Here is a 72089-nt window from a genome sequence, read left to right on the forward strand (position 1 = left end):
TACAGACAGGGTAAATCTGCAAGAATCTGAGGAAGAGAGCAGAGAGATAGAGACAGCAAGTCTCTAACGTTCACCATGCAGAACGTGCACATGAGCTCACACTTGGATTGAAGAGACCTAGGGCAGAATTTTCTGCCTACTGGGCCGGCAAGTCCAACCCAATCTCCGGCTGGTGGGGAGCTGATCCCCGCTGGAGAAGTGAGACCCGTCGCCATTTTATGTGGGTGGGCCAATTAAGGCCCGCCCAGCATGACGTCTGGCGGGAAGCACTATGCGCTCCCTGTGCGGGCGGGGGGAGTGATTCCCCAAATACGAGAGTGCGCTCTTTTGCACATGCACACGAAAGAGCGCACATCTCCCTGAGGCTAAGTGCTGCCTCAGGGAGATCGCTTACACTTTTAAAAAGATTAAAAATAGAAAAAAAAAATTCCCTAACATGTCCCCCTCATGTGACAATGTCACATGAGATGGGACATGTTCATAAATTACAGTAAAACTTTATTAAACTTTTTAGAACCCTACATGAAACCTCATCCCGCCGGTGGATGAGGTTTCATGCTTTTTCTATTGCCCGCCGGGGCTCCTGGCCAACCCGCCAACCTTCAGGTTGGACGGGCAGGTCCTTTAATTGTATAATGGATCCTGTCAATGGCCTCAATTGGCCATTGACAGGTCGGCGGGCCCGTAGCTGATTTTGCTGTGGGCCCACCTTCCTGAAAATTTTAATGGGCCGGGATGACATCGGGGGTTCCGCCTGATGTCATCCCGTGTCATTTTACACGTCGACGAATGGGCCCTGCCCCCTGCTTGCCAATGGCAAAATTCTGCCCCTAGCTTGTGAGGGTTTAAATGAGGCTGGAAGATTTGTCCTTCGTTAGCTAGGGAGGGGAATCTCTGGGGTAACCCTCATCATGAAGTTCAGGGATTAGGAGTGACCGGCTGGGAAAGGACAAAGTAAGACCTGAGGAGCTGAAAATAGCTTTGAGCTGGTACCTGGCAAATGAAGTCTCCATTTATGGGACAGAATAAAGTATAACTGTGTTGGGGAATTTTCTGTCACTTTAAAAACTAATGGGAAACTTTTCTGTAGTATAAAGTATAAGTGCCTATTGAAATAGTGTTTTGTCAATGCTGCTTTTAGTTTGTTTGTTATAGTAAAATTCTTAAAACTTGAAATCTTGTCATGTGACCCTTTCAGTCAGTCTCTGAAAGTTTGAATTATTTTTATAAAGTCAGCAGTCTCTAAGGGGGTTGTAACAATGCATTCAAGGCTAATTTGAGCACTGTATCATGGCACTGTATTCCACTTCAGGGAATGGAACAGTCCCACCTTAAGCTGTCGAAGTTATGTCAGCTATGGGCTATTACATGTGCTGGAGTCATCATGGAGAATCCTGGGATCCTGGGTCAACATCATTCTTCCATTCTAACCACAAGAAAATGCACAATTGATGGCAGATAGCTTAGTGAGAAAAACAGGAAGAATTGAGAATGCAATACTCCTCTACAGGAAGCACATTTCAGGTAAGAAATAGAGGAACTGAAAAAGGCCATTTGGCCCTTCAAGCTTGTTCTGCCCTTTGATTACATTATAGCTGCTCTATACTTCAACCCTCCCTTTTCACCTTTGCTCCACATTCCTAGATGCTCGCACCTAATACAAATTTAGTAATCTCAGCCTTCAAAATCTCAATTGACCCAACAGTCATAGCCTTTTAGGGGAACAAGTTCCAGATTTGCACTATCTTTTGTGCGAAATATTCCTTCTTATTTCATTCCTAAATGACCTGTATCAAATTTTAACATTATGCCCTTTTGATTTGGATTCCCCAGCAGAGGAAATAATTTCTCTGTATCTACCATAACAAATCTCATTATTATTAAAAGTTCATCAATTAGATCACATCTGAACCTTTTAAATTCAAGGGAATAATAGCCAAGTTTATGCAACCTTGTCCTCATAATTTAACCCTTTAAGCCCTTGTATCATTATGACTAATCTATGCTGCATCCATTCCAAAGTCAATATGTGTTTCCTGAGATGTGATGCACAAGTCAGAACACACTACTCCACTTGGGGCCAGACCAAGGATCTGTACATCAAAGTTATTTCCTTACTTTTGAATTGAAACCCCTTTGAGAAAAAAGCCAATATTTCACCTGATTTTTTATTTTTTTTGTCCCTGTGTATCAGCTTGTGGTGATTTCTGTCCATGTACACCTAAATCCTTTTACTGATCCACAGCTCCTAATCACCATCATAAAAATATTCCAATTTGTCTTTCTAAGATCCAATGTAGGTGTCCTCACACTTCTCAACATTAAACACTTTCTGCAATGGTTTTGTCCACTCACTTAGCTCAACTTCATTCCTGTGTCCTTACTTTGTAACTTACTGCTCCTATCCACACAACATACTGGATGCCTCTTAATTTAGTGCCACCTGAAAACTTGGATATACAGCTCTATTCCTTCATGCAAGTCATTGATATATATGGTATAAATCTGAGATGCCTGGAAAATGCTACTTATCAAATGCAGTCTGGAAGTCCAAAGATAGACAACATACATAGACACGTCCCCATCCACCATGCTAGTGACTCCTCAAGCCATCCTAGATTTATCAGACTCTATGTTTGATAATAAATTCCAGTTGCTTCATTGTAATTGATGATGAAGTGACCAGTCTCTAATTACATGGCGCCTCCCTCCCTTCTTAAATAGTGAAGTGATATTTACAATTTTCCACTCCTAATGCACAATTCCTGAATCTAGAGAGTTTCGGTAAATTATAATTAATGCACCTGCAATTTCCTCACCTATTTCCTTTAATACCATTGTGTGGAAACCATCAGATCCTGGAGATTTACCTAAGTCCTATTATTTTCTCCATTATTATACTTAACCTTCTGTTAAACACACTAAATTTCTCCCTTTGATTTGCTTAGGTTTTGCTGTACAATTCCTATTTTGTCATTTTCCTCTACTGTTAAATATGAGGTATTTATTTATCATTCATCTACCATTTCCCTATTATCCACTGCAACCATTTTTAATATGGCCGTATTCCAATCTATAGCTCTCTTTTCTTTTAATATATTTATAAAATCTTTTGCTCTTTGCCTTTATGAGGTCACAGATCTGACTGACACAGGCACCCCATCTCAAACTGCCCAGAATGCAGTCATGAGTTTAAATTCATCTGTTTAAAATATAAATGACTATTAAATTTTATTCTGGATGTTGAGAAAATGATTTATAATAAATGATTATCGGACAGAGAGCTATATATTTATCAACTATTCAAATCTGGAAATCATATCCATGGTTCATTTCATATGTTAGAAACATTAGAGTGAAAAGGATAATTCCCAAGGATCTAATTTCCTCAGCTAGGAAATTGATCAATGTGTTCACATAAGATTCTTCAATATATCATCTCCAGCAAGAGAGAACCTAACCACCTCCCCTTGACATTCAACAGCACTACCATTACTGAAACTCTGTCTATCAGCATTCCGAGATTCACCATTGACCAGAAATTTAACTCGATGATCCACATAGACAATGTGGCTGGGGGAGATGGTGGTGTAATGGTAACATGACTGAACCAGTAATAATGTTCCGGGGATGTGGGCTTGAATCCCACTATGGCATCTGGTAGAGTTTAAACTCAATTAGTAAAAATCTGCAATTGCAAAGCTAGACTTGGCAATGATGACTATGAAATGATCATTTTAAAAAAATAAACAATGTGGTTCTAGAGCAGGTTAGAGGCTGGGAATTCTGTGGCAAGTATCTCAACTCTTGATTCCCCAAAGCCTGTGCCTCATCTGCAAGGCAAATGTCAGGGGTGTGATGCAATAATACCCACTTTCTTGGATAAGTGCAGCTTAAACAACAACTCAAAAAGCTTTCCTCCATCCAGGACAAAATAACCCATTTGACTGGCATCCTATCCATCACCTTAAACATTCACTCCTTCCACCATCAGCACACAGTGGCAGCAGATACACTGTAGCAACTTGCCCATGCTGCTTCGACAGCAACTTCCAAACCCATGAGGTCTACCGGTCATGGGAACATCACCACCTGCAAGTTCCGCTCCAAGTCACACATCATCCTGATTTGGAACTACACTGCTGTGCCTTCACCGTTACTGGGTCAAAATCCTAGAACTCCCTACCTAACGGAGAGTCGCCTGTTGGACTTCAAGGTTGATGCGAGTTTGGGGGGGATGGGGGTGGGGAGGTGGGGGAAAGGACTGCCTTGCAGGTTCAAGCAACTTGGAGGGAGGGCAAGGCCTGCACTGCGGTTGATGGTGGCGCACAAGGGTGGGGGGGAGGGAAGCAGCCACATATCAGAGAAAGCTTGTATAAAGTGACCAATCCTCTGCAGCTGAGACAGTTCAGACGCAGCCACATTGACATGCTTGGAGTTGGGCCTCTAGCCTGCCTGCCCACTCAAGCAAGGCAGAGGCATGAAAGTGCCACCAAATGCTCCAGAACTTTTCACCCCTCAGGCACAGACTGCAAACTAATGAGCGTTTTAGTGGGCTGCAGAACAGTTGGACGACTGGGCACGTTGTACAACCTCCTTGCTAATGCTGGCTATGGAGCACTCACTGGTGGGGGCGCTCACAGTCCCTTGCAAAGCCAACTTTCCGGTTTGGACCAGTCTCCCCATGGTTCAAGCTAACAGTGCAGCCTTGCAGTGTGGGTTAGGAGAATACCTGTGCCTGAGCTGAGAGCACAGCATGCAGTCCAATGGACAAAGCTGCTGCCAATCGGTCAGGTGGAGTGGGGCAGAGAAGGATGGTGTTTAGGGCAGCCTTGCAGTGTACTAAACTCTGGCCATCCAACTGATGGTCAGCACTCTCTGGGATGCGATAAGGGGCCTTCAGACTTAACCAAGAGAGGTTCTTAGTGTACCCAAGCTAACCCACGCATCCCTTTCTTTCATCCTGCAGGAGCAGTATATCAGGATCATGGAGCCTGGTGAAGTACCTGTATATGTCGTGGCGTACAGAGAGTGAAGACGCCAGAGAAGAATGCAACAGAGCCGCCTGGCTGCACAGGGGGAGGAGCAGCACCCTCAGGAAGACAGGGCAGCTGAGGATCCTGCATACGCCACTGAAGAGCCACAGCGAGCTGTTGCTGGTCGGCGCCTAGCTGGACCCAGGGTCTATAGACGCTGCCTTTCATTCCTGCAGATGACTGAGCACCGAAGATGCTGAACACTTCTCACTGGGAACTGGTCAGTTACATCTGTCAGCTGCTGCAGGATTTGGCACCATGGGTACATGGAGGGCATCCACTGCCAGTGACCATGAAAGTGACTGGGGCACTCAATTTTTACGCCAGTGGCTCCTTTCAGGGCTCCACAGGTGACCCCTGTGAGTTATCACAAGCCTCCACCCAGAAATGTATCCATGAGGTCACAGGTGCCATCTTCGCGAGGGCACACAACTTTGTGCATTTCGCCCACAACCAGGAGAGCCAGGATGCAAAAGCGATTGGATTTTCCCAGATCTCAGGTTTCCCACAGATGCAGGGTGCCATCGACTGCACTCACATGGTGCTCAGATTTCCGTCGCAACAAGCAGTTGTTATGTTCCCAGCTGAGATTACCCCTGGGCAAGCCTGATCCCAGGGTGGAACCCAGCTTGATAGATCCTAACTTTTATTTGTTTGTTTGAATATGTGGAGAGGGGCTACTGAACAGAGTAACTGGAGTCAGCTAATGAACTTTTAACAAAAGAATGAAGCATTTATTAAACAAGAAAAGATTAACTATATTACATTACTCCTTCACCTATAACTATCCCTTTACAGATATATACAGATTTGTAAGGATAACACAAGTTACAAAAGCTATCTTATACTTTAATGTCTACAGTAAGTACACATTCCATTTAAACCTATAGCACCCTGTGGTCAGACACACCAAACTCTGAAACCAAGTGACAAATGCCACCTCAACCAGATGCTATGGATCTCTCCTCAACTCCCCCCAGACGCTTGTCACACCGTGAGCTAACCAGTCTCACTGAATTGATCTTTCATATGAAGATTTCCAATCGCTACTCTCGAAGAACTTGTTTTGGAATCTTCTCCCACACCGATGCTTTCTCTCAGACGCCTTCCGCAAGGAATCACCTCCAGGGTTTTGAACTCTCCTTCCGATGTTCCTCTCCCCTGCGCTACCACGTGCATTCAAGCTGTCTTCTATGCACTGTCTCTCACCAACTCAACCATCAACAGTGCGCATGTCCATAGCAAAGAGTTACAGAACTTCAGTTGTCTCTTTGGACCTTCTTGTCTCTTACAAGCTGTTTTCACTTTAAACCTGCTTTCTGCAGTTTTGCCTCTTTAAATCTGAAGCTTGGATCCTTTCTCTCTGCCTTTTACTCTTAGCTTCATTTAACAGGACCATTCCCAGGTTCATTCCTTCCTTTGACTGGTAGGTCTGCTTTGGACTTTCTCTTCTTCCGCTCTCCTGGACTTCTGGGTCTTTTTCTTAGCTTGGGACTGGCTATCTGCCCCTTCTAGGTGGTTTCTGTCTGGCAGCTGTCTTCCAAACCTGCTGAACTCCAACATCCTCCAAACAAGACTGCTGCTTTCTAACTTTTCTGTATGTATCTGTGGGAGGGACCTGCCTCTCTGGACCCCTGTTACTAGGCAACAGCCCAATTCTTCCACCCTTGTTTGTTTATTTTAGCTTACAGTCATAAAAACTCTCATTAAAAATGCAGGCACCTTTTTAAAGTGAAACTAAAACTCAATTTGACCTTTCTTAACACACAGGTACAGAGATACAAATCAGACTTAAACTTTAAAGCTAAAACTCATTCCTAACACCTACAAACACAAATCTAACTTACTTAAACTATCTTTTTCCTAACATTGTCAACTATGTCAACCGCAAGGGCTTCCATTCGCTGAATGTGCAGCTGGTGTGCGACCACCACAAATGCATCCTGAAGGCCTACGCTTAGTTTCCAGGGAGTGTCAACGACTCCTACATTCTCAGTCGGTTAAAGATCTCTGATGTCTTACAGGGTCCACAGAGGCTGCAGGAATGGCTTCTCGGGGACAAGGGCTACTTGCAGAGGACATAGCTGATGACACCCATGCAGTGGCATCAGGCTGCTGCAGAGCGAAGTTATAATGAGGCTCATGCTACAACTCGCACCTTGGTGGAGCAAACCATCGGGATGCTGAAGATGAGGTTCCAGTGCCTGGACCGGTCTGGTGGAGCCTGCAATACAGTCCACAGAGGGTGTCACACATTGTTGTTGCCTGCTGCTCCCTTTACAACCTGGCGCTGCAATGGGAAGAGGAGCTGATTGAGAGGAGCTGAAGGTCTCCTCCGATGAGGAGGACATGAACGAGGATGAGGGTGAGGAGGTCCTCAAAGGTGATGATACCGGCGATGAGGCCATCACACTGGCCAAATGAGGCAGGTGCACTCAGGAGGCCCTCATAGCTGCTAGGTTTGTGGAGGATGATGGCGACATGCAGTGAGGAGACCCCATAGATCCTCACATTGCATCTGTGAACGTTTGACTCCAGCCTGCCTGACAGCAGCGTCCATACTCTGTGAGAATGCTTCTGTCATGGAGACGGAGTGGAGGCCCTAATAGTTCCTCGATTCCAGGAGGATGATGACAACATGCAGTGGGAACACTCCATAGGTCTTCACATAGCCTCTGTAAATGTCTGACTCATGTCTGGCTGAGGGCAGCTCGCTTGTGCTCTGTGATCAGGGTCATATCATGGAGATGCAGCCATGAAACTTTAAATGCACCTGATCCTTTGCTGCGTTCAGCGCCTGAGCCCTTCAGGGGCACAGCGTCACTGGTCACAGATGCTGATGAGATGAGGGCCAGACCCTCCTTAAGGATGCTGAGAGGGCACAGGTGAAACAGGACACATCACTCACAGCATGGTTGTCTGATGACTGTTGCACTGCTAGATCCTCACTTGGCGGAGCACCAGTGACCTCACTGTCAGCACAGGAATGACCCAGATCCTTGCCGGCCAGCTGGATTATTCTATTTTCAAAGTCTATGAGGACCCTGATTTCAGGCATTCCACCACCAATCTTCGACCTCTTCCTCTTGTTGTGTGCCAGCATGTCCTGCTGAGATGGACAGAGTGTAAACAGGATGCCTGCCAGGTCAGATGATAAGTATGCCTGGCCTGTGTAGGTGATGAGTGGTCCCACGGACAGGACGAGGACAATGAAGGTCTGTGTGAGAGAGTGAATGGTGGAGTCCCTTGAACTGGCTGTGAGTGAGGGCCCTGTGGATGTATAATGTATTTTTGAGTGTGTGAGTTGAGAGTGATGAGGAAAGTGCCTTACTCCAACAGAACGGAGGAGATCATTCATCCTTTTGCAGCACTGGGTGGCTGTCCTCTTTTGCAGGGCATTGGCATTGACCACCACTGCCACCGCCTCCCATGCTGGATCAGTGATGTTGTTGCCCCTCCTGCAGCCAGAGCGGGAGTAGAGGACATCATGGCGAGCCTCCACTGCATCCAAAACTCGTTTGAGGGATGTGTCATTAAACCAGGGGGCTGCAGTCTTCTTGCCTTTCGGGCCCATATCTTCCGTGCAGCAGCCCTGGACTGGAAGCGCTGAGAGGAGTGCACAATGATGCACTTTAAATATGGCTTCCGGCATGAGGGTGTGGCGGGTGAATGAGAGCCCGTCCGTCCGTTCACAATATAAATTTGGACAAGGGAACCAAATGTAATATTTCCAAGTTTTCTGACGACACAAAACTTGGAGGGAATGTGAGTGGTGAGGAGGATGTTAAGAGGCTTCAAGGCGATTTAGACAAGTTGAGTGAGTGGGCAAATGCATGGCAGATGCAGTTTAATGTGGATAACTTTGAAGCTATCCACTTTGGTAGGAAAAACAGAATGAGAGGGGATCTCATTGAAACCTATAAAATTTTGACAGGGATGGACAGACTGGATGGAGGGATGATGTTTCTTCTGGCTGGGGGTTCTGGAACAAGGGGTCACAATCTCAGGATATGGGGTAGGCCATTTAGGACTGAGATGGGGAGAAATGTCATCACTCAGAGGGTGGTGAACCTGTGGAATTCTCCACCACAGAGGCCTGTGGAGGCCAAGGCACTCAATATATTTAAGATTTCTAGACTCTAAAGGCATCAAGGGGTATGGGGAGAGAGTGGGAGTATGGCATTGAGATAGAGGATCAGCCATGATCATATTGAATGGTGGAGCAGGCTCGAAGGGCTGAATGACCTCCTCCTGCATCTATTTTCTAACTTTCCATGTCATCGAAACAGCGCATTTCCTGGGAATGCATAATTAATACAGCGAGACTGGGACGTTACGGCGTGAAAAGTTACTATTGCAGCTGGCAGGTAAAACGTTGTTTTTCCCATCCACTACCGCACTTATTGCAAATCTGGGATGATTCCGCCCATTGTTCAGGAAGGAACTTCGCACACAGGATGAGCAGTGTGTGAACTTTCACTGGCAGAATTCATTGTGGCTGATTTATATTCATGCAAAATATTAAGATGCAGAAAAACATACGTTACTGTGGTAAACATGGCAGCCTGGCAAAATCATGAAGTAAAAGCAGAAATTCTGGAAATAGCAGATCAGACAGCATCTTGGATTGAATGTTTAAAGTTGTGGATGGGGTGCCTGATTGGTTAGCAGGCTGCTTTGTCCTGGATAGTGTTGAGCTTTTGTGTTGTTAGAACTGCACTCATCCAGGCAAGTAAACAGTATTCCATCAAATTCCTGATTTGTGCCCTATAGATGGTGGACAGGCTTTGAGGAGTCAGGAGGTGAGTTACTCACTGCAGAATTTCCAGCCTCTGACCAACTCCTGTAGCTACAGTATTTATATGGCTGGTCCGGTTCAGCTTCTGTTCAATTGTGGACCCCAGCTGATGATGGGGGTTCAGCGATGATAGCGCTATTGAATGTGAAGGGCGGGAGGAATGGTTACACACTCTCTTGTTGTAGGTGATCATGGCCTGGCACTTGTGTGGTGTGAATGTGACTTTTCACTTATCAGTCCAAGCCTGAACATTGTCCAGACCTTGCTGCGTGCAGACATGTTTCAATGTCTGAGCAGTTGTGAATGGTTTGGAATATTGTGCAATCACCAGCGAACATCTCCACTTCTGACCTTATGATGGAGGGAAGGTCATTGATGAAGAAGCTAAAGATAGTTGGACACTACCCTGAGGAACTCCTGCAGTGACTGGCCTCCAATAACCACAATCATCTGGCCTACTGCATTCGCTGCTCCCAATGTGATCTCCTCTACGTTGGTGAGACCAAACGCAGACTGGGTGACCGCTTTGCGGAACACCTTTAGTCTGTCTGCAAGCATGACCCAGACATTCCAGTCACTTGCCATTTCAACACTCTACCCTGCTCTCATACCCACATGTCCATCCTTGGCCTGCTGCAATGTTCCAGTAAAGCTCAACGCAAACTGGAGGAACAGCACCTCATCTTCCGATTAGGCACTTTACAGCCTACCAAACTTAACATTGAGTTCAAGAACTTCAGACCATTAGCTCTCTCCTCCATCCTCATCCTTTTTTATCCCCCTTTTCAATATTCATTTTTATTTTATTTTTATATTTTTTTATCCACTTATTTTTATTTTTATTTATTTTCATTTTTATTCATTTTTTAATCCCCACCTTTTATCCTATTTTCAATCTTTTTTCCCCACCACCGTCCCCTCCCCCCACCCCACCCCCATGAGGGCCAACTGTCACTTGTTCATGTTGTTCTTTTCAGAGTGCTTACCCTTATCCTGCTATTATCACGTTCTGCTTTCTTACCCTAATACCACTATCAGCACCTCCTTTCATCCTTACCACTACCGTTAACACCCACTTTGTCCTTTTGTCTATGACATCTTTGTCAATCTCTCCTTTGCCCCCATCTATCGCTGGCCTGCTTTCTAGCTTCACCTGCTCCTCCCCCCTGAACAGTATAAATTTCATCACATTTTTACTTCTTTTTAGCACTGAAGAAGGGTCATATGGACTCGAAACATTAACTCTGTTTTTCACTCCACAGATGCTGATGGTACTGCTGAGTTTTTCCAGCATTTTCTGTTTTTACCACAATCATCCTCCTTTGTGCTAGATTTGACTCCAATCGATGAAAAGTTTTCACCTTGATTCCCATTGACTTCAATTTTTCTAGGGCTACTTGAAGCCACGCTTGGTCAAATGTTCCCTTGATGTCAAGGGAAATCACTCTCACCTCATCTCTGGAATTCAATTCTTTTGCCCATGCTTCGGCCAAGACTGTAATAAGGTCTGTAGCTGAGTAGCATTATCGACAACATCTTCCAACACTTTGCTCATGATTGAGATTAGATTGATTGGGCTGTAATTGGGTTTGTCCTGCTTTTTGCAATTTTGCAATTTTACAATTTTGCAATTTTCCGCATTGCCAGGTTGATGCCAGTTTTGTAGCTCTACTGGAACAACTTGGCTAAGGGCACAGCTGGTTCTCTAGCACAAGTCTTCAGCCTTACAGCTGGCATGTTATTGAAGTCCAGAGCCTTTGCTGTGTCCAGTACACTTGACCATTTCTTTATATTACATGGAGTGAATCAGATTGACTGAAAGCTGGCATCTCTGATGCTGGGGACCTCAGGAGGAAGCCGAAATGGATCATCCACTCTGTGCCACTGGCTGAAGGTGGTTACAAATGTTTCAGCCTTGTCTTTTCCACTGATGAGCTGGGGCCCTCCATCATTGTGAATGGGAATGTTTGTGGAGTGTATTTCTGCCGTTCGTTGTTTAATTGTCAACTATCATTCATGACAAGATGTTGCAGGACTGCAGAGTTTTGATCTGATCTGCTGGTTGCGGGATTACTTAGTTCTGTCTATAGCATGCTGCTTCTGCTGTTTAACATGTTTGTAGTCCTGTGTTGTAGTTTCCCCAGGTTGGTACTCATTTTTAGGTGCTGTTTCTGGCATGCTCTCCTACATTCCTTATTGAACCAGGGTTCATCCCTTGGTTTGATGGCAATGGCAGAGTGAGAGATATGCCATGCAATGAGGTTATAGATTATGTTAGAATACAATTCCACTGCTGATAATGACCCACATTGCTTCATGGAGGCCTGGTGTTGACCTGCTAGATCTGATATGATTTAGCATGGTGGTAGCGTCACGTAGCATAATGGAGATATCCTCAATGTGAAGATGGAACATCATCTCCACAGTACTGGATTGATCATTTTTACCGATGCTGCCATGGATACTTGGGTCTGATTGAAAAATGTGATTAGGTGAGTATGACTCTGCCAGGCTGTTGCTTGACTAATCTGCGGGACAGTTCTCCAAATTTTGGCCCAGGTTCCTAGATGTAAGTGTTAAGTTAGTAGTGCTTGTTTTCTTTAATATTTTTATACATATAATAAAGTTTATTTTTGTTTAGAAACATGAAATCTTGTAGCATAGTTCTTTCAGTTAATTACTGGGTGTTTGGATTTCTCTTTAAATGCTAATAGCACCTACTGGGGTTGGAACAAGATTGGATTAGTTAAATTAAATGAATTTCCACTGTTGCCATGGTGGGATTTGAACACATACCACCAGCACATTAGCCCAGGCTTACTAATTCATAAACTTTACCACTACAGTACTATCCCCATTTGTGATCAGAGTGTTTGAAACACAGGAGGCAATAGCTATATAACCTTATTTTCCATACTGTCCTCTCAAATGTATTTAGATATTGTGCATTGTACCACCAGGTTGTAAAATCCTTGTAATTATTTTAAACAAAATTTCACTGACACCTGGAAGGCCAAAGGTGAAGCCTTGATGCTATTTTGTTCTTCCTTTTCTTCTGGCTCTGCAATTAGGGAGGAAATAGCTCTTTTAAACATCTTGAACCATGTGATATCACCTCCTTCCTACTATACAACATTACTATTGTCCAAATTTACTTTTTAGAAGTTTGGAGTATGAAACTGTGTACCACATTCCCAAATAGAATTTATTTTCAGTAGTGTTGCTGCAGAAAAGTATCCTTTACATTGCCATTGGCAGTGCTATAATTGGTGAAAATATCCCTGCACCTCTGCAATTTTGATATTTTATTCCTTGCTTGTAAAGCAAATGAAGTAGTTGTTACTGAAATCTTGACTCAGCCTCATGTGCTCAAAATCATTTGAAACTCCCATCTTTCATTCTTACCCAACAGCCTATTTCCTCATGGTATAAAATCTGCAGCAAACTATTACTATCTGCAAGCATTCTTGTAGTTTGGCAGTGATGAATTTATCGTTGCTGTTGTCTGTAATTTTCAGCATATCATACTTTCTTCACTTCCTCAATCATTTTTCAGTTGTGAATTTTATTTTTCTAGCCAAACAAAGAACTTCCTATTCAGATGGATTCCTCTCCTTCTGAACCAAGACAAGCTGCTTTCTCAACCAATTCACTTTTTTTCCCTTCTTAACTCCTTAGTGATATGCTCCTCAGTCACAACTCTGCCCAAATGACTGAATTTAGTGCAGCTGTTCATTACATGGATATGTCTAGACAGATTATCCCAGCATGTCTGAGATGTTGATGCTTGGTTCCTTGCTTATAAAGCCAATGAGCTATGAGAACCAGTGCCTCCTCCACATTTATTTCAAATAGATGGGTGTACACCTCCTTTCAGCTGACATAGAACAGCATTGTTGTGGCTGTGGGCTGCCATACCAGTCCATCAACACCCTCTTTCCCCTCTTACCCAACCAAAGGCTGAAGTTAGACAATCTAGACATAAGGAAATGGGGTAAGCAAACAGAAAAAGGAAAAATATAAACTAAATATCCAGACAATTATATTGCCTTCACTGTCATCCATTTTTCTGAGTATATTTAAATAATAATGAAGAAACACATGTACTCTATTGGGGAATACAGATACCTGCATAAACATTAGGGGATTGAAACTTAAATTGTATGTGCTAAAGCTTCCTGTTTATTGCTATGCTTTGCTAGCTGATCCTGAACTGAAATTGCCAAATTGAATGCATTTTTATAAATTCAAAATGCTAACACGGAGTCATCAAGGGCATCATAGAATATAATTTGACAGTTTAAATAAAATCAGGAAATCTGAATTACTATTGAACTTAAAATCCTTATACTCATCTCCAAATCCTGACAAAGCCTCCCCCCACCCTTTCTCTGCAATATCCTCCAGCCTCATACCCGCACCCCCCCACCCCAGCCCCCCCTCAACACCCTTTGGTTCTCTGACTGTGCCCTTCTAAGAATCCCACCCTCTTCTCAAACGTCTGTTGGTGCAAATCTAATAGCTGCCTCTGCCATTGTCTTTTGAACCCCTCCCGTAACCACTCTGACCCTTCATTTCTCCTTATGCTTCTAAAATCCACCTGAACAATACATTTTTCAGCTACTTCTCCATGGCTGAGCATCTGTTCTTTATTTATTTTTTGTCGCCTCCTCCGGACATTTAATATGTTGAATTCATTTTCTAAATGAAAATGTTTTTGCTGCTCATTTCTATTACATATTACAAAATCTTTGGGGATGAAAATATCAAAGTAACTTTAAAGTAAAATAGTAAAAGTAATTTCGAAGGTCATACAATATGTTTGAAAATACCACGATTAGTTTTTCTCCTCAGTGCAGCAGTTATTTTTGTTGACCATGCATGTGGACAATAGAAAAAATTTTAAACTTTTTCTTTTCTCAACAATTCTTGTCAGAATTTCCTTTTTCTTTTTCTATCTTGGCTTGTGCTTTTCTTTACTCCATTTTTTTGTTATAGGAACTCTTTTGTTGGTTTGCCCCACGTGAATATTTCTACAATGAAGAGAAGTAAATGCTACAAATAGGAACTAAAAAAATCCCATGCCCTCAGCAGCTGAACTGAGACACAATTCTGCCAGAGGGGTACAAGTTGGAGCAGAACTAGGATATGTTGGATTCCTGCCCCAGTGATAACAAGATGAAAAATTGTGCTCAAGGGAGCATGTTGCTTCTTAGACACCCCTCCATAATGTTATCCAGAATCTTTCCGGCGCATTTAGGACCTCCTGGGTTACCCCGGCAACCCTGCGCAGCTTACCCTTAAGAGGCCCAGCAGAACCTACCCCTGATGAACATTCCACAATGTGGACTTACTGGGAACTCTAAGATGATAAAAAAAAAACAAAATTAATTGAACCCAGAGGATTTGGTAATATTAGCAAAGTCGTTCTTCTGAGGGACATGTTAAAAATTTGTGGTCAAATTCAGGCAGATATCTGATTAAAGGGATTCAACCTTGGAATTGTGGGAAAAATAGGCATGAATTTTAAAGGTCACAAACATTCAAGGACTTTGGAGAGATAAAGGGAAATTGGAGATGGGGCTGTAGTTTGCAAGGACAGAGGGATCAAAGACAAGTATTTTGAGGAGGTGGGTGGCAGATTTAAAGGGAACGGTGCCTGAGAATTGGAACCCAGTTAACTATATCACAACCCTTATCAAAGTCACAAATGACATCCTTTATAACTCTGACTGTGGAAACTACCCCTTCTCATATTTCTCAATCTGTCTACAGCTTTTGAGATATTTGACCACATCATCCTCCTCCACGCTTCTCATCCATTGTCCTGCTATGTGGCACTGACCTTGGCTTGTTCTAATCTTATCTAACCACAGTTGAACCCAGACTATAATTTGCAATGGCTTCTCTTCCAGCACCCACACCATTACCTCTGGAGCTTCCTCATATTTTTCATCTGCATGCTGTCCCTTGGAAACATCATCTGAAAACACGTTACATTCCACACATTCGCTAATGATACCCAGTTCTACCTCACCAACACCTCTCTAGACCTCTCCACTGTCTCTGATTTGTCATATTGCTTGTTCGATATCCAGTTCTGATTGAGCAGAAATTTCTTCCAATTAAGTATTGGGAGAACCAAAACTATTATCTTTGTTCCCTAGCCACTGACTCCATCCCTCACCCTGGTCAGTGCCTGAGGCCAAATGAGGCCTTTTACAACTTTGTTATCATATTTGACCCTGAGATGAGCTTCCAACTCCATAGCCCCCACTCTAACATTAAGACCACCAACTTCCATCTCTGCCCCTGCCTCAGGTCATCTGCCGCTGAAACCCGATTCTAAAGCTGTCTTGACCAGTCTTCCATTGTGCACCCTCCTTAAACTGAAACACGTCCAAAACTCTGCTGCCCATATCCTAACTGACACCAAGGGCTCAAGATTTAGGTCCCACTGAGGTGTGTGTCTCTACACAAGTGGAGGGTGTGGGTAAATGCTGTGATGGGTCTTCCAGGCTGCTGATTTCCAGCTCGTCAGTGGATGAGGAGTCCCCTTGGTTAGAGGTGAGGATGTGGATGGAACTGAGGGACTGGCTGGCTGAAGGTGTTGTTCGCTTGGCAGAGCTCCCTGTGAGCCAAAGTAGAGATAATTAGTGCATGGCAGCAGAGTCAAAAGCAGGAGAGAGAGAACTCACAGTTGCATTGAGAGAGGGATGACATGCTGCAGGATCCTCACGAGCCACTGGCATGGCCCATGTCCTCACCAGTCAGTGCGATGGCACGCTCCTCAAAGTGAGTGAGGGGCCTAATGTGGGCCACTCCATCCCAGGTTGGGACCTCTCTCTGCTGATGTGAGCCAGCTTCTCCTGCATGAAAACAGATTTAGACAGTGTGAGCAGGACACATGGCACTGCATGGAATGTTTGTGTGGTGAGTGGAGCCATGGAGGATGTGAGCTTGGGAGGATATGAACTGAAGTAGATGTGAGGGTGTGTGTGAGAGTTAGTGGTGTTGTCCCTTGAGCTGTGAGATCCCCGTGGATGTGTGATGGGTTTGTGGGTGCGTGAGTTGAGAGCGATGAGGAGAGTGACTTACCCTGGTGGAAGGGATAAGACCATTCATCCTGTTGCAGCACTGGGTGGCTGTCCTCTTTTGTAGGGCATTGACACTGACCACCACTGTCACCGCCTCCCATTCTGGATTGGTGATGCTGCTGCCCCTCCTATGGTCAGAGTGCGGGTAGAGGACATCACAGCCGGCACCCACGGCGTCCAAAGGCACTCGAGGGGTGGGTCCCTAAACCAAGGTGGGGGGATGCAGTCTTTTTGCCTTTTGGGGCCAGACTGTCTTCTGTGCAGCAGTCCTGGGCTGGAAACACTGAGAGGTATGCGTGCAGCTGCACTTAAATGTGGCACCCGGCATGATGAAGTGGTGAGGTGACAGCGTGTTGGGCAAATGAGAGCCTGCCCGCCATCTAAACAGCGTGTTTCCCGGGAATGTATAATTAATGTGGGGGATTTGAGACAATATGGCGTGAGAAGCCATTGCGGCCAGTAGGTAAAACATTGTTTTTCCTGCCTGCTACCGCACTTAGTGCAAATCTGGGATGATTCCACCCCAAATCCCATTCACCCATCACCCTTGTGCTCACTGACTTACTCTGGCTCCCAGTCGAACAATGCTTCGATTTAAAAAATTTTATCTTTGTTTTCAAATCTCTCCATTGCCTGACACCCTCCCCATCTCTGTAATTTCCTCCAGCCCTACAATCCTTGAGATATCTGTACTCATCTAACTCTGGCCTCTTGCACATTGCCAATTTAAATCTCCCCGTGCCTTAGGCCACTTTGGTCCTCGGCTCTAGAATTCTCTTCCTAAACCTCCCAGCCACTCTACCTCTCCCTCCTCAAATAAAAGGCTCTTTAAAATCTTTGTCTTACACCAAGCTTTTGGTCATTCACTCTAATATCTTCCTATGTGGCTTGTGTAAATTTTACCTGATAATACTACTATGAAGTGCCTTGAGACTTTTTAACTAAATTAAAATTGCTACATAAATACAAGTTGTTGTTGTTTGGCTTGATTCAAACCTCAGGTGCCCTCTGAAAGTGGCAGGGTACAGCACTGGGTTCTGATTCCTCAGCAGGGTGTTAGTTACACCGCTACAGACACGAGCATCTGCCCTAAATATTCCAATGGCCCCCATCTCTGAGATTTAGAACGACATTGGTGACATATCAAAGCAGCAAATGCAGGTGCCTCTTCACTAGAAAGGTTTATGTGATTTTAAGGCTGAGATATTTTCCACGCGGCTCAAACCTGCAAAAAACTAGAGCTTCCTTTACCCAGTTTATACTGCCCTGGGAATCCTATTTGAAATTTGAGAGCCGCAGGCAAATTTCTAACCCAGAGGCAGACAGACCCTGGAGTGATAGGCGAGAATATAGATAAAAGTGGGAGCTGATTCCAACCTGGACTAAGGATGGATGGAGTCAGAAAAGTCGGAGTTAAGTTAAACTTGGGACTGAAATGGCTGCACAAAACAGTGCTACCTGTTACTGAACCAAATAAATAAAACAGAACCTGTGAGGAAGGTTGGATCCATGATTGTGTGATGTATTCTGAAACGATGCAACTGGTCCTGTGCAGAGAGAGATTGACCCATGCGTTATATTTAGATCTTTGTTCACTCTTCATAGAATAGTTAACATTGCAATCTTAAATTCTCCTTCCAGATTCCCTGAATTCAAGCTTTGTGACCTCGTTTCCCAACTGTAGTCTAATAGGCCTCAAGCTGAATCCTGGTTTCAAAGATAATTCATTTTTTGTGGCTTCTAAATGCACTGTATTTCAGAGTTGTCTATACCTCCCCCCACAAAATACATAAGTCTTTATGTTGTGAGCCACATGGCAGTGAGGCATTAACTTTCTTTCTGGATGACCCATTTAAAAAAGAAAAGTTAATATGGAATAGTAATGTGGCTTCAATTCTTCCTTTTGCAAATGAAAATGGAAAACAGATGTTTTTGATGAAAGTAAATAATTGATCTAGTAGATTGCAGCTGCAAAGTATATGCTATTAGTTAGTCAGTGGTTATCAATACTTCTGTCCATAATCCAGACCAAGCATTATGTCAGCACTGCTAAACAGACCAAAGATTCCAGCAACAGATGGTGGAGTGTTGGGGAAGGGGTAGGAAAATGGGACATTGGGAGCTGAAACCTGGTGGGGCAACAGAATATAAAAAATTGCTACTGTTCAAAAGAATGACAGCAGCACTTGAGGAAGCAGGCAACCTGGGTGAGAAGGATACACATCGAAGTGAAGAGCAGCAAACCTCAGGGGTCAGGACTAGCCTGCCTTTATAACACAGATTCAGAACAGTTGCAAAGGATTACTTGGGTCAGGGACCAAAGAATTGCCAAAAATGTAGCATGCCCTTTGTGGCGGGCAGTGGTTATAGCACTGAGTGCTAACTCAGAACCCCTTTGTAGTCCATGAAAATGTTTAATGACCTCAGTAGTTTGGCCAAGGTAAGCAACCTGCACCCCCAACCTTTCTCTGCATTCTCTTCATGTGTTGGGCATTCCTTCATTTATTGGGCGGAATCTTTCAGTCCCGCCAATAGCAGGAAGTTTGGTGGGTGGGGGAACTTAATTTGGCATGAGGCAAAAAATCAGTTTTCCGACAGCAGTATAAACTTTAGGAATTAAGTTCTTGAGACTTTAAAGGTGGGTCAAGTTTCCTGACGAACATTGTCTGGAAGACTTTTTTGCATGTATTAGCATGTCATGCATGCTCATTAAAAGGCCACTTGGCCAAGATTAAGTTCACCCTCCAAACTAAGTTCCCCACCAGTGATAATGTTCACATTCACAACTGCACATAAGTGGCATGTACTTGGCAAGGTAAACTTCTTCCTGATTAATGGTGAGTTACCCCTCCATTTTCCTATTTGGGTTGTGACTGTAAACGCCAGCCTATGTTTGAGACCAGGTGGTGCCAGTACATGTTGCATGGAAGATGACCAAGGAAGGGAGGTAGGGTAGCAGGGAAGAGTGGAGCAATGGCCGGGCAAAGATCAAAGGGATAATGCAGACTGTCCGGGTCCCTTTAAATATGACACCTGGACCTTCAACCCCATGCGGTAATGGCAGGGACAGAGACTCCCTGCTTGCCCCCGCCATGAGAATTGGTGAGCTCCTCACGAACGTAAATTTAATTAACTGAACAGCGCAAGATCGCATGTGGTCAGCCGTCCCATCATCCCCAGTGGAAATCACTCCCACTTTCACACCCGCCATCGAACTTAGACTCCAGAACGGAAGATTCTGGCCTTTACTTCAAAGTGCCGGAGGAGTAAGATGTGGAAGTCAGATCTCACACTTATTTTCCAAGGAGTATGTGGCCATATTCTTCATACTGGAATGATTACTTTGTACTTATTTACAGTAAAATCCCAATGAGTCAAATCCCAGGGGAACTGCCCACAAATTCGTGTTAAGCGGAGATTCATGATAGCTGAGGAGGCCCCATTCCCCATGAATGCGCCTCTATGTAACCTGAAAGGCCTATAAATGCTGTCTATGTCATAAATAACAGATTCAAATTCTAAATGAAAAGACAGTAAAGCAGTAAATGTGTGAAAAAGCCTTTACTCAATTTGTCCATACCACACAACGGTCTGATCTTGCAAAAGACCAGAGCTTTGCATTGAAAAATGTGAGGGGTTAGCTCTAGAAAAACTACATAATCTTTTCCTGCTTAGTGTGCTGTCTTCGGACATGCATGATACAGACTACCATGTCACCAATCTATTCAAACATGTTTTTGGTGTTTTCGTGCTGCAGTGCAAAATCCCGGGGCATCTCTACAACCTTAGTGACATTGACTAGGGAGATAGGAGAGCAAGTGGGTGGGCATTCAACAGGCTCTTCAGCCTCCTCAGGCTCCTCAGTTGAAGGACACACTGCAGCTACACTGGCATCACCTGTCAGTTCTGCCTTGCAGTGTACAGCATCATCCACCTACTCCTAAGTTTCCATGGTTGTTTCTGTTGGAATTTCAATGTCAGTCTCCCACAGGTGAGGGAAAAGTGCCTTGCAATGAGGTTAGATGCCCTCACCCTGCTCCTCCTCGTTCTCATGGTGAACAAATTTGATGATGGAATCTCCCACTCCTTCATGATGTCTATTTTCTGCTTCAATCCGCGGTTTGTCACTTGCTATATTAACTTTACTTTCTCTCCGATCAACAACGCTTTTAACTTTCTCACAGGCTTAGCCACACTCCTAGGCTTTGCACAACCTTTCACAGGGAGATCTCAATGTCAAATGATGGCATGCTCAATGCTCTATGATTTTGCGCTCTTGTGTGGTCTAACTCCACTCTGATTGGTCGACGTGGTCATATGACAAGCTTAGGCTAGTTTGGCTAATCCAGAGTTACCTGTGCAGAATATTGGTTTATTATGGACATCATTCTATGAGATTTGCTATTCTGTCTGCGGGTTGGTTGATGATTTTGGCAGGACCAGAATTTCGTGTCATCTGAGTTTGAATCATTGTGATTTCACTGCATATTGAAGTTCATTTGCAATTGCATGAATTTATATTGCAAGTTTCACAACTAGCATCCAAAAGTAACTCACAGTCAATGAAGTACTTTCGAAGTGTTGTAATGATAGGAAATGGAGCAGTCAAAATGTGTACAGCAAGGTCCCACAAATGGCAGTGAGATAATAATTGGCCAGGTAGTCTGTTTTACTGAAGTTGGTTGAGGGACAAAAATTGGACAGGGCACCTGCTCTTTTTTGAATTGTGCCATGGGATCTATTACATACACTTGAAGGAGCAAACAGGGTCTCGATCGAACATTTCATCTGAAAGATGGCACATCTGACAATGCAGCACTCACTCAGTACTGCCATAGTACACTGAGGTGTCAGCATAGATTACATTTTTTTTTGAAAAATATACTTTATTCATAAAATATCTGGAAGAACATTCCAAAACATTTCAAAATCACCATCACAAAAGTACAATCAGATTCAACCTTTACACATGGATCACAAGGTGCATGAATACAATCAATGAATATTACAATCATTTCAATATGGTCAATGCAGACAATCAGACAATGGTATTGGAGTTATCAATATACATCATGTTGCACTCTGAGGTGCTTCAATACAATTATAATACAATTAGTATTCACTGCATACATTCATTTTGAGCTGTACAGTCCTAGGGGCTCTAAACAGTTCCCCGCCCCTCGGTGCATTGTGACAGAAAGGTCTTAGACAGTGACCTTTCCCCATTGCGCCTTTGCGGCGGCTGCCCCAAGCTTTAGTGCGTCCCTCCGCACGTAGTCCTGGACTTTGGAATGTGCCAGTCTGCAACACTCGGTCGGAACAACTCTTTGCGCTGGAAGACCAACAAGTTTCGGGCAGACCAAAGAGTGTCTTTCACCGAGTTGATGATCCTCCAGCTGCAGTTGATGTTTGTCTCGGTGTGTGTCCCTGGGAACAGCCCGTAGGGCACAGAGTCCTGTGTCACAGAACTGCTCGGGATGAACCTCGACAGAAACCACTGCATCTCTCTCCAGACTTTCTTTGCAAAGGCACAATCCACAAGGAGGTGAACAACGGTCTCGTCCCCACCACAGCCACCTCAAGGGCAACGTGCGGAGGGGGTGAGACTCCTGGCGTGTAGGAAGGATCTGACGGGGAGGGCCTTTCTCACCACAGCCAGGCTACATCTTGGTGCTTGTTGGAAAGTTCTGGTGATGGGGCATTCTGCCAAATGACTTTGACTGTCTGCTCGGGGAACCATCGCACAGGATCCATCCTCTCCTTTTCCCGCAGGGCCTCTAAGACGTTACGTGCCGACCACTGCTTGATCAACTTGTGGTCAAAGGTGTTTCTCTGCATAAATTTTCCCACGAGGGACAGGTGGTATGGCACGGTCCAACTACTTGCAGTGTTCTGCGGCAGCGTGGCCAGACCCATCCTTCGCAACACCGGGGACAGGTAGAACCTCAGCACATAGTGACACTTGGTGTTTGTGTACCGAGGGTCTACGCACAGCTTGATGCAGCCGCACACAAAGGTGGCCATCAGTATGAGGGCGATGTCGGGCACGTTTTTTCCCCCTTTATCTAGAGGCTTGTACATCGCGTCCCTGTGGACGCGATCCATTTTCGACCTCCAGATAAAGCAAAAGATGGCTCGGGTGATCGCCACCACGCAGGAGTGTGGAATGGGCCAGACCTGCGCCACGTACAGCAACAGCGAGAGTGCCTCACACCTGATGACCAGGTTCTTACCCGCAATGGAGAGGGAGCATCGCTCCCACATGCCCAGTTTCCTTTGTACCATAGACACTCACTCCTTCCGGTTTCTAATGCATGCCCTGGTCCCTCCGAACCATATCCCCAGCACCTTCAGGCCGTCAGCCCTGACGGTGAAAGGGACAAAGGATCGGTCAGCCCAGTTCCCAAAGAACATGGCCTCGCTCTTCCCACGATTTACTTTGGCTCCCAAGGCCAGTTCGAAGTAGTCGCAGATGTGGATCAGTTTGCGCACCGGCAGCGGATCCGATCAGAAGACGGCGACATCATCCATGTACAGGGAAGCTTTGATCTGAGTGCCTCCACTGCCTGGGATTGTCACTCCTCTTATGCCCGGATCCTTCCTGATGGACTCAGCAAAGGGTTCTATGCAACACACAAACAGGACAGGGGAGAAAGGGCAGCCCTGCCTGACTCCAGAATTAATAGGAAAGCTATCTGATTCCCACCCATTGACTGAGAGTATGCTACTGATGTTAGTGTAGAGCAGTTGTATCCAATTGCGAATTCCCTCCCCAAACCCCATTTTGGAGAGCACATCCACCATGTAGGTGTGCGATATTCTGTCAAAGGCCTTCTCCTGATCCAGGCTGATGAGGCAGGTGTCCACACCCCTGTCCTGCACATAGGCGAGGCTGTCAGAGATCTTCCTGCCCGGCACAGCGCAGACCTGGTCAGGGTGGATCACCAATTCCAGAGCGGACTTGACCTGATTGGCGATGACCTTGGACAGAATCTTATAGTCCACATTCAAAAGTGAAATGGGTCGCCAATTTCTAATTTCCTCCCTTTCCCCCTTGTGCTTGTAGATGAGGGTGATGATGCCTTTCCTCATGGATTCTGACATACTACCGGCCAGGAGCATACTCTCGTACACTCCTAGTAGGTCTGGGCCGATCCAGTCCCACAGAGCCGAATAGAACTCTGCCGGCAAGCCATCGCTTCCGGGAGTTTTACTCTTCTCAAAGGATTCAAAGGCCTTAGTCAGTTCGTCAGGAGTTAGCAGTTTGTCCAGGTTCTCCCATGTACTGTTGTCTAAGACCTCCGTGATAGAGGACAGGAAGGACTGGGAGGCCGTGTTGTCTGTGGGCTTCACGTCATACCATCCAGCATTAAAGGATTTGCTGATCTTCAAAATGTCGGACTGCGATGACTTTACTGAGCCGTCTTCTTCCTTCAGGCTGCTGATCACAGAGCGCTCTCTGTGTACCTTTTGGAAGAAGAAACATGAGCACATCTCATCCTGCTCCACGGAGCGGACTCTGGAGCGGAAGATGATCTTGGAGGCCTCCGAGGCAAAGAGCGAGGCTTGCTGGCTCTTCACCTCTTGGAGTTCCTCCTTGACATCAACCCCCATCGACTGCAGCCAGAGCAGATTCTGCATATTTTTCTGGAGTCGGGACATTTCCCTCTGTTCCTTTCTAGCTTTCTGAGCGTCTTTGAGGATGAAAAACCTCTTGATGTTTCCCTTGATCGCTTCCCACCAGTGTGTCAGGGACTCAAAGAGGGGTTTCATGGTTCTCCAACCTTTGTAATCCCGCTTGAGCTCCTCAATGTTCTCTGGGGTCAGCAGTTGCTCGTTTAGCTTCCATGCCCCCCTGCCCACCCTCTGGTCTTCCTCTAAGTGACAGTCAGCCGGTAGGAGACAGTAGTCAGAGAAGAACACCGGCTTGACGTCGGTGGATCTCACTGCGAACGCACGGGACACAAACAGGAAGTCTATCCTGGAACGGATGGACCCGTCTGGCTGTGACCAGGTGTATCTACGCTGTGCTCCATCTGCAGGGTTGCTGAAGATGTCGTGCAGCTTGGCATCCTTGACTGTTTCCATCATGGATCTGGACATAGCGTCCAATCTGCTGTCGACCCTGCCGGATCGTCCAGCTGCATCGATGATACAGTTGAAGTCAATGCCCAGAATGACCAGCCTGGAGGTCACCAGCAGCAGTGGGAGCTGCTGAAAGACCGCCAGCTGCTCGCCCTTATGTGCCAGGGCGTACACGTTAATTAATCGGAGTGGACCATTCTTGTACATTACGTCTGCTACGAGGAGGCGCCCACCCACCACCTCCTTAGCTTCGGAGACGGTGAAGTTGCCACCCCGCAGCAGAATACCCAGGCCGGAGGAACGAGAGTCGTTTCCTCCCGACCAGATCAATGGCCCATGGGACCACCATCGTGACCATTGCCTGTAGGAGCTGAGGTGCAGTATCGCACACTCCTGCAGAAACAACAGGTCAGCTTTGACCTTGGCAAGGTAGTCCAAGGTCGCAACACATCGCGTAGTATATTCAATGCTACGCACATTTATGGATACAATCTTTACACCCATTTTAAAGCATTTAGTCTCTTACCAAATCTGTTGTCTTTGAGGGTTCCAGAACTTTGGTCTGCTCCTGCATACCCATAGTGTTCACAAATTGCCTCACTTTGGATGGGCTGAGGAAACTGTCCTGAACCATTCCATTGGAGATGTTCCGCTCAGGTGGCATCTGAGGGTTCGTGCAAGGAACGAGGTTTGAAATGTCCTCTGTTGGAGATGTCTCTCTGATCCTCTCCCCCTCTGGAGCGTTGCTGCTCCTGGCTTCCCGGAGCTGGGGTGTGCTGAGCGCTTCACTGCTCCCAGATTCCTGGGGCTGGGGTGCGCTGGCCTCTTCAGGTTGTGGGCAAAGTTGGGGTGCGCTGGTCTCCTCATTGTCTCCAATGTTCTGGAGCTCGGGTGTCTCGTCCTCCAACTTCCTAGAGCTTTGCCGCTTCTTCTGTAGGTGCCGCCTTTGCACTTCTTCGTCCGAACAGCAGCTGCCCTTGTCATCCGTGTCAGATGGGAGACGCCTCTTGCCACTTGTCTGGGAAGTAGCTTGGTCCCTTCTTAGCCCGTTCTTCCTTTTGGCTCTCTTCACCAGCTGCCACTCCCCCTGCCAATTTTCTGCTGCTTCCTCCTCCATTGATTCGCTCTCCTGAGGAGTGGGAGGTTCAGGGGGCAGTGCTGTTGATTGGCTGTCTGCTGCCTCATTCTTTTCCTCCACCTTGTCTCTCTCTGTGCCCTCCTTTGTCCGTTGTTCTCCCTGGGTGCTTTGGTGGTTGGAGTGTTGCAAGTGTCCTTGGAAGTAGTGACATGAAGCATTTCATCTGCTTCCCCCTCATTGGCTTTGGCTGCCTGTGCATAAGTGAGGCAGTGTTTGGGGCAGGTCCTGTAGAAGTGGCCTGCCTCGCTACACAGGCTGCAGCACTTAGTCTGTTTGTAGTCCTTTGTCTGGTGCCCTTCCTGTTTGCAGTTCTTGCACAGGGCAGTGCTGCAGTTGGCCGCCACATGACCAGACTTGCCGCATGAGCGACAAAGTTTGGGCTGCCCAGCGTAGACAAGGCAGCCACGGCTTCCCCCGATAGCAAAGCTGGAAGGAGGGTGGAAGATGGCTCCCTTACCATCGGTCTTGAGCCTTAACCTGGCATTTGCATGTCCAAATCCTTAAGGCGTCCCTAACCTCAGTGCAGCTCCCAGCCTTGTCGACGTACCTGGCGAAGAAGGTGAACATGTCGGCGACAGGGATGTTGGGGGTGTAGAGATGCACTGTCACCACACGTTCCCGTTGCAACGGCAGAGCAAAGAGCGGCTCCACCGTCAGGATCTTCATCTCCAGCTGGTCTCTCTTCTCCTCGAACACCTTCAGGAACTTGACGCAAGCTGCCACACTCCTGAAAGTCACGTCGAAAAATCCAGCGCTGGGGAAAACTTGCAGGGAGTAGATCTCCTCCGCTTCAAATCCACACGCTTTCAACAGGATCCACTTGAGGAAGAAGGCCCGATCCATGGGTGCTCCTCCTTCGCTGTCCTTCACCATCACCTGAATGGTGTTATGTACCCCATGGTATGGGGCTCGACTGGTTATAGCCATCACTTCACAACTACACTTGATCTTAGCTCAACTGTCTAGCGTGAAGTTTGAACCCTCCTGACTCAGTTTTTGGCAGGATACAGGACCCAAGTTTAGAAACAAAGAACACTTTTAGGTCCAATTCCACAGTACAGGCACAAAGGCATTCTTTCCCCTCATCTATCACCTTGATGTAGCACCAGATTACGTTTAATAGCACACAGAGCTGTACATGGAAGTAAAATAAAATACCTGTTGTAAATATGCATATATGCAGTAAAACCAATTTATGATGTAAAGTTCACAGTAAAGTTAAAAGCTAAAGGTTTTTTATGCTTTTATGTTTGAGAGGATGTTTGCAGCTCAATTTGTAATAAGGGGCACAGTTCCTTTTATACCTTTTCCTTGAAATATTGGGCGGAATTCTCCATGTCAGCAGCGTGAGCAGCAATATCGCGAGAAGGGCAAAAACCGGTTTCACAATGTCGTGAAACCAGTTTGCAATAGTCCACTCAGCCCGTCAATGGTGGACTGTGTTTCCTGCCATCAGACGTTGGGAACCTCATTGTAATACATCTGCATAGCCTTATAAGGCCAGCCCACCAGAATCATCCCCCTGACCCCCACTGGATCGTCCCCCCAAGTTGGCGTGACTGCACGTTGAGCAGCGCTTGCGAGGGTCACCTGTTGGACTTCAAGGTTGAGGCGACTTGAGGGGGAGGGGGTAAGGGCTGCCCTGTAGTTGAAGGTAGTGCACAAGCACGTGCAGGGTGGGGTGGAGGGTAGCGGCCACGCATTAAGGAAACCTTGTATAAAATTATCATTCTTCTGCAGTTGAGACAGTTCAGGCGCAACCACATTGACATATGTGGAGTCGGGTCTTTAGATTATCTGTCCACTCGAGCAACGCAGAGGCATGAAAGTGCCACCAAGTTATCCAGAGCTTTTCATCCCTTGGGCACAGAGTGCAAACTAATAAATATTTTATTGGACTGCAGAACACTTAGATGACTGGGTACATTGTACAATCTCTTTGCTAAAGCTGGCCATGGAGCAGCCACTGGGGGAGGCGCTCACAGCCCCTTGCAATGTCATGAGTCTGGTTTGGACCAGTCTCCCCCATGGTTCAAGCTAACAGTGCAGCCTTGCCGTGCAAGTTAGGAGAACGCCTGCGCCTGAGCTGAGAGCACAGCATGCAGTCCAATGGGCGAAGCTGCTGCCAATCGGTCAGGCGGAGTGGGGCGGAGGAGGGTGGGGTTTCGGGCAGCCATGCAGTGCATTAATCTTGGGCCATCCTAGTGGTGACCAGCACACTCTGGAATGTGTTAAGGGGCCTTCAGATAACCAGGAGAGGTTCTTATTGCACCCAAGATAACCCACCTGTCTCCCTCTTTCATCCTGCAGGAGGAATACATCACAATCATGGAGCCTGGTGACCTAGCTGTATGCCTCGTGGCGTAGAGAGAGTGAAGATGTTGGAGAACAGAGTGACTGAGGAGCAGCACTCTCAGGAAGAAGGGGTGGCTGAGGCTCCCGCACACGCCACCAAAGAGCCACAGTGAGCCGTCACTGGTCGGCACCTAGCTAGATCCAAGATCTTTAGGTGCCGCCTTTCATTCCTGCAGATGACCGAGAACCAGTCTTGCCAAAGACTGCGCATGTCCAGGGAACTGGTCGGTCACACCTGCCACCTTCTACATGATTTGGCACCACGGGGACATGGGGGACATCCACTGCCAGTGGCCGTGAAAGTGACCGCGGCGCTCAAATTTTATGCCATTGGCTCCTTTCAGGGCTCCACAGGTGACCTCTGTGGGATATCACAAGCCTCCACCCAAAAATACATCCATGAGGTCACGGATGCCATCATCATGAGGGCACACAACTTTGTGTATTTTGCCCGGGATCAAGAAAGCCAGAATGCAAGAGCAATTCGACTTCCTCAGATCTCAGGTTTCCCATAGGTGCAGGATGCCTTTGACTGTACTCACGTGGTGCTCAGATATCCATGGCAACAAGTGGACAATTATGTCAACCACAAGGGATTCCATTCGCTGAATGTGCAGCTGATATGCGACCACCACAAATGCATCCTGCAGGTCTGCGCACAGTTTCCAGGGTGTGTCCACAACTCCTACATTCTCAGTCGGTCTCAGATCCCTGACGTCTTCCAGGGACCACAGGGGCTGCAGGGTTGGCTCCTCGGGGACAAGGGCTACCCGCAGAGCACATAGCTGATGACACCCGTGCGCCAGCCTCAGACTGCAGCAGAGCGAAGGTACAATGAGGCTCATGCTGCAACTCGCGCTTTGGTGGAGCAAAACCATCGGGAAACTGAGAATGAGGTTCTGGTGTCTGGACCGGTCTGGTGCAGCCCTGGAATATAGTCCACAGAGAGTGTCACGCATCATCATCGCCTGCTGCTCCCTTTACAACCGGAGCTGCAACAGGGAGAGGAGCTGGCTGAGGAGGAGGTGGAGAAGCTGGAGGTCTCGTCCGATGACGAGGACACCAACAGGGACGAGGTTGAGGAGGTCCTTGAAGGTGACAATGGTGGGGATGAGGCCCCACTGGCTAGATGAGGCAGGCACACTCGGGAGGCCCTCATAGCTGCTAGATTTGTGGAGGGTGATTATGACATGCAGTGAGGAGACACCATAGATCCTCACATTGCATGTATGAACGTTTGACCCCATTCTGGCTGATGGCAGTGCACATACCCTCTGTGATAATGCTCCTGTCATGGAGATGGAGTGTAGGCCCTAATAGTCACTCGATTCCAGGAGGCTGATGACGACATGCAGTGAGGACACCCCATAGATCTTCACATAGTCTCTGAGAATGTCTGACTGCTGTCTGACCAATGGCAGCTCACTTGCGCTCTGTGATCAAAGTCATACCATAGAGACACAGCCATGAAATTTCAGAAGCACCTGATCCTTTGTCCGCCTTAAGCACCTGACCCCTTCAGGAGCACAGTGTCACTGGATACTGACAAGATGGGGGCCATCCTCACCTTAAAGATGCTGAGAGCACACAGAGCGAATGACAGAACTCTGTGACTCCTTCTCACAACATTCTGGGAGCAATGACAAGCACCATCGAGGTGCAGGCATCAGTAATGTTTCCAGGGAGTGTGAGGCTGGACCATCACTGTGGTCTGAAGGCTGCACAGAGCACAGGGAAGAGGCCCTGGACTGAGACACCTGCCTTTATCTTGTGCAGAAAGGTTTCACATCTGAGTGACAGGACAAGGAGAAACAGGCAGAGAGACATTCTTGGGAGTTTATTTACAATAGTGAACATTATGTACATGCAATTAACACCAACGCCCAGGCTGTGCAACTATTTCCGTGTCTGAAATTGAAGATGGTTGATGAGAAAAAATCAGCTCCAAAGAAGGGAGCCAAGAAAGCCTTAAATAAACCATCAGCAAAGGTCGGCAAGAAGCGGCAAAGGTCGAGGAAGGAGAGTTGCTCCATTTACATCTACAAAGTGATGAAGCAGGTTCAGCCCAACACTGGCATCTCCTCCAAGGTCATGAGCATCATGAACTCATTTGTGAACGATATTTTCGAGCAAATTGCAGGTGACGTTTCCCACCTGGCCCAGTACAACAAACGCAGCACCATCAGCTCCCGGGAGATCCAGGCTGTCATGCGCCTGCTGCCGCCCGGGGAATTGGCCAAGCACACTGTGCCGGAAGGGACAAAGGCAGTGACTAAGCACACCAGCTCCAAGTAAAACTCCACAATGGACTGAAAAAACACCTGATACATCTTCCTGATTGGGCTCAGATGCAGCTCGTTGTTGCCTGAGCTGCAGTTGGGAGTTGCTGCCTGCTGTGGTTGCTCCTACTCTTGCTGCCGCTGTATTGCTGTTACTACGATAACTCCTGTGGTGGTTTTCCCTTCTTTGCTTGAAAGAGGAGGACTGCTGCTTACCAGGGGGTCAGGGAAGAAGAAACAACAAAAGAGCGGACTTTTGAGGACTTTTGCAGACTTTTGTGGACTACTACACCCTGCCGCTGCTGCTGCTGTGGGGCAGGGCCTAGCGAGGCCTTAGAAGCCTGGGAGCAGGAGTTCAGAGAAAGCTGGGAGGTGGGGACCCCACTCCAGCCAGAAGGGGGAGAACTGATACCGTGCCTAAGGTGGGTGCCTGGGGGAAGGAACTGTTGTGTTGGCTGCAGGGGGAGGAAAGGAAAGGAATATCCATTGCAACAAGGGAAGGCTGTAAATGACTGTGCTTTGAACGGGAAACACGATTGGCACCCCTCTTTGCCCTCCCTTGCCTCAGTTGGCCAGTGCTTCCCAGAGCCAGCTGCATGAAACAACATCTTAGCCTGAATTGTGCCTGGGTGGCGCCGGGAAGACTCCCCTCCTGCAGAGGAAGAACAACACATACTGCACCCCCCAAAAGGCATCAAGGCATCCATGTCTCTTTGTCCCCTCTCTCTTCTTCTCTCCCCTACTCCTGCTCCCTTCTACTCCAGACTTATTCCCACCAGTTATTTTCTCACCTTTACCTGATTCGGCGTGGGTATGGCTCTCCTCCATTGCAACATCATCTTCGCCGGTGGTGGGGCCCTCCGGGGCAGCTATGGAGGCAGCGCTATCACTGGTGGCAGGGCCTGCCAAGAAGATCAATGTGGGAGTTTCTGCTTCCATAGCCTCCGCTTCTCCCGTGGTCCTGTCACCGTTCCACCTCCTTACTCAGGCCCTGGGGGGTGAAGAGCTATGTCCACCCCGGGATGACCATTGAAACATGCATGAAGGCTTTGGCCAGGGTTGTTGGCCCCTCAGCCATTGTTGCAGCCTTGCGCATGTACGGGAAGGCAGTGTTCTTCCTGAGGTCCAAGCGGGCGGTGCACCGGGCCCTGGCCAAGAGGCTCACCGTAGGTGGGACCTATCTGGCGATGGGTCCTCTTGAGGCCACCGCAGAGAGACTTATTCTATCCAATTTCATTATTTCATTCCCGGTGAGCCGCTCCTCTCCCACCTTCACCAACAGGGGAAGGTCAGGTCCGAGACAGTGCTGATCCTGCTTGGCCTCAGGGATCCCAGTCCCCACCACGTGTACTCCTTCCGGCACCAGGTCTTTGTTTGCCTGGCCCGGGAGGAGTGCACAGAGGGGCAGTTTGGTATAACCTTTGAGGGGGCTGCCTACTGCGTCTTCTGGTTGGCGGATGGGGTGCAGTGCCATGTCTGCAAGCAGGCGGGACATGTGCAGAAGAACTGCCCCACCTCCAAGGCCACCAGCACAACCCAGATGGCCGTGGCAGGCACCGCCCCGCCTCTCCCCACCACCGCTCCATCTTCCTCTCGGCAAGGGGAGGTGACACCGGCGGCTAATGCCACCTCGGCTGCCGGTGAGGTAGGGGGAGAGCGCCCGTGCCACAAGAAGGCAAGAGCAAGCCTGGTGAGGCAGCCCCACCCCAGGCCCAACCCCAACCCCAGACTGAACCCCAGCCCCACCAAGGCACTGGCTCAGGGGAAGTAGGAACATCGGGACCCGGTGTCACGGTGACGCATGATCTCAGGCCCGTTGGCACCTTAGCACCTAGTGCTGGGCCTGGCATCGTCTCTGCGCGGGGCCCAGGGTCCAGTGATGTTAGGGCGCGGGACCTCGAGCTGGTGGTCTTGTTGTAAAAGATGCCCATGCCAAAACCCCAGAGGGCAGAGCATCCGGGGGAGAGAGGTGAGGTAATGGGGGCCTCACACATGCAGGTCTCCCCGCCCCTTGCCTACCCAGGAAGAGGCACTACTCCTTGGATGGGGAGGGATTCACGACTCCTGGAGTCAAGATTGTTTCCTCCCCTGATGAAGAGGGGTGTCTCCATCTTCAAAATCCTCCTTCCGCCCTCTAGGGGAGTGCAGGGATTCTTGTATCTTGTTGCAGTCCCCTGGGGAGGGCCTCTCGGGGCTCAGTGAGACTGTTGTCCCTAAGGTGGTGCCCCACCCTATAACCCCATGGTGTCATCTGGCCTGCCAGGGCGACTGCGGTGATCGCCCAACTGCTGGGTCATTGGGTGGCGGTGTCGAGGAGGGCCTCCCCGCTCCATCTCAGCCTTTTGGAGCCAGATGCTACTGTTTTGGGTCCAGAAGGTTTTCCAGATTTGGCAGGCGGCGTGGTGCCTGAGATGGAGCGGGTCTCTGAGCCACTGCCACCCTCTGACTCAGAGTCCTGAGAGGAGACAAGAGAGGACCCCTCTGGCCTTGATCCTGGGGGTAGAATTGAGGCAGAGGCAGAGCCAGCTGGAGGCTCCGAACCAGCCCCTGCGCTTAAGGCGGGGGAGGGGTCGGAAGCCGGAGGTGATGACCCGGAGGAGGATGGGGTTTCAATATTGAGCACTGCCAATGACCTTGAGTCGTTGGAGCCAGGTGAGGTGATGGGGGTTTTGGTGCCCACTGTCAGCTCCCCCTTCATCCCCATCGGGGAGCTCCAAGACTTTCTTCTGAGCAATCGCAGTCGCCAAGACTTGGCCTTGGAGTGGTGGCATTCATATCCACTGGTGTTCTGATCCACCTGCAAGGCCCTAAAAGCCCCCGAGCTGGACGGGAATGCCCGGCGGAGGGTGCACATGCTTCTCGCTGGGCACCTGAAGGAGAGGAAGGCTTAAAAAGTCCTCCCCTTCTTGCACTTATACTGGGTGATAGTAGCACATACTTCTGGCAATGAAAACTACCATAGCCAGCCTCAGCATCAACGGCAACAGGGATGAACATCGCAGGTTCCAGAACTTCTCAGTCCTCATGGCCAGGAAGTTTGCGGTGTACTTTCTGGAAACATATACCGCTCCGGGAGACAAAGCTACATGGCTCCTGGAGTGGCAAGGGGGGTCTACATGAGTTACCAAGCCTCCAGTTCTGGTGGGGTGGCTATGCTGTTGGCCTTGTTATGACATAGCAGTTGGTAAAAGCTGAGTTGTTTAAATCCAGAGGGAAACTTGAACAACTGTCATAACCTATATTTTCAATTGGTATGTTTGAGATGCAGCTCTGAATTCAGGAATAAAACCACGAAGCTTCCAGAGGATTCTTATATAAAATTAAATTAAACATTTATTAATTTAACAACTAATTAAACACACATGTCTACAAATTACCACCATAATAACTTTTAAACAAATCCCCAAATTAATCACTCCCAGGTAAACTTCCACCAAAGCAACAATAACCCATAGGACTGAATTTGATGTTTGTCGGCGGGCGGGCGCGGAGCCGATCGCTGCCGGCGAAATGGGCCGCACCACCATTTTGCGCGAGTGGGCCGATTAAGGCCCACCCGGCGCGTTTCAGACTCCTGTGTTCAGCGGGAAATTCAAAGCTGTGGCAGGCGTGTTCAGACCGCCGGTTCCAATGGGGAACCAGCAGTCTGTATAAAGTGCAGCCAGGCAGCCTCCTTTAGGCTGTTCACCATGGCCAGCGACTGGGCTCCGGAAGAGGTGAGGGCAGAGGAGGAGGAGGGGGGCAGGCTGCAGGGTAGGCCAGCGGGGGGGCCACTGTGCCCCTCGTTTCTCCAATGCCTGCCTTGCTGTCCTCCTCGAAGAGGTGTCAAATCATCGGGAGGTGTTGTTTCCGGAGGATGGGATGATGAGGGCCCCCCACGTAACGAAGCGGGCCTGGCAGGAGGTGGTGGAGGTGGTGGAGGTGGTCAGCTCCCATGATGCTGTCCATCGAACAGGGAGCCAGTGCCACAAGCGCTTCAATGATTTATTGCCCTCTGGAAGGGTGAGTACCATGTCAGCCTTGGCCATTTAACCCAGCAGGTAGCCTTAGCCTTTGAGGCCAACCCCCCCCAACCCCATATCTTAGTGTCATTACTGCATTGGGCATTTGGCGCATGCTGGGTGGGCAAACAGATAGTGACTATGCTTACATCAGCCTTAGTGGTTGAGGAGAAGATGACTTCTCCCCGCAGCATATGTTGGTGTTTGTCGCATTTGAGTAATCTGGGGGCAACCTGCAGGGGAGGCAGCTAGACACATACTCAGAACTCCAACACATGTCTTATTGATGGTGATGAGATGGTGGAAGGGGACCCTCAAGGTGTCGTGGCCAAGAGCCATCTGCTAGCCTCGGTGCCGCACCTAGTTGCGCCTCCTTGACATGGGCACTAAGACCCGTGTGTTATTCAAAGTGATGTACACCGAATGTGTCCAAGGTGTCCGTTGCGGGAGGGGGTTGGGAGCAGCCGTACTATCTTCTGGTGACTGATCACCAGTAGTGTGGACAGGAGCCACTGGAGGCCTCAGATGGGCCACTGTGGTTGGGGTGCAGCGTGTGTGTGCAGGATACATGAGCAATCAGACCCAATAAATGCTCTTCTCTGTTCTGCAGGCAAAAACTGAGCACAACACCCAAGAGCGTTTGTGCACTGGTGGTGGCCAGGCCATGCTACATACACTGACCCACTTCAAAGAACAGGCCATGGAGCTACGAAGGAGCCAACGGCCAGGTCAGCAGGTGTCAGTGAGGCCTGGAAGGAGCCAGATGCATAGAAGTTGAGGGCAACTGTGACCTTCAGAGCTGCTGGCATGGGGTATTCACTCACACAGTTAGGACATATCTCAGGGCCAATCATCTAACAGATATAGTTCACTGTCCCCCTTGACAGTCGGAGCCTCCTTTGACACTGCACCTCAGTCATATCGAGGTAGCTGCTTCGCCACCTGTATACCCTGGCAGCAGGATAGTGGCGTCTTCTGCGGCCCCTTCCACCTTGGGCAACCTCTTGGCCCTGCGCCCCTTGTGCCTGCGCCTGGCCTCCCAAAGGTGGCTTCCCTGGAGGCTGATTGTCCACTCCTGGCCTCCTCCTTATTCTATCCCTCCCTTCCTCCTCAGAGGAGCTGCCTCCAGTGGAGATGTCAGAACCCATACCCAGGATAAATGGAGGCCTCCGGAAAGCTGCAGGCCCGATAAAGATTACTGACTGCAGAGTGCTGAGCTTAAGCTTCAAAGTACAGAGAAAGCTGCTGGGAATTTATCTGAACTGCTACCGATCACACAGGCAAGTTTAAAATACTTGCTGCAATAAATACTTCACATAAAACATTAACAACCCCTCTGAGCCCACATATCCCGCCTGTGGATTAGTTTTGTTAAAATATCACTTACCCGCCTGCCCGTTGCACCCGTGCGCTGAGCCGAAGATTGTACGGGCACCTCAAAATCGGCGTCGATTGCCAAGTTAAGGACCTTAACAAGGCCCTTAATTAATGGCGGCCGCGCGTCGCACTTCATCGCGCACCCACCCAGCTAAATATCTTGATGGCGCACGCTGAGGTCGGGGCGCTCGCCCAACATCAGTGGGCGACATTTTATGCGCTGACATGCAGGGCCCGCCACCCTCACGTCATGCAGAAAACTCTGCCCTAGGTGTGAGTAAGTTGAGGGACCTGGTCGGGTCCTTCAACTTGGTGGACGTCTGGCGACATCTCCATCCTGACTCCAGTGTTTCCACTTTCGTGTCACCTGCAGTCGGAGCGTCCAGACTCGACCACCTTTACGTTTCCAAGGCGTTTGTGTCCAGTATTCCGTCATCTTCTGTGCAGCAGGTGCTGTTCTCAGACCACTGTATGGTGTGCGCAGAACTTGTTCCGTCCTGCGCCTGGACGGGGTCAGTGTACTGGCACTTTAACAACCTCTTACTGGAAGACAAGCGGCTCCTGGACTCGTTCTGTCGTTTTTGGGCCGGCTGGAGAAGGAAGCGGGGAGGCTTCCCCTCTTTGAGGCTATGGTGGGAGGAAGGCAACACCCACACCCGCGTCTTCTGTCAGGAGTATGCGAGGGGGTCGAAAAAGAGGCAGAAATCCAGGGTCGAGGATTTGGAGAAGGAGGTGCTCGACCTGGAGGCAGGTCTCCGTCAGCCTGATGCGGACCCGGCCCTGCGGCTGGTATACGATGAGAAGAAGGGCGCGCTGCGGGGCCTGCAACTCATCTGGTCCCGGGGCGCGTACGTGAGGTCACGAATCCAGTTCCTCCGGGACCTGGACCGTGGCTCCCCCTTCTTCTACTCACTGGAAAAAAGGCACAAGGTCCATCAGCAGCTCCTTACGCTGCTGGCCGACGGCGGATCCCTTGTCTCAGGGCATCAGGGCCATTGTCAAACCCTACTACACTGCCCTGTTCTCTCTGGATCCATCCAGCGAGGATGCTCGCAGACTTTTGTGAGAGGACCTGGCGCAGGTCGGCCCGGAGGTCACCGGAAAGCTTGACTCCCCTATAAGTCTGGGGGAGCTGACCGGCGCCCTCGACAGCCTCTCCAGGGGTAAGTCCCCGAGGCTGGACAGGCTGCCTGTGGAGTTCTTCAGGGTGTTCTGGGACATCCTGGGGAATGACTACGCGGGTGTCCTGGAGGAGAGTGTCGCAACCTAGGAGATGCCCCTCTCGTGGCGCAAGGTGGTCATTGCCCTGCTGCCTAAGAAGGGGGATTTCCGCCACCTTAAAAACTGGCGCCCGGTCTCCCTCCTCAGCACGGATTACAAGATCTTTGCCAGGGCAAAGAGATTCAGAGAGTATAAAAACAGGCCATCTTACAGTGCTGACTTTGGGCTGCAGTAGGGTACTTAAGTTGGAGTTTGGTGACTGAGGGAGTTCGGTGAGGAGGGAACGAGGTGATCCTTTGAGGACCGGGAGTACGGTCGGGTAAGTATTTATCGCTTATAGTTTTTATGGTCTTATTTTGTGGTTCATCGTTTGTAAGGGCTATATTCTGTAACAACGAGGAGCAGGGAAGAAGGGCCCTAGATTATTGATATTATTTAATATTAAGTATCTGCCAAAAGGTTTAATTGAATTTAAAGGGGTAAGTCATAGCAAGAGAGCTCAAAGCCGTGGTGTCCTCCTGCTCTATGTGGGTAGCCAGGAGCATTTCCAGTGCCCAGGGTCAGCATGTGTGCAGGAAGTGTCTCCAGGCGCAGCTCCTGGAAGTCCGGGTTTCAGAGCTGGAGCAGCAGCTGGGGACACTGTGGAACATCCGTGAGGCAGAGAGTATCGTGGATAGCACGTACAGAGAGGCGGTCACACTGCAGGCTAAGAGTCCACAGGCAGGAAATTGAATGGGTGACCACCAGGCAGAGTAAGAGGACTAGGCAGGCAGTTCAGGAATCTCCTGTGGCTATTCCCCTGCAAAAAAGATGTGCCACTTTGGATATTGTTGAGGAGAATGGCCTCTCAGGGGAAAGCAGCAACAGCCAAATTCGTTGCACCGTGGTTGGCTCTGCTGCACAGGGGAGGAGTAAAAAGTGTGGGAATGCAAGAGTTATAGGGGATTCAATTGTAAAGGGAATAGATAGGCGTTTCTGTGGCCGCAAACGAGACTCCAGGATAGTATGTTGCCTCCCTGGTGCTAGGGTCAAGGATGCCTCAGAGCAGCTACAGGACATTCTGAAGGGGGAGGGTGAACAGCCAGTGGTTGTGGTACACATTGGTACAAACGACATAGGTAAAAAAAGGGATGTGGTCCTCAAAGCAGAATATAGGGAGTTAGGAAGTAAGTTGAAAAGTAGGATCTCAAAGGTAGTGATCTCAGGATTGCTACCAGTGCCACGTGCTAGTCAGAGTAGAAATAACAGGATATATCAGGTGAATACGTGGCTGAAGAGATGGTGAGAGATGGGTTTCAGGTTCCTGGGACATTGGGACCGGTTCTGGGGGAGGTGGGACCAGGACAAACTAGATGGGTTACATCTGGGCAGGACCGGGACTGATGTCCTTGGGGGGAATATTTGCTTGAGTGATTGGGGAGGGTTTAAACTAAAATGGCAGTGGGATGGGAACCTATGCAAGGAGTCAGAGGAAGGGGAATCAAGGACAAGAACAAAAGACAGAAAGGGGAATAAGAAACGTGATAGGCAGAGAAACCAAGGGCAAGAATCAAACAGGGCCTCAGTGAAAAATAGTGGGAACGGGACAAATAATGTTAAAAAGACAAGCCTTAAGGCTTTGTGCCTTAACGCGAGGAGCATTTGCAATAAAGTGGATGAATTAACCGTGCAAATAGATGTAAACAGGTATGATATAGTCAGGATTACGGAGACATGGCTGCAGGGTGACCAAGGATGGGAACTGAACATCCAGGGGTATTCAGTATTTAGGAAGGATAGACAAAAAGGAAAAGGCGGTGGGGTTGCATTGCTGGTTAAAGAGGAAGTTAACGCAATAGTGAGGAAAGATATTAGCTCCGACAACGTGGAATATGCATGGGGGGAGCTGAGAAGCATGAAGGGGCAAAAAACGTTAGTGGGGGTTGTATATAGACCCCCAAACTGTAGTGGTGATGTTGGGAATGGTATTCAACAGGAAATTAGAGACGCATGTAATAAAGGAACATCTGTTATTATGGGTGACTTTAATCTGCATATAGATTTGGGCAAATCAAATTAGTAACAATATCGTAGAGGAGAAATTCCTGGAGTGTATACGGGATGGTTTTCTGGACCAATACCTTGAGGAACCAGCTAGAGAACAGGCCATCCTAGACTGGGTATTGTGTAATAAGAAAGGAATAATTGGCAATCTAATTGTGCGAGGCTCCTTGGGGATGAGTAACCATAATATGATAGAATTCTTCATCAAGATGGAGAGTGACGTAGTTGATTCTGAGACTAGGGTCCTGAATCTTAATAAAGAAAACTACGATGGTATGAGGCGCGAGTTGGCTATGATGGATTGGGAAACGTTACTTAAAGGGATAACGGTGGATAGGCAATGGCAAACATTCAAAGAGTGCATGGGTGAACTGCAACAAGTGTTTATTCCTGTCTGGCGCAAAAGTAAAATAGGAAGGGTGGCCAAACCATGGCTTACAAGAGAAATTAGAGATAGTGTTAGATCCAAGGAAGAGCCATACAAATTGGCCAGAAAAAACAACAGACCTGAGGATTGGGAGCACATTAGAATTCAGCAAAGGAGAACCAAGGGATTGATTAAGAAGGGGAAAATAGAGTACGAGAGTAAGCTTACGGGGAATATAAAAATTGACTGTAAGAGTTTTTATAGGTATGTGAAGAGAAAAAGATTGGTGAAGACAAATGTAGGTCCCTTACAGTCAGAAACAGGGGAATTTGTATTGGAGAACAAAGAAATGGCTGACCAACTAAATACATACTTTGGTTCTGCCTTCACAAAGGAGGACACAAATAACATACCAGAAATGTTGGGGAACACAGGGTTTAGTGAGAGGGAGGAACTGAAAGAAATCAGTATTAGTAGGGAAATGGTGTTGGAGAAATTGATGGGATTGAAGGCCGATAAATCCCCAGGGCCTGATAATCTACATCTCAGAGTACTTAAGGAAGTGGCCCTAGAAATAGTGGATGCATTGGTGGTCATCTTCCGAGATTCCATAGAGTCTGGAACAGTTCCTACAGATTGGAAGGGAGCTAATGTAACCCCACTATTTAAAAAGGGAGGTAGAGAGAAAACAGGGAATTATAGACCAGTCAGCCTGACGTTGGTAGTGGGGAAAATTCTAGAGCCCATTATATAAGATTTAATAGCTGAGCACTTGGAAAACAGTGGCAGAATCGGACAGAGTCAGCATGGGTTTACGAAAGGGAAATCATGCTTGACAAATCTACTGGAATTTTTCAAGAATGTAACTCATAGAGTTGATGAGAGAGAGCCAGTGGATGTGGTTTATTTGAATTTTCAGAAGGCTTTCGACAAAGTCCCACATAAGAGATTAGCGTATAAAATTAAAGCACATGGGATTGGGGGTAATGTATTGAGATGGATAGAAAGCTGGTTGGCAGACAGGAAACAAAGAGTAGGAATAAACGGGTCTTTTTCCGAATGGCAGGCAGTGACTAGTGGGGTACTGCAGGGATCGGTGCTGGGACCCCAGCTATTCACAATATATATTAATGATTTAGATGAGGGAACTAAATGTAATATCTCCAAATTTGCAGATGACACAAAGCTGGGTGGGAGAGTGAACTGTGAGGAAGATGCAGAGATGCTTCAGTGTGATTCGGACAAGCTGAGTGAGTGGGCAAATGCATGGCAGATACAGTATATGGATAAATGTGAGATTATCCATTTTGGTAGCAAAAACAGGAAGGCAGATTATTATCTGAGCAGCTATAAATTGAGAAAGAGGAATGTGCAACGAGACCTGGGTGTCCTCGTACACCAGTCACTGAAGGTAAGCATGCAGGTGCAGCAGGTGGTAAAGAAGGCAAATGGTATGTTGGCCTTCATAGCAAGAGGATTCGAGTACAGAAGCAGGGATGTCTTGCTGCAATTGTACAGGGCCTTGATGAGACCACATCTGGAATATTGTGTGCAGTTTTGGTCTCCTTATCTGAGGAAGGATGTTCTTGCTATAGAGGGAGTGCAGCGAAGGTTTACCAGACTGATTCCTAGGATGGTGGGATTGATATATGAGGAGAGATTAAGTCGGTTAGGATTATATTCACTGGACCTCAGAAGAATGAGGGGGGATCTCATAGAAACCTATAAAATTCTAACAGGACTAGACAGGGTGGATGCAAGAAGGATGTTCCCGATGGTGGGGGAGTCCAGAACCAGGGGTCACAGTCTGAGGATACGGGGTAGACAGTTTAGGACTGAGATGAGGAGAAATTTCTTCACCCAGAGAGTGGTGAGCCTGTGGAATTCACTACCACAGAAAGTAGTTGAGGCCAAAATATTGTATGTTTTCAAGAAGGAGTTAGATATAGCTCTTGGGGCGAAAGGGGTCAAAGGAAATGGGGAGAAAGCGGGAGCAGGCTATTGAGTTGGATGATCAGCCATGATCATAATGAATGATGGAGCAGGCTTGAAGGGCCGAATGGCCTACTCCTGCTCCTAGTTTCTATGTTTCTATGTTCCTGTGCAATGTCTTCTTGCCTTGGCACCGTGCTGGACCATATAATCTACCCTGCCCAGTCCTACACAGTCCTGGGCCACACTATTTTTGGTAATATCCATCTGGTCTGGGACATCATCCATCTGTCCCAGAGGACTGGTCTGTCAAGTGCCTTCTTGTCTCTTGACCAGAAGAAAGCCCCTGACAGGGTGGATCACGAATATTTATTCGGGACTCTGCGAGCACTCAGGTTCGGGACGCATTTCATCCCCGAATCTAACTTACACTGCAGAATGTCTAGCTAAGGCTAACGGGTCCCTGACAGCGCCCCTTCACTTTGGGAGAGGGGTGCGTCAGGGCTGCCCCCTGTCTGGCCAGTTGTATTCTATCTGCGTGGAGCCTTTCCTGTGCCTCTTGCGGAGGAGGTTGTTGGGATTGGTTCTGCGCGGGCCGGGCATTGGGGTGGTCTTCTCAGCTTACGCCAATGATGTGCTCCTCATGTTCACTGACCCAGCTGACCTGCGGAGAATGTGCGAGTGCCAGGAGATCTACTCTGCCGCGTCCTCTGCCAGGATCAACTGGGGCAAGTGTTCTGTACTCCTGATCTCTCAGTAACAGATGGATCCCGTACCCGAGGAGCTCAAGCCTTTCATCTGGAGAGGGACCAGCTTCCTCTCTCTGGGGGTCCACCCCTGCCCTGCTCAGGAATCCTGGCCAGCAAACTGGCAGGAGCTGGAGGCCAAAGCCATCACTCGCCTGCAGCGCTGGACAGGACTGCTCCAAGTGCTGTCTTACTGGGGTCGAGTGCTGATCATAAACCAGCTGATTGCTGCCATGTTTTGGTACCGGCTGTTCACTTTGACCCCTCCCCCGGAGTTTGTCACAAAAATCCAGAGAATGCTCGTCGATTTCTTCTGGGACGAAAGGCTGCACTGGGTCGCTGCTGAGGTTCTGAGTCTCCCACTTAGGGAGGGAGGTCAGGTGCTGGTGTGCCTGTGCACCCAGGTGGTGACTTTCCGCCTTCAGGTCTTGCAGCGATACCTTTAAATTGAGTCCCCTCCGAGATGGTGTGCCCTGGCGAGGTGTTTCTTCCGCTAGGTGAACGGCCTGAATTATGACGTGCAGCACCTGCTCGTAGACCTGAGGGGCCTTCGGGGCTATCAGGACCTGATCAAAGCCTGGAACATGGTCGCCTCGTGACGCAGCACTCCCCTGTCAGGAGTTGCGACTATTGTCAGTGAGCCGCTGCTCAGGAATCTGCACCTCTGCCACTTTTGGTGGCTGGTGGAGAGGAAGACTGTGGCTGCTGGGGTGACCAGGATCAGGGATGTGCTGGGTGGTGGAGGAGTGGGCTGGATGATTCCACAGGAGTTGACGCAACGTGCGTCGGTGGATGTCCGGCTCGAGGCCGATGCCATGCAAGACCTTAGGACGGCTGCGCTCAGCCCTGATGTCATATTGGGACTCAAGGTGGCGCAGGTGCGTGGTGGTCTTCCATCCAAGCCTACCCCTCTTCGGACGGAATACCACATTGGCCCCAAGGCCTGAGCCCTCCTTTGGGAGTCAGAGCCCTGCAACCTGAGGTGCCTTGTGGAAATGCCCTCTGTGCCCTTTAGCACAGCGCAGAGGGGTTTCCTGTATGGGCTGCTGCTGCACTCCCTTCACTTCCTTACCCTCACCCGCTGCCCTGACAAACCCTGGCGTGTCTTGTCGCCGTCCGGTGGCGGAGGTCCCCAGTGGGGGGCCCTCTATGGTGCTGTCCTCCCATTTTCCATCGGGAACCTGGGGTGGAGTGTGTTGCACGCAGCAGTCCCGTACAACTGAAGGATATGTCAGCTCACAGACTCCCAAGATACCTGAGCCTTTTGTAGTCTTGTGGAGTCCGTGGACCACACTTACATAGGTTGTTGTAGGCTGCACCCCCTTTTTAGTTATTTGAAGAACCTTTTGCTGTTGTTTTGTTTGCACTTCAGTCCCACGCTCCTGATCTACTGGCACCCGGTGCAGAGAGGGGCAGGGGAGGGAGGAGGACCTCCTTGTGAACCTGCTCCTGGGCCTGGCCAAGTTGGCCATTAACAGGTCCAGACAGCGGGTGATCGTGGGGGCCTCCTAGCCTGACTGTCTGCCCCTTTTCCGCAGATATGTTTGCGGCCGGGTGTCCCTGGAGAGGGAGCACGCTGTGTCCGTGGGCACCGTCTAGGCCCTCCATGCTCGGTGGGCACCGCGGGGACTGAGGTGCTTTATTGACACCTTTAATCACATTTTGATTTAATGTTTGTAAGTTTCCTTTAAATTTTGTCTTTTGTTTTTGCAGTTTCCCTTTAAATTTTGCCTTTATTTTGTCCTTAATTTTGTTAATTTAGTTTATTTGGTTTTTGACCCAAAAATAGTTACATCTTCTTAACCTTCCTTTGCCTGCTGCTGCGTCTTGGTGCTTCCCTGACATCCACAGCGGAGTTGGAGGCAGCCTGCTGACTGCTACACCCTGTCTGTGATGACCTTGGCAGGCATCCTCTGGAGGGCCGAGACCTGGAAGCCCCTGGCCTGCTTTCGGGGTCCTGATGTGTGGCAGCGGCACCCTCCTCGGCCTGTGGAGCTGTAGCTGCTGGGGCCACAGAAAGAGGGGATCCAGATGGGCCGGACATTCCTGGACTCACCTGGGTGGATGGCTCCAGGGGGTACGCCTACTGATCTTTCTCCCTACGGGTGCCTGAGGGCCCCTGACTGACTCCTTGAGGAGAAGGGGAAGCTGGAGTGAGATTGAGCTGCCCCGCACCCCTCTCACGTTGACACTGTTGGAGGCCAACTATGGTGTCAGTGATGGAGTTCAGCCTGCACAGCAGTGCAGGAGGGACGTCCTGGACCAAGGTCTCCATGGCGGCTGCCATCCTACCAATGGTTGATGCAATGGCATGGTGGTGCTATCACCTCAGACTGAAGGCCAACAGGACCCTCCATCATGATTTGCAATCTAAGGAGTGCAGTGGACATCCCTTCTTGATGTTCCCGAGCTTGCCTCTGCAGCTCTAGCAACTGTTGTTTTTTAATTCATTCACGGGATGTAGGCTTCACTGGCTGGGCAAGCATTTATTGCCCATCCCTAGATGCCCTTGAGAAGGTGGTGGTGAACTGCCTTCTTGAACCACAATCCATAAAGCGTAGGTACACCCACAGTGCTATTAGGAAGGGAGTTCCAGGATTTTGACCCAGTGACAGTGAAGGAACGGCAAATTATTTCCAAGTCAGGATTGTGAGTGACTTGGAGGGGAACTTCCAGGTGGCAGTGTTCCCATCTATCTGCTGCCCTTGTCCTTTTTGGTGGGTGTGGAAGGTGCTGTCTAAGGAGCCTTGTTGAATTCCTGCAGTGCATCTTGTAGATGGCACACACTGCTGCTATGGTGCGTCAGTGGTGAAGGGAGTGAATGCTTGTCGATGTGGTGCCATTCAAGCGGGCTGCTTTGTCCTGGATGGTGTCAAGCTTCTTGAGTATTGTGGGAGCTGCACTCATCCAGGCAAGTGGAGAGTATTTCATCACACTCCTGACTGTGCCTTGTAGATGGTGGACAGGCTTTGGAGAGTCAGGAGGTGAGTTACTCTTCTCAAGATTCCTAGCCCCTGCGCTGCTCTTGTAGCCACAGTATTTATATGGCAAGTCCAGTTCAGTTTCTGGTCAATGGTAAACCCCAGAATGTTGATAGTGTGGGATTCAGTGATGGTAATGCCATTGAACATCAAGGGGCGATGGTTGGATTCTCTCTCGTTGGGGATGGTCATTGCCTGACATTTGTGTGGCATGAATGTTACTTGCCACTTGTCAGCCCAAGCCTGGATATTGTCCAGGTCTTGCTGCATTGGGACATGGACTGATTCACTATCTAAGGAGTTGCGAATGGTGCTGAACATTGTGCAATTATCAGCGAACATTCCCACTTCTGACATTATGGTGGAAGGAAGGTCATTGATGAAGAACTGAAGATGGTTGGGCCGAGGACACTACCCTGAGGAACTCCTGCAGTGATGTCCTGGAGCTGAGACGATTGACCTCCAACAACCACAACTATCTTCCTTTGTGCTAGGTATGACTCCAACCAGCAGAGAGTTTTCCCTCTGATTCCCATTTTGCTAGGGCTCCTTGATGCCATACTCGGTCAAATGCTGCCTTGATGTCAAGGGCAGTCACTCTCACCTCACCTCTGGAGTTCAGCACTTTTGTCCATGTTTGAACCAATGCTGCAATGAGGTCAGGAGCTGAGTGTCTCTGGCGGAAACCAAACTGGGCGTCAGTGAATGTGTTATTGCTAAGCAAGTGCTGCTTGATAGCACTGTTGATGACCCCTTCCAATTCTTAACTGATGATTGTGAGTAGACAGATGAGGCAGCAATTAGCTGGGTTGGATTTGTCCTGCTTTTTGTGTACAGAACATAACTTGGCAATTGTCCACATAGCCAGGTAGATGCCAATGTTGTAGCTGTACTGGAACAGCTTGGCTAGGGATGCGGTAAGTTCTGGAGCACAAGGCTTCAGTACTATTGCCGGAATGTCGTCAGGCCTCATAGCCTTTGCAGTATCTATGCCTTCAGCCATTTCTGGATATCATGTGGAGTGAATTGAGTTGGCTGAAGACTGACATCTGTGATGCTGGGGACTTCCGGAGGAGACTGAGATGGATCATCCACTCGGCACTTCTGGCTGAAGATTGTAGCAAATGCTTCAGCCTTATCTTTTGCATTGATGGGCTGGGCTCCTCCATCATTGAGGATAGGGATATTTGTGGAGCCTCCTCCTCCCATGACTTGTTTAACTGTCCACCACCATTCATGACTGGATGTGGCAGGACTGCAGACTTTAGATCTGATCTGTTGGTTGTTGGATCACTTTAGCCCTGTCTATCACTTGCTGCTTCTGCTGTTTGGCACGCAAGTAGTCCTGTGTTATAGCTTCACCAGGTTGACACCTCATTTTTAGGTATGCCTGGTGCTGCTCCTGGCATGCCCTCCTGCACTCTTCATTGAACCAGGGTTGATTCCCTGGCTTGATGGTAATGGTACAGTGGAGGATATGTCAGACCATGAGGTTACAGATTGTGCTTGAGTACAATTCTGCTGCTGGTGATGACCCACAGCACCTCATGGATGCCCAGTCTTGATCTGTTCGAAATCTATCCCATTTAGAACAGTGGTGGTGCCACACAACACGATGGAGGGTATCCTCAATGTGAAGGTGGGGCTTCATCTCCACAATGACTGTGCGGTGATCACTCCTACTGATACTGTCATGGACAGGTGCATCTGTGGCAGACAGGTTAGTAAGGATGAGATCAAGTATGTTTTTCCCTCTTGTTAGTTCCCTCACCACCTGCCACAGACCCAGTCTAGCAGCTATGTCATTTAGGATTCGGCCTGGTCGGTCAGTAGCAGTGCCACCAAACCATTTTTGGTGTGAAGTTTCCCATCCAGAGTGCATTCTGCACCCTTGTCCCCCTCAGTGCTTCCTCCAATTGGTGTTCCACATGGAGGAGCACTTATTCATCAGCAGGAGGTTTCCTTCCGCATGTTTGGCCTGATGCCATGAAATTTCATGGGGTCTGGAGTCAACGTTGAGGACTCCCAAGGCAACTCCTTCCTGACTGTATACCACTGTGCCAGGGATGGTGGTGTCTGGGATATTATCTGTCAGGTATGATTTCATAAGGATGACTATGTCAGGCTGTTGCTTGACTAGTCTGTGAGACAGCTCTCCCAATTTTGGCACTAGCCCCCAGATGTTAGTAAGGAGGACTTTGCAGGGTCAACAGAGCTGAGATTGACATTGTCTAGGTTGATCCCAGGTGGTCCATCCTGTTATTTCCTTTTTTGTGACTTTAGTGGTTCTTTACAACTGAGTGGCTTGTTAGGCTATTTCATGTGTTGGCCAGACCAGGTAAGGGCAACAGATTTCCTTCCCTAAAGGGGGCATTAGTGAGCCAGGTGGGTTTTATATAACAATCCACAATGGTTTCATCATCAGACTTTTAATTCCAGCTTTTTTACTGAATTCAAATTCCATCATCTGCCGTGACAGGATTTGAACCCAGGTCTCTGGAGCATTAGCTTTGGTGTCCAGATTATTAGTCCAGTGACAATACCACTACGCCATCGCCTCCCCCAGACTCCTACAGCTACTATGACATAACTGATTCCATAGGCTCATCATCTGACTTGGATTCAGCAAATTTCTGGCCTCCAGCAGTCCTCCAAGTACCAGGTACCTGGGAAGTCCCTTCTGCCGCCTTCTATGAATCAGACTCTGCTGGAAACTAGGCACCTAGAGCGGAAATGTCCGGTCCCATTGGCAGTGGGCGTCATGGCAGACATGAGCGGACAATATGGTGAGAAGGCCAAAAATCAGTTTTATGCCATCGTGACAGCAGTTTGAGATCGTCCCCTCTAACCATCAATGGCGGACTGCACGCTGGGAACCTACTTTCAGTACTTCAGCATCTCATTACACGTCCTGCTCACCAGAATCACCCCCCACTCTGGATCTTCCAGGCAATCACACTGACGTGTTGCACAACTATACATAAGCGACCTGCATCTAGTGAGCTGCACTTTTCTCAGGTAGGTTTGTTTGCCTACCTTGCTTTGGGAAGCACTCACATCAGCACTAGCACCAGGCTTCACAGGCAGCACCACATCACTTTTGGGGGGCTCACAGGCAGGTGTCTACCTACCAGATCACCTGTAAGCCGGGGGTGTGTTTTCAATGGCTGCAGGTCTAGGGCTTGCCTGGGGAAGGAGAAGAAATGGCCTCAGGCAAGGCAAGAGGCTGCAGGGCAAGGGTTGCACTGGGTAAGGGGGTGTATCCCAAGGTGTGTGTGGGGGAGCACATGTTGATCTGTGCAAGTAGCCTCAAGATGGTGAGGGCTGAGGAGGCAGTCTCCAGAGGAGATGAGGCCAGATGGAGATGTGAGGGTATGTGTGAGAGAGTGAGTGGTCATGCCCCTTGAGTTGGGAGTGAGATGCCAATGAGTATGTGATGGCCTTGTGAGTGTGCGAGTTTAGAGTGAAGGGATGGTTGTCTTACCCTGGCAGCACGGATGAGATCATACATCCCCTTCCTGCACTGGATGGCCAACCTCTTTTGTGCAGTGTTGGCACTGGCCACCACTGCCAACCCCTCCCAAGCTGGAGAGGTGAGTTTGCTGGATCTCCTGCAGCCAGAGTGGGGGTGGAGGACATCACGGCGGGTCTCCAAAGGGCATTCCAGTGACGGGTCATTGAACTCTTCTTGGCTTTCACTAGAGCAGTCATGGGCTGCAAGCATTGAGATCTCTGCGTGCGGTTGCAGTTTAGATATGGCACCCTGAGTGAGCAAACTGTGAGGTAATGGTGTAGCGGGCAATTCAGAGGCTGTCCACCAGCAAGATGGTGTACTTCCTAGGCTGCATAATTAATGAGGCAGGAGGCGGATGATATGGCATGAAAACCCGCCATTGAGGCTGGTTGGTAAAACGTTGCTTTTCACGCTTGCTACTGCACTTAGTGCAAATCTGGGATGATTCTGCCCATAAAGTCAGCTGTACAGTTTATAACTGATATTGTCCACTTACGAAACTGTCTTCAGGCAATTAAATGAGAAAACAGCACAAAATAACCACAAAGTGCAAAGCCTTCTTTAACTTCCTCCAATGGGACAAACAAAGTGATGCTTTCAGGAAAATATGGGGATAATTTTTGGAAATTGGGACAATATGTAGAAGGAGGCAACAATATAGAAAGACAGGATGATCTGGCCTCCAGTTTTCTTCTGGACGGCAGCTAATACTAAACCTGTGAAATGTTGCTGTTTGTTCACTGTCACTGGGTCAGGAACTCCCTTCCTAACAGCACTGTGGGTGTAGCTACACCACATGGACTGCAGTGGTTCAAGAAGGCGGCTCACCACCACCTTCTCAAGGGCAATTAGGGATGGGAAACAAGTGCTGGCCTAGCCAACGACTGTTACATTCCATTAATGAATTTTTAAAAATGTCCCTCGCTCAGAAGGAAGATGAAAGCACTGCACACCAGGTAATCATTCAGCAGAGACCTGGCGAAGTAGCATTAACTTTTACCCTTTGTTTATTAAGAATATTGGAGGGAAATTTTGGGTGCAGAGGCAATGGATGAAGTGAAGAAAGGGATTTAAATAGCATGGCATCTGGAAGTTACTAATCAAATAATAACAGGAAACAGTTGTTAACTATGCTCATAAAGCCATTGAATGCCTACCCAGCAATAGAATGAATGAATTTCAGCTAATTCAGTGCCTATCACTGAGACGCCTTTCCCCACATTTTTTTAGCTGGGTACAAAATTATAATATGGAGAGTAACTGCAATCTTTTCCTTTGCAAACATTTAATGATTAAAAGATAACTGATATGACAACATGTTACACAACATTTTCCTTTATAACATGGGCCCAAGAATCACTATCAGCTGTGTGAGAAAAAAGCTTCATGATATGTCACAACTTTTCCAAGAAGTTGCACTACTAGTGTGCACATCTTTAATCTTTGACTTCCTGTTTTGTTTTCTGGAAACTGTTCCACCCTAAACACTGGGCTTTACTGGTAGCAGCCAGAATGCCATTTCGATGTACCACTCTCACTGTACTCCAGTGACCCGCAAGCTCTCTGAGCCAATTTTAAAGCAGTGCAGTGGAAAATAAAAAGTTGTATCTTTCATAATGTTTGTGGAGATGAGGACCAGACTGCACCAATGTTGTTCTTGTGCCATTTGTTTCCATTAGTAGTAGACATCGTGCTCAGGAAATTACACTGCAAGAACCATAGCAGTGCAGTCTGAAAAAAATCACTTTAACTGGCAATGTACCAATCTGTTAAAATGATAATCTGTATCATGTGGAGTATGCCACTTTATTCAGTGCGCAAAATTAAAGTTACGCTGAGAGGTTAGGTTCATAAGGTGTTTCAGCTTTAATGTGATAATGAAGTGAAAACACATACAAACTTGTAAATACACAAAATTATGAGAATTGACATCTCAAACAAGGTACAACCTCAGATACCATGGACCCAATGGTGTCAAGATGTTGCCATCTACATGCTTGTGCCTTGTGAAACTTTTTCAGCCTTAACTTTGTGAATAGGCAGCAATAATGTTTATATTTTCCCAAGGAAGGAACATGATGAGCCAACTCTTCCAGTGTCAGCAATCAGTTGGACAACCATTACAGTTAGTGCTCACCTGAATCTTGATCAACATCTACTCCAGCAGCACTTCCATCCACTTCCTGCCTCAGAGCAGGAACTTCTTACAGGCTCTCATTTAATACTGCGCCCAAGATATGTTAACCGCACAGGGCCCGCCTCCACATTTGTACTGTTTCTGGAGTCAGCGGGTCTGACTCCTTCCTGCACCCACCCCTCTGGAGTGAAAATCTGGACATTTGGGAAAATTGCTCCTGAGATGAGTTCGGGAAGTCAAGAAATTTCCCAACTCCACACAACCACCTTGGGAGCAAAAATACGGACCTCCCTTTCTCAATTTTTTGACCATTGAAATACTTCTATGGTTATAAATATAGTTTTACATTTCATGCATTAAATCAGCTTTGCTGATCTTGCCAATCTATCAAACAATGACTCCCTGCTATTTGAAATGTTCTGACTGGGAGTCTCTTAATTTAATAGTCTATTTGCTTTTATTGGGGTTGAGCTTTATTTTAGCTACTGCGTCATTAAAATGAAATTTATACTGAAAATTGTATTTACTTCTTCGTGCCATAAATGTCCCAATACAATACACATTTTTAAAAATTCAGGGACTGATCAAATTATAATCTTTGAGAGATTTATGGGTATACCACAGCGCATATAAATATAACATATAGATTATTATAAATCCTTAAACGTTGTACTTTTATAATTAGTAAACATAGATTAGGCCACAGGAACATTGTACCTACTAAACTCCTACCTCAGGAGAGAAGTATGGTCCACAGTATGTCTTTTATTAAATGAAATTACATGACCTAAAAAATGTTATCAAGTATTAATGTGGAGAGCCACAGATTTGCATTAATCCTCCTGCATTTATTTTTGATCTGTTATGACATGGAAGATGATGTGTGCCAGGTGGACCAAATCCATAAGGGAAACTTGGTCACGCTATCATAACAGCTTTGCAATTTGTATTTATTACGAGAAGATGTATGCACTGAATTCTGAAGTAATGAGTCCACCAAGAACTTTAGAGATCTTAAAAATTAAATTAAAATATTTATTAACAAAATGAAAGATTTCACATACATAAAACTACAAATTACTTACTACTATAAAAACTCCTAAAATTCCAAGTTGCACACCCCCTTTAAGGCAACAGTCTAAAATAGATTTTAGATTTAAACAGAACCAGCAAGTTAACACAGTCCCCACCTAATAATGAAATTCCAAATGGCTTCCCTAACTTCAATTACTTAACATAGCAGACTTATGCACAAATGCCTGGAGGCCTCTTGAAGACTGTTTCACACACTTCTGTTAGATCTTACATGGTGCTCTCCTTAAATAGCCTTTCATTCTCCTTTATATTTGTTTCTCTCTCTTTAATACGTAAATTCTATTGTTTTATATGTCTTTGAAACTGTATCTTCCTCATAATATAAAAATGTTCATGTTGCCAATATTGTCAGTAACCTTTGGGAAAAATAAACACACTCCTTAGCCTTGCTTATCTGGCGAGTTGTAAACAGACTAATATCCCTTTGAAATCCAAACAATCCCTTCATTTATCTAAAAAAAATGCAAATTCCCTTCACACCTTACATGCTAAGCCAGTACCCATGTTTACTCATTAGCATCTCAAGCACATTTCTACACCTAGCTTCTTTTGATGATTTCAAGCTTGAAGTCTACTTTATTCCAAATGTAATTAAATCACGAGTCAGAGCCATCTATATTTACATCCATAAACCAACTTCACAATAAACCAGAAAAATATTATGAAAATTATTACACTTTCAACACAGCTACTCATTATTATTAAAAAATGCAGTAAAGTTATATGATATATTCAGAGAACTGCATTGTTAGGGAACTCATTACTTGCTGTTCAAATAAAATATCTAATTCCAGAATACTTATTTTATGATGCCACGCTATTCCTAAGGGTGGTCCTCCTGCTGGCCTCATTAAGCATTTGTATTGAGTGCTGCACCCGGTGTCATAAAAGTAAGTATGGTGACAGCTGCAGAGAGGAATCTTCAGCTGAAGGAAAAGAAGGACATTTCATAAGGTTTGATGCAAAAGACACTATTGTAAACGCAGATGCAACAGAGTTGGAGAAAGTAAGAGAATGGGATGGAGTCTTTGACAGGTTGGGAAGAAACATTGCCCCAAGTAACTATGGGATTTGATGTGATTGTAATAGATATAAGCGTAAAGCCCATTACCAAATATGAAGAGAGGAGACAAGAGCAGAAGAGAAGAGTCAGAGATGGACCTTGTGAAGTTGGCGGATGGGTAAAAATTGGAAAAATGCTTAAAGAAATTTTCAGGATCAAAGCAAAAAACAAAGTAGCACACCAATGTAGTCACCAAACAAATGTGTCATGATCACCTAGTTTCATGGTTTATATTTAATAATTTAGAGGTAACTTTTAGTTTTGGGAAGATTAAATTTGTACAGGCAAGACAATAAAAATTCTGGACTTAAGAAATTGCCAGACCACCTCAAGTAACGGCAGTTCAAAGGGTAACCTACGTTTATTTAACAAGGCCCAGGTTGGAAGTGAGAGAACTTTAACAATGGATGACCTATTTCTGAGCTTAGTAGGGACAGGAAATCTGACAGTTGTTTCAATAAGAGATTTTAATTATTCATGTGGTTCCAAATCAAAGAAGTTAAAAGCATCTATTTAAACAAGGGGGTTTCTTGGTTTGAAAAAAGGGCCATTAACACCATTAGAGATATCAATTATCCATGCAGGCTTCAGGATCAAAGGGTTGTTTTGAGGTAAAAGATAATTAGTTTAAATTGTTGTTTGGAACATCCCAGGCATGCCAGGTTGCCATGGAGATAGGTTGCAGGGGACTGTTTTTTGTGTGGGGCGTATCTGCATGTTTTTCTCACAGAGAAAAACAGTTCGACTTGGAGAAGCCAGCAGGTTTTGAACTTTGAGCTGGGAGCAATCAATTTGGATGTAAGCCCTGAGTTCAGAAGACAAGGAAAAAGAATTTGCCAAAAACTGTGGAATAGCTGTGGACCAGGGGAATAGAAACCAGGGGTGTTTCTAATTTTCTGTTACAGTTATTGCACAGGAATTGGGAGTGAAGCTCAGACTTGAGCTCTAAAGTCCCAGACCTTACAAGGCAGCTGTGGAAAGTTTGGAGTTGGTCCCAAGAAAGTGAATAATCTTCAAGGACCTGATAGGTAGCCAGAGCCTTTCTGGGAAAGTCATAGCAGAAAGAGAATGTTCAGTTGCGGATCTTAATCTAAAGCGTATGTAGTTGTTTTTGTTTGTCCTGTTCAGTGTAAGGTATAAGTAATCACCTAAGACTGTTTATTCAGTAATGTTTGCTTTACTTGGTTCTTGTGTAGTAAAATTCATTTGTTTAAAAATGTGGAATCTTGTAGTTTCATTCTTTCAGTAAATAACAGGATTTTAAATTTCTCTTTAAAAGTTAACAATCTATGGGGATCGTAACAAACAAAGGAGAACAAGTAATGAGCTGGATTAGGACATGGCATAAAGAGTGTTAAACATATTCTATAAAGCAAGGCATGGCTGGCACCAATGTGGATTCCATAATGACACCTTTTATCTGGAAAGGAAAGAAATTTATATAGTACAATTCATGGCATCAGAACACCCCAAAACACTTTACAGCCAGTGATGTACTTTTGAACTATAGTCACTGTTATAATGTAGGCAAATATAGCGGTAAATTTGTACACAGCAGGCTCCCACAAACAGTAATAAGATAAGCTCTAAGAGAATCAATTTTTTTAGTGATACTATGATCTTCTGCATTCACCTGAGAGGGCAATATGGCCTTATAGAGATCATTCTGCATTATGCGCTCAACTCTCAGAAACTGGGGGCGGAATGTTCTGTTCCAGAGACTAAGCATGGTGGTGAGTGGGATTAGCGGCAAGTTACCTTCTAATTGGCAGGTCGGAAAATCACTTCCGATTTTATGCTTGGAAGCTTATTCATTTTGCATCGATACGTAACTGTCCAAATCAAATGCAAAAAATAGCCACCCACTGAGTCCAAGTCAAATGATGAGCCTCTGTAAGTGGCCATTGCAAACATGCTGGAGATGCACAGACAGGCAACAGAACATCATGGAGAGTTGCGAGAGCCAATCAACAGATTAGAGCGAAGGATAGAGGAGTCCGTCCGCATCCTGTCTGATGTCATGGTTCCGACATGCGAGTGCTTTGAGGTCTCTATGGGAAGGGTGGCAGCCGCCTTGGTGACCTCGGTCCAGCAGATTCTGCCGCATTTGTGCTTGGGCCTTCACCCTATGATAGGCATTGGTGGGATCCATCAGTGGCTAGATGAGAGGGAGGCAGGGCACCTCGACCTCACTCCCAGTTCCCTTTCTCTTCAAGGAGTCAGGCAGGGATCCTCGGGCACCGACAGGGAGGAGGACCAGCAGCTGGACATCCCTGGCCACCTACTCAGGTGACTCCGCAAGTGTTCAGCCGGTCCCAATCCCCTCTGCTGTGATCCCATCAACTCCAGCTTCACGGGCTGAGGAAGGTGTGCTTGCCTCACAGCTGAAGACCCAAAGCAGGCCGGAACTGTCCAGGCCTCAGCCCTCCAGAGGATGCCTGCCAACATCATCAAAGGGCATAGCAGTGAGCAGGCTGCCTCCACCTCTGCTGTGGATGTCAGGTGTTCACCTAGTTGTAGCAGTAGGTTTCGAACGATTAAGAAACCTTGATATCACTTCCAAGTCACGGATGTTCACTCACTGTTTATAACATGTAGCTTTGTAAATACATTTGCTGTTCATGACAATGGTCTTGTCATCTGAATGTATCATGCATACACATCTATGTGGTCACTTATTGCGAGGGTGACCCAAGCTCCCACTCTGTGATCGCCTCCCTGTTTAAGCCTCACATTCATGTGATGTCTAGCTGACTCATGTTAGTCAATCGCCCCTTGTCTAACTTCAGGGAGATGTGTCAACCTCTTTATTGAAAGTGACTGCAAATTGTGACAGGAAGTGATAGTCATCAAAAGACACCATAGCGTTATGCATGCTTCATTGCATTGGAGGGTTACCACTCATGTTTCATCATCAAATAGCTGTTTTCATTGTTTGTGCCAAAGCACAAGACCTGCAGCCATGATGGTCTCTCCAGCCATGTGCACATCTCTGTGCCAGCAAGAAGGGTCTCATTCAGGAGGCCACGACTGCATTAAGTCCAGTTGATGCAGGCTTTGCACTAGAGTGTTGCCTTTCACTTCCCAGAGCGGCTAAATACACCTTAGTGCCTGGTGAAACATGAGGGTTGGAGGTCCAAGGCCCAGTGCTGACCTTGCCTCGATGTTAGTGCTTACAAAGACCTTTCAGGTCACTGGCATGTCACTAAGGGACAGAAGAAATGCACTTGGATACCCTTGCCTGCACTTTACTCCTCTGGAACCTTGTGGCTATGAGTGTGTCACGGGCACATCTTCTGTGTCTGGCAGTTTTGATCAAATCCTCACGTGGAAGCTCTCCATCATCGTCCTCTTCAGGTTCCTGCCCTTCCAGATCTTCATCATCCAAGGAGTTCTCAGCCTCCCCAATGTCTCCTTTTGGAGCGCCAGGTTGTGCAGGGCGCAATAGACCACAATGATGTGGGACACCCTCTCTGGAGAGTACTGCAGAGCCCCACCTGAGTGGTCCAAGCATCGGAAATGCAACTTCAGGATACCAATGGTCTGTTCTATGATGGATCTTGTAGAACCATGTGTCACATTATATCTCTCCTCCAAGGCACTTTGAGGACGATGCACAGGTGTCATGAGCCATTGTGTCAGTGGGAAGCCCTAATCACCAAGCAGCCCGCCCTGTAAATGCCACGGCATATCTGAGGCACCTGGGAGTGTCTCAGGATGTAGGAGCCATGGACACTCCCAGGGTACCTGGCACAAACATGCATGATGTGCTTCTGATGGTCACAACACCAGCTGAACATTTAGGGAGTGGAACCCTTTCCTGTTAATGAACATCAGGGGCTGCTGTCTCGGAGCTCTCAAAGCCACATGTGTGCAATCGATCACACCCTGTACTCCAGGGAAGCCAGGGATTTCTACGAAATCCAGAAATCTGGCAGCCTGACTAGCTTCATCCAGTGTGAACTTCACATAATGATGAGCCTTACTGTAGAGGGGACCTGACACCTCCCTGATGCATTTAGATGTTGAGGACTGAAAGATGCTACTTATGTTTCCTGTAGATCCCTGGAACAACCCACTGGTAAAAAAATTGAATGTGACGGTAACCTTCAGGGGCACTGGCAGGGGATGTCCTCCCAGTCCATGTCGTGTTAGATCCTCCCATAGAATGTGGCAGATATGAGCACCACACCTCTTGACAAGTGTAGTCGTGCGCGGCAATGTCTCTCACTCATTTACAGAAAGGAACGACGTCTTCAGTAGACCCTTAGTCATGCAAGTTACCTCCATGGGATGGGTCTGATCTCCTCAGCCTCTGGGTCTTGCTGGGACTCCCCTGGTCCATGGTCCTCAGGCCGGGCCTCTTCTCAAAGCTGTGCTGGGTGGCACCGGGCCCTTCTCCTCTTCATTCAGATCACTGCCATCAAGAAGGCAGCATTGAGCACAGGCTTCATTATTCAATCTTCCTTCTCTCTGTGGACAGACAGGTCCAACAGATTAATGAGTAAGGGGCAACCATAGTAGATCACCCAACCACTACCAGAAAGCCACTGTCATGCCCTAGAGCTGGGTCTGTGCTATTCGCCTTTCCCTGATCCAGCGCTACCTCACAGATCTAGGTGACCAAGATGCCACCCCAGCTACTTGACATCTTAATCTCAGAGAAGTTGGAAGAGGCTTGAGCGCATCCAGGATGTTCAACCTTACCTAATGCACCCCTAATATGTCTGATCTGGTAAACTGATTATGCCTAACCTGCACTTTTGGAATGACTGAATGCCCTTTGGCCCATCAGCCATGCCAATTGAAAAAGGCACTTTAGAGGCTTTCATTTGTCATCTTGCAGATATCCAGCAGCTGTGCTTCCTTAATGGTTGGCTGCATCTTCCATTCTCACATTCCTCTCAATTTCCCACTGGCATGGCACATAATTGGAAGGGGGAACATGATTCCAGCAAGTTGTGTTTTTAATGAGCATTCATGAATGCCATGCAAATTGTATTCCCAATATGGATCAGTGGGAAAGCCAACCTGCCTTCACCCCATCATGAAAGTGGCGAGGGGAAAATTGCGACTTGTTTTCCACGGGCGGGAATCCAACTTTTGGCCTCACTCCAAATGTTCCGCTCACGCCCGCCACGAAACCTGCCACTGGCGGGAACAGAAAATTCCGCCCTGGGCTTGAATGCATGACCTTTCACTTAGAGACCTGTGAGCTATTATTGAGACAAGCCTGACGGCTGACATATAGATGAAGTAAGCAGAGTTAAAAATCAATTGTTCAGGATAAGAACAATTAGGTGGAAGAGGAGAACGGCTGTGGTGTCTGGAAGTTCATTGGGCCGCAGTTCAAAACATCGCTATTGAGGATGAAAGTACAGAAGGACAATATGTTCATAGTGAACAGAAGACAATTGGAACCAGAGAATCTAAAGTTGTGGCATTGACGTACTAGATAAGAGGAGTCTTATATCTGGGTGGGTAGAGAGTGTTCAAGTAATGGGGCAAGGCTGGGTAAAGAAAATTGCCAAGCTAAGAGGAAATTAGCTCAGTGGGACAGGAACAGGCTAAAACAATTAGCCTATCAGGACAGTTCAATTTGTACATTTTAACAAAGTAAGAAAATTCTGCTGAAGTACCTCAAATCCTCCTTTTCCAATTTGTTTGGACAATATTTCTGAATTAAAGACAGTTTTGCTAATTCTCAGGAAGTTTGTATGCATTTTTCCACCATGATTATGAAAGGTTGACCCTGAAGATCCCAACACTTCTGTGAATCCCCCCTCCTCCCAATTGCCTCAAGCTCTGATCTTGTCTAAGAATCATAGACATTTACCACACAAAAGAAGGCCATTCGACCCATCATGTCTGGCTGAAGGAGAGTTATCTAGCAAAATCCAACTTTCCAGCTCTTGGTCCAAAGCCTTGTAGATAATGGCACGTTAACTGCATTTCCAAATAATTCACATTGCAGGTTCAGCAGGAGAAAACCTACTTTGCATGGGCCAGCAGTGCTCCTACTACCATGGGTGCATGTCCAGAGCCTGTTTAGGCCATACAGTCCAAAATCATTGGGTGAGAGGTGGGTTGCCAGGGTGCTTATTCCACTATGACTCCAGCCATCAATCCTCACTGTCTTGTGCAAGGTTGATGACCTGGATCTACATTGTTTTTTAAGTCCTTTTCTCACTTCAGGTATTGAGGTTGCTCTCCTTGTCTGGACTTCCCACTCCCACCTTGGAACCACTTAGACCAACCTGGAGATCAATACACCTCACCTCGTTTGGGTTATCCACTTGCATTCCGTCACTTGTCCCCAACTGAGCTAGGGAAGTGGGAATTCCTAGTGTAGAGAGTCCCTGCCAACCCCTCTGTCCACAGCTCTCCCCCTTTGGTTTGCCTTACAAGAAGTGGAGAGAAGTTCTACCCTTACAAAGCTGGCCAGAAAGGCCTAGAAACTGCAGAGATCTGGTGCAATTGGGTTCCTGGCATTTTCTGGTGGGTCCCCCCAGAGTCACGGCGAGAGGCCTGCAGAACTCTCATGGATTGAGCATGAATTTCATTAGTGGCATTATGTGAGCCTTGTGCCCTCCTAGAGGTGCGCTCCGTGCCATCAGTTGCTTGAGAAGGGCACCTGTATGGGCATCGCCTACCAGCTGATGTGATATTAGTCTTCCCAATTTGAACCGCACAGGAACAGGCAACAAATCCCCAATAGCCCTCCATAGAGCAAGCACTGAACTGCAAAATGAACCCTGCAACAATACAGCTTAAAGAGAAAGACACCCAACTTGCAAGTAAGGTGATTTTTAAAAACCTCTGCTATTTCAAAGTCTCTGGAGAGTTTCTGGTGGTGTTGCGGTGAGTTCCTGCAATTGACATGGGTGTTGCTGCATCCTCACAGGGAGGCATAGGAGTTGGTGACCTGTCCTCACAAAGACTGGAATAGGTATAGGGGCAGCAGTGGTAGTGCCTCTGGATCTGCAACATGAATAGAGATGGGGCTGAGTCTGCAGAAAGGGCAAGCTCCACACCATGCTCTTTGCCATGTCGTAGCCAAACACCTCTTTGATCTTCAGCAGTGACAGGAGACCATCTGGCACGCCTGCCAATGCACTCCAGAACCTCAGCGTGCTCCTTCAATGGTGTCCTGCCACCCCATCTAGGTCCTCATCTGAACCTTCTGAAGCTGAACTTGTCTGCCACCTCACCTTCTATGAACCTGGCAAGCAAATCATCTTTTACACATGGCCTGGTCGCAGCCCACTCCCTCCTGGATGATTCACCACGTGTAGATCTCAACTCCACACCCACTTCCAGGGAAATGCAGTTCCATTGCCTGAGCTGGTGTCAATGAGTGTGAGATCAGGTAATCGGGTCTTTTCATAAGCGCTGAGGCATTGCTCCCTCTCTTCCTCTTTGGGCTGCTGTGACTGAGCAGGTGGCAGTCCTTGGGTGTCTGAAAGAAAAAAATCCAAAGTGGAAGGTTGGGGTGAGAGAAGGAGCTGGGTTGGGAAGCAAGAGTTCCATAGTCACACCATCTGCATCTGCTGATTATGCTGGATAGCAGGATGAGGATGAGCTGGGAGTTGAGAAGGGGTATAAGTTAGGAACAAACTGTCATCCGGACACCAGGTGCTAGGAGCCCCATCACAGCCTAGCCCATGATGCATGGAACCACTTGCTCCAAAGGACTCAGGAGATTCATGTGTTCTTGTCCTCCTGCCAGTTCTGCTCTGCTCCCTTCTATTGTGTGTCACCCTGTCCTGCAAGAGAAAGGACAGAATAGCAATGATTGTATAGCATTGTGTGCATTGGTGGGTGTGCAAGGGTAAAGTGGAGCATCGGAATGAGCCCTGAGTGTTGTTGTTAGGCCACAGCTGGAGTACCGTGTCTCGTTCTGGTCATTGCACTATAGGAAAGATGTGATAGCACAAGGGTGTAAAGAAGAGATTTACGAGGATATTGCCAGGATTGGAGAATTTCAGCTGTGAAGAAAGATTGGATAGGCTTGGGTTGCTTTCTTTGGAACAGAGGAGGCTGAGGGGAGATCTAACTGAAGTGTATAAAATTATGAAGGATCTGAATAGAGTGGATAGGAAGGACCTGTGCCCCTTGGTTGAGGGGTCCACAACAGGGGACATAAATCTAAGGGATTTAGAGGGGATTTGACGGGAATCTTTTCATCTCATGGGTGGTGGATATCTGGAATTCAGATCTAAACAGGTGTAAAGGCGGAAACCCTCATAACTTAAAAAGTACTTGAATATGAACTTGTAGGTTATGGCACTTTAAGACAACAAACAAAGAGCTGGAAAGTGGGATTAAGTTGGATGGCACAATGGCGGCTAGCATGGGCATGATAGGCCAAATGGCCTCCTTCCGTGCTGTTAATCTCTATTATTTTATGGTCCTTGAGGATCTTCTGCACCCCGTTCCACCTATAGAAACATGGGCCAGGGTGTTATGGGGCAGCGGTGGCCTGTCCACCGGCCAGAAAGTTGGGGGCAACCTCACCTCAGCTGGCCAGGTGGCAGTGCTTGGGTGTCTGAAAGCAAAAAATCCAAAGTGGAAGGTTTGGGTGAGGGAAGGGGCTGGGTTGGAAAGCAAAAGGTCCGTGGTCACACCATCTGTGCTTACTGATTATGCTGATTATGCGGCATGGTTATGGCAGCCATGACTCAATTTTATCTGCAGCAAGCAATTAACACCCTGGCCTCATAGACCCTGTTCTTCTAAGTGACAATGTCCCGCCCCCAAGATCTGCTGGACAATCGAAAAACTGGCAGCTCTTCAGTCCCAGCAGTGCCATTGGAATTGGGATTGGGATAGCCAGCATCAGAGAAGTAGGTCCCAGCTGGGAATTGTTGAGGGAAAGGGTGGGTATTTTATCATGGGCAAGATAGGGGGGCTACAGGAGCTACAGGTTGCCCAATCAGGAGATTACCCATCCTGAGTCCACAGGAAGGCAGCCAAGATATGCCTGGCAGAGGGCCCACCCAGCAGTGGTAAAATACTAGCGACAACAGGAAGAGGCCCTTCATTGGCTACTAAGGACCTTATTTGGCCTTTAGGTGGAAGGACCCATCTGTCACCTACCCGACCGCTGTTAAAATGCCAGAGGCGGCGTGAAAACGACATGCACATCACCCCACCCCCCATCCGATTTTTCACCCATCTCCCAACACTCCCTGAAGCCCTGTAAAATCCCAGCCATGATATCTCTCTTCCTGGCCACCTCTACCACTAATGCCTCCAGCATTCACCACCCTGGAACGCTTTCTCTACATTGGCGTTCCTCATTTTGCCAAGTGTTAAGCTACTGCAATATTATTCAATGCAGTTTCCCTTCAAGAAGAACAAGATGCATTTACGAACAGAAGGTTGGCTGCACCATTTGCTGTTCACACAACCCTGCTCGCCTCCTTGCACAGCACAGAGGCAATCAGTAACATGGTAGATACATGGTCCTATCCTACAATCGTGGTAGAAGTGGCAGTACCAAATTTATGTACTATCCACCTCCAACAAAACCGGTCTGGGCAGATCATGAATCAGGACTTCTGCATCTGAATGTCAGGATAAGCCAATTTCTACCCCATTGTGTTATGGGGACTTGGTCAGCGGACTTTGTATATTGATGGGGAGGCAATAGCATAGTGGTATTGCTGCTGGACTAATAATCCAAAAACCCAGCATAATGCTTTTGGGATCTGGGTTTGAATCCTGCTATGGCAGATGGCCAGATTCAAAAAAAACCTGGAATTAAAAGTCTAATGGTGACCATGAAACCATTGTCGATTGTTACAAAAACCCATCTGGTTCACTAATGTTCTTTAGGGAATGAAATCTGCTGGTCTGACCTACATGTGACTCCAGGCCCACAACAATGTGGCTAACTCTTAAATACTCTCGAAACAAGGGCAGTTAGGGATGGGCAATAAATGCTGGTCTAGCCAGTGATGTCTACATCCAATGAATTAAAAAGAACCCCTGAAAGAAACAATTTATTCCATTCAATTTTAGAGTCATTGCACTAGATTTTCATAAAGTCAGGGAGACCCCATGGAGGGGTGAAAGTGGCAGCCAGGACTCAATTCCAGGATTCTTGATCTCATTCCCAGGGTTTCTGATTATCACCAGTGCAGTTTAAGGGTGCGGGCTGGTGTAGGTCACAAGCCTGCATCCTGTACTCCCAATCTGGCTGGCTCCACTGTGGGGATAGGCATGTCCTAGTCCTCTGCAATTTTCATGGACTCAAGCCAGCTTTTAAAGGGCCCGTGGTTCACGGCTGCCAAGAACCATAATCTGGATGAGGGAACTTTCTGAAAGGTAAGTTCAAATTGTCTTACCCATGCCACCCAAGCCAAGCTATGCTCCACCTCCCACACCCCCATGGTCCCTCATACCATCCATGCCAAGCTATGCTCCACCTCCCACACCCCCATGACCCCTCATACTGTCCATGCTAAGATATGGAACTTCACGCCCATTTACCCACTATACAATCTGTATAGAACCAATTAACCCTATATTGACAATAGGATATGGGGAAAAAAACTTTAAACAAACAGGTATTCATTAATAAAAAATACTTTTATTACAGTCCAATAAAATAATCCAGACCGTATTAAGTATCAATAGCAGAAACTGCAAACACTTGAACCCTCTTCATCTTGTGTAAATAAAGATTGTGAAAATGAAAGAATAGATCAGAGATCAAGAGCTGTCAATCAAACAATGTATTCCCTGGAACGCAGCTAACTCAGCAGTTTAATAGATGTCTGTGCTCTCAGACAACGATACACAATGAATGCCCCCAACTATATTTCTCCCATGGTGGGGAAAATGGGCAGCTCATTTGCATATGGGCTAATTGAGGACCCTGATTGGCCAATTAATGGCCACTAAATGGCCCCATTCTGCCGCCAATGGGATTTTTCTGCAGCACTGCATACCCACTTGCGGCTGGGTCGATGGAGACCTCCAGTTCAGGCATCCTGTTTCTATCAGATGCCTACCTCCAGGGTATTGCTCCCCCCAACATTCCCCTCCCCACTCTCTGTCGATCTCGGCCTCCACCCGCCTTGCTGGGACCTTTCAACCTGGCCCCAATGAGATTCTAGACTGACCTGAAAGTCCAGGCTCTATCAGCGTCTCCCTATCGGCACTGCATGCAGTCCTAGCAGTGGCCACCACTTCCAGTGATGCTACAGGAACCAGAGAGCTGTCAGCCATTAGATTGGCCAGCAGCTCTTGGAGTTGAGACTTTCTGTCCAATGGGGGAAGAGGCACAACCTCAAGCCAATTAAAGACTTGATGGCCATTAAATGGTTGTGCGTGAGCTGGTCAAGTGCAGGTGGGCTCACTTCTGACCCTTACCGTGGGTGCTGCATCCTATGAGTCAATGGCCACAAAATTCAGCCCCATAGCAAATGTAGTTTCAGCACTACAGGTGCCATTTTGGTATCAAAATAGTGTTCGCTTTACATGCATACACTTCTGGTACAACCTGCATCGGGCACCATTTTGGGAAAGGCGTTAGCACAGGTGTGAGGAACGTTTTCTGGAAGCACGCAGAGTAGGCAGATTATTACATCAGTCAGCATGCAATACAGATTTTTATGCTAACACTGACATTTTCAACCTTGCACATTTAATGCCCCCTCTTAAATACTCACAGCTGAACTTGCAATCAGCAAAAGGAAAGCCTCCCCACGAGCGCTATGTAAAGTGATCATCAAGAGCTTTCATGTTTCTACTAGTTCTGCTGAGTTTCTAGAAGGGCTGTGAGATTTCTACTGCTGTTTAAAGTTGGTAAATTCGACAGAAAGTGGCATTGCATATAATTCTGACTTCAAGGGTTCTGTTCAGACCCCTTGCTCCCAGTCATAGTGCAATAGTTCCCATTCCCCTTGGCCTGCAGCATGACAGGGAGATTAAGCAGAGGCAACGCAGTGGAGCACAAGCTGCTCACGGAAGGAAGAGGAGGATGGGAATGTGGGCTCTCAGCAGGAGGCCATATCCATGCGGGATCTTCAGGAAACATTTCTGTTACCTCAACCTCAGTGAGGAACAGTGTGTGCAACATTTCTGTTTTATGAAGGAAGTCTACTGAAATTGTTACAATCTACCACTCCTTGCAGACAGACCAGAGCAGGTTGAGGACAGTGCTGCCATTGGCTGTGAAGGTGACTGTTGCCAAGAGCTTCTTTCCATTTGGATCCTTCCAAGCTGGAGCGGATAACATCTCCAAAATCTGCCAGTTCCCATCCATGGATGTTGGGAGGTGACTAAAGTTCTTTGCGCCAGGAAACGGGAATATATTGTGTTCTCTCTAACCCAACATTCCTACTCTGTCCTAACATTCTAATTTGACCAATTTTGCTGTGCTCCAACATTGAGAGTTAGCAATTCTATCCTGCCCCAACATTGAGAGTTAGCAATTCTATCCTGCCCCAACATTGAGAGTTAGCAATTCTATCCTGCCCCAACATTGAGAATTAGCAACTCTATCCTGCCCCAATATTGAGAGTTAGCAAGTCTGTCCTGCCCCAATACTGAGAGTTAGCAAATCTACTTTGCCCCAACATTGAAAGTTTGCCACTCTAATCTGCCTATTGACAGTTAGCAACTCTACTCTGTCCCAACATTGAGAGTTAGCAAGTCTATTCTGCCCCAACATTGGGAGTTAACCAACCTTATAAAAGAACTTTTATTGAACCACTATGAAATTTTACATTTCTGGTATTAGCCACCCTTGCCGCCTTGCTAAATGAAATTAGTGCAAAAATGGCTACTGTTTTGTACTGTGAGCCCACATCCACTTGTTACCGATGATTAAAGCAATACTGACAAAAATCAAATTCAATGGTCTGTAGATACATTTTATTAAATATTCTTTCACGGGATGTGGTGTTAGAGAGGGGAAATTCCAGGATTTTGACCCAGCGACAGTGAAGGAACGGCGATATCTTTCCAAGTCAGGATGGTGAGTGGCTTGGAGGGGAACTTCCAGGTGGTGGTGTTCCCATGTGTCTGCTGCCCTTGTCCTTCTAGATGGTAGAGGTCACAGGTTTGGAAGGTGCTGCCTAAGGAGCCTTGGTGAGTTGCTGCTGTGCATCTTGTAGATTGCACACACTGCTGCTACTGTGCATCACTGGTGAAGGGAGTGGATGTTGAAGGTGGTGGATGGGTGCCAATCAAATGGGCTGCTTTGTCCTGGATGTCCAGCTTCTTGATGTTGTTGGAGCTACACTCATTCAGCAGGTGGACAGTATTTCATCACACAGCTGAGTCAGGAGGTGAGTTACTCGCCATAGGATGCCTAGCCTCTGACCTGCCCTTGCAGCCACAGTAATTATATGGCTAGTCCAGTTCAGTTTCTGGACAATGATGACCCCCAGCATGTGGATAGTGGGGTATTCAGCGATGGTAGTGCCATTGAAAGTCAAGGGGCGATGGTTAGATTCTCGTTTGTTGGAGATGGTCATTGCCTGGCACTTGTGCAGTGCAAGTGTTACTTGCTACTTATCAGCCGAAGCCTGAATGTTGTCCAGGTCTTGTTGCATCTGGGCATGGACTGCTTCAGTATCAGAGGAGGCGTGAATGGTGCTGGAAATTGTACAATCATCAGCAAACATCTCCATTTCTGACCTTATGACAGAGGGAAGGTCATTGGTGAAGCAGCTGAAGATCATTGGGTAGGACACTACCCTGAGGAACTCCTGCAATGACATCCTGTGACTGAGATGATTCACCTCCAACAACCATAACCATCTTCCTTTGTGCTAGACATGACTCTGACCACTGTGTTTTAATAATAGAAAAAATAAATGGATGTGGGATGATGCCTTTGCTATCTGAGTAGCAAAAATCGAGAATAACTTGTTTTTGCATAGCCCTCTGTGTTGTCTCTCAGAAATTAGCTGATGGCACAAGGACTAGGGGACACAGATTTAAGGGCTTGAACAAGATATGCAAGGGGAATATGAGGAAGAACTTTTTTATGCAGCAAGTGTTAATGACCTGGAACTTGCAGTCTTTGACAGTGGTGGAAGTGGAGGCAAAGAATGATTTCAAAAGGAAATTGGATGGGCACTTGAGGGAAATAAATTTGCAGGCCACAGGATAGAATGGGAGAATGAGGCTGACTGGATTGTTCTGCAGAGAGGTGGCATGAACCTGATGGGTTGAATGGCCTCCTTTTGTGTCCTTATAACTCTATAGCCAGAATTTTAAGGCCCCGTCATGGCAGGAACGGGACCGTAAAACGTTGCGCACCATTCTAAACTCCATTGTCTTCGATGGGACCGTAAAATCCCGCCAGCGTAAAATTCCACCCTATAAATGTCTCAAAATGCTTCTGAGAGCTGAAACACATATGTGTCATATTAGCACACTTAAAGGCATTTCTACTCATGGCTATGTGGCTTTTCGTCATAAATAGTCCCACCAGAGGTACAGCAATTACATTCAGTGTCAGGAATGGTTATCAGCGTTTGGCCAATGTTTACATTTTTTCACTTGCTCAGTGCAACACTTAGTTATGACAAGAGTTGTGAGAGCACCCTAGGGAGTGTCTTTCAAACTAAAGCCTTGCATGAGAGAGACTGGGCTTTCAGATTTTGGTTGAAGTTGCACCCTCAAACAATCTTTCTTTCAGCTGATTTGAACTTTGACTTTAGAGACCCAGGAAATTGAGAGAACCTCATGTATGAATAGGAATTTAGATTCGGATCATTAGAATTACATCCAGACTAAAATGCCAAATTTTAGCCATTCACCCTTAACACGTTCTTTTTAAATTAATGGAGCTTTTTTGTGAGTTTTCTCATAGTTTTAATAACTTAATTTAAGGAGACAAATCTACATGCTGTCTTAAAGCACATCCGGCAGCTCTTTGTGTAGAGACTGGTTAGATGATAAGATCAGGTCAAACAACAGGCATTTTAATGACATTATGGGGGAGATAATTTTTGTGAAAAAACAAGCTTTTAGTCTTTACATGCTGAAAGTTGGAAATGTCCTTTTGATTGAAGAGTTAATAATAGAAGATACAGCTCAAATATTTAAACTGTGGTGGGTGAATTTCCACAGGAGGAGTTCTCCCACTCATCCACTGCAACTTTGGTGGAAGTTTACACTCTTTTTACATGGCACTTCTGGTGAAAGCATGCTGGGTGAATGAGAGAAACATGATTGAAATCTCCCCCACCCCACTATTGTTAAACATTGCACTTAAAGGGAAACTGTCTTCACATATTTAGCATATTTCATACTTAATGTAACAATGCAAGTTGTGTTAAAATCTGCTGCCATATTTTATAGTGGAAGTGACACACAGCCCAACACCTTTCCACGAAAATAAGGTTTTTCTAAGTACTTTTTCATGAAGCTTGTGCTCTTTTAAAAATATATTTTTGAAAATGAAAATAGTGGCAGCAAATCATTGAAGTAGTGTATTATGATGCTTGCATTCATCATTTTGTAATACTTGATCAATGATCTTAAATTTCCATTCACTGGTGCCTCTTTATTGCAGTGTTTCATAACTTCCAAGCACATGGACATTGCTGGATTATTGGTTTAATTCATCAGAAGATGGTAAGAAGATTTGAAAGACTTATGATCCTTTGACAAGAAAGGTCTTGTAACAGGCCGTGAGTGGGATACCGTTAGGAATTATAAACTACTGATATTTATGATAAAAGATTGACAGGATTAAAGAGCTTCCATCTCTCTGACATCTACAGCTGCACTCTGCCTGAGGCAAACCATCTTCCTGACATGTTTCCACACAAAAAGTCCCTTTATAGGAATTAACAGAAGGTATTTATCTTCTAATGCTGCAATTTTTCTTCTAAAAGAAAATCAGTTGACCTACACATCAGCAGACAATTTGAGGGAAAAGTGAAAATATTTTCTTGGCTAGTTTCCATGAACTTCTATTTGTGTTTGTTTTTCTTCAGCTGTTTGAAATGAATGCTTACCTCGTTTTATTGTATCCACATGTGGAGAAGCCTGGAGCAGGACCTCATGTTGGGCTACCTAATACTTATGAAGATCAGAAGGTCTTGAGCAGAAATAGGCCCAGTGTGATCGTTTGGTGCAAGAATCTAGGCCATGGGTAAAGTTAGAAAAAAAACATTGAAACAATGGTCAGAATCGTCCCAGATTTGCACTAAGTTTGGTAGCGGGTGGGAAAAACGATATTTTACCCACCAGCCGCAATGGCGGTTTCTCAAGCCATATCATCCCAATCCTGCTGCATTAATTGTGCACCCCTGGGAAACACGCCGTTTCCTGGCGGGTGGGCTCTCATTCGCCTGCCATGCCATCACTTCGCTGCTTCATCACGCCGGATGCCACATTTAAAGTGCAGCCACACACACACACCTCTCAGTGCTTCCAGCCCAGAACTGCTGCAAAGAAGACATGGCCCCAAAAGGCAAAAAAAACTGCAGCCCCCTGGTTTAATGACATGTCCCTCGAGCGCCTTTTGGACACAGTGGAGGCCCGCTGTGACGTCCACTACCCCTGCTCTGGCCACAGGACAGGCAGCAGCATCACCAATCCAGCATGGGAGGCATTGGCAACGGTGGTTAGTGCCAATATCCTGTATAAGAGGACAGCTACCCAGTGCCTCAACTGGATGAAGGGTCTCATCCATTCTGCCAGGGTAAGTCATTCTTCTCAGCACTCTCATCTCACACACTCCCAAACCCATCACACATCCACAGGGATCTCACACCTCAAGGGACAACAACACTAACTCTCACACACACCCTCACATCTCCATCAGGCTCTTATACTCAGGAGCTCACATCCTCATCCTGTCCATGGCTCTGCTCACCACACAAACATTCCACGCAGTGCCATGTGTCCTGCTCACACTCTCTTCATCTGTTTTCATTCAGGAGAAGCTGGCTCACAACAGCAGGGAGAGGTCCCAGGCCGAGTGTGGAGTGGCCCACATTAGGCCCCTCACTCATTTTGAGGAGTGTGCCATATGCTGACTGGTGAGGATGTGGGCTATGCCTGCGGCGATGGTGTGGTCAGAGGCAAACACCCTCATGAGGACTCTGCATCACACTATCCATCTCTCAACGCAAAGATGAGTTCTCTCCGTCCTGCTTTTGACTCTGCTGCCATGCACTAATTTTCTCTACTCTGGTTCACAGGGAGCTCTGCCAAGCGACCGACACCCTCAGCCAGCCAGTCCCTCACCTCCATCCACGTCCTCACCTCCAGCCAAGAGGACTCCTCCTCCATTGAAGAGCAGGAAATAATCAGCCTGGAAAATCTGTCACAGCGCTTACCCACACCCTCCGCCAGCGCAGAGACACACACCTTAGTGGGACTGAGATCGAGAGTAGGCTCAGGTTCACAATCTGGTAGTCACCACATGGACATGTGTCCGCAGCAGGAGAAGGCAAATTCTGCCGATCTGGAAATATATTCACTTTCACTGAATAATGTGTAATGGTGTCTTTCAGCTTCACTGACAGGCTTCATGAGTCCTCCCATTGCATGCCCCCTCCCTCCACCCACTAGCAGTTCAGCTGCATGCAGTTGGTCCACGAGTGATTCTGGAGGGAGAAGTTTGTGTGTGACAAGGCTTTTCAGAGCCTCATGCAAGCACTCTCCCACGCACGCGGATCCTTCCTGTATCACACTCATCTCACTGTCCTGAGTATTTTCAATGCTGCCTGCTGGCGTTCGCTTTCAGTTGTCCATCTGAGCTTACCTGCATCTCTACCCACCCACTGATCACACTCCCATGCAGCACCTGATCTCACCCATTACAAGTCTTGTTTCACTTTCAATTTAGCCAGCATGATAGTATTAAAGACTTTCTTTCACTCCCACATCCTTTCCCCTCCCCCAGCCACCCATTTCCTTTCCCCCATTACTGTTGACTGCTATAACATGACCATCCACCTCCCCTCCGTGACCTATCAGCCACAACCCTTTCCTTCTGGGGATGTCCAGGTGAAGGTGCACATTCCCTTCCTTGCTGAAAATCCCACCCCCATCCACATTAACCTCCCGGCCTCCTCATTCCCACCCCCAGGGTCTGTGTCTGCCTCCAAGTCTCCACCAACCACCTTCACCATCTTTTCTACTGATATCATTGAACCATCACACTCCAATCCTATCGCCTCACTCTGCCCTTGATCATTCTCACCATTCCCTCGTACTACGCCCACCCTCAGTTCACTCCCCAGGAGGCGGTCAAGGACTCATCAGAGTCCTTCTTTGCACATTCACCTGGACATACCCCCCCACCTCCGGACTTCTTCCCCCAGCTGGACTCCATCCCCCCTTGGAACTCCTTCCTGTCCTAGTCAATCCTAGAATTTTCTTTCCTACCCCCTGATACATCTTCCTCCCCCAAATACAGCTGGACCTTCCTCTCCACCCTCTTGACCATCATCCATTGTGAGCAGACTCTCAGCAGTGACTTTCCAACTTTCCTGAGCTGTTTTGTGGTGGAACCACGTCCATAAGAATCCACCCAGCATGCCATGGACGTTCCTACAGGCTGTAGGGCATCTTTTGCTCCTCGGATGTTCGCTATGTGAGCAAGCCCTGGTGGTAAGTCCCGACTCCTGCACATCACACTTGTCAAGGTATGTTCTGCACCGGCATGTTTTCCTGCAGACACAAGTGGACAATCCAGCATGGGGGGACGATTCCAGCAGGCTGGGCTTATAATGCAGATGTATTACAATCAGGATCCAACATCCGATGGTGGGAAACATCGCCCGCCATTGACAGGCTGTGCGAAAAATCGCAAACTGCTTTCACCACGCCATGAA

At 47.3% G+C, this 72089-nt stretch overlaps 1 protein-coding gene across 1 annotated transcript; it reads left to right on the forward strand.

The window, feature by feature from the left end:
• Nucleotides 1–30429: 30429 nt before the first annotated feature.
• On the forward strand, nucleotides 30430–30804 carry LOC144684298 (histone H2B-like). Its single transcript, XM_078547957.1, has one exon. The coding sequence runs from the start codon at nucleotides 30430–30432 to the stop codon at nucleotides 30802–30804; it is 375 nt and encodes a 124-aa protein (XP_078404083.1).
• The last annotated feature ends 41285 nt before the right edge of the window (nucleotides 30805–72089 follow it).

Source organism: Cetorhinus maximus, chromosome 1, assembly GCF_964194155.1.
Source record: "Cetorhinus maximus chromosome 1, sCetMax3.hap1.1, whole genome shotgun sequence".
Classification (NCBI taxonomy): domain Eukaryota; kingdom Metazoa; phylum Chordata; class Chondrichthyes; order Lamniformes; family Cetorhinidae; genus Cetorhinus; species Cetorhinus maximus.

Bases quoted from the DNA above. Each gene is read 5' to 3' on its own strand.
- LOC144684298 (XM_078547957.1), top strand. From the start codon at position 30,430: ATGGTTGATGAGAAAAAATCAGCTCCAAAGAAGGGAGCCAAGAAAGCC.